The 68,081-nt window shown below is 50.2% G+C and overlaps 1 protein-coding gene across 1 annotated transcript; it reads right to left on the bottom strand.

The window, feature by feature from the left end:
- Window positions 1–7,456: 7,456 nt before the first annotated feature.
- ALX4 (ALX homeobox 4) lies at window positions 7,457–48,150 on the bottom strand (the record flags this gene model as incomplete). The annotated part of the gene is made up of 4 exons (XM_082058585.1): window positions 7,457–7,915; window positions 10,047–10,175; window positions 17,916–18,226; window positions 47,748–48,150. The coding sequence occupies 4 exons, from the start codon at window positions 48,148–48,150 to the stop codon at window positions 7,592–7,594; spliced, it is 1,167 nt and encodes a 388-aa protein (XP_081914711.1). The 3' UTR covers window positions 7,457–7,591.
- Window positions 48,151–68,081: the final 19,931 nt, after the last annotated feature.

Here is a 68,081-nt window from a genome sequence, read left to right as displayed (position 1 = left end):
CTCGGGATATACAGACCCACATGAGGTTATCCATGTGTGACTATGAGATGTGGTTGCTGTTGCACCCTGTGCTTTTACAGATGAAGCTTAGCTCTTCTGCCCCCCACCCCCATGCTGTACAGCAGTGGGAACCCATAAAACTAAAAGCCAAAGCTTGGGACTGACTGAAAAGTGTCACTTACGGATATCCACATGCCCAGTGTGAACATCTCATGCTCGTAGAGTAGATAAGCACACAGTCCCTTGGAAAGACAGCTGAGGTTTTCAGGCCAACGGCGCTGTCTTCCCTTCTCTGTGTCTGTATAGCCAGACACTCAAGAAAAACGCCATTTCTCACCTGGCTGTTGGAAAACTTAGAGGTCTTCTGCGAAACTTTTCTTTGGAAGGGAGGGCCAGGTCTCAGCTGTGCACTGGGCGCAGTTAGTGCTGGATGCCTTCAGCCGAAGACTCACGGGAACAATAGCCCCTTTGCCACACTTCATGCGAACAGGCAGGGCAAAAGGTTTGAAGCAGAAAGGACCGTAAAATGAGATCCAGGAATCCAGCAAGGACTCAGCGAAGGAGCAGATTGCTAACTCGGAGCATCTGTCTTTGCCCTGTAAGTTACGAACTGAAAAGCAAGAGAAAGTGGAAGATCCTTTCACAAATAATAAACACTTGTTTGTCTCAGATTAAATGCAACACCTTTACATGTGGACTCCAGCTGGCTGTAAATAGATGCACCTTGCATGGCTGTTACCTTCCATGCCAATGAGAAGATTATTGTACATCCATCTGCTTAAAGATTAATAACCTGCTTTTAAAAAGAGGAAGAAAAAAGGCAAATCTGTTTAGTTTACAGGAAGAAAAAATTGGTTTTCATTAAAACTGCCCGAACTTTGCCCTGCCTCAGAGTCATATTCTCCAGCAGAGAAGTAACACATTAACCTAGGTGCTATACCTGCACCTCCTAGCAAAATTTTTCCATGTGTTTTAAACAACTCCTGTAATGCCAGTAGGAAAGTGCAGCTTCAAGAAAAGAATGCACGTTTCTAATCTGGGTCCTGCCCCTCTCCAGAGTTTATAGAGAAATGTTTTAGCTCTTTGGCAATGTTCAGGCCAGGAGCAATTTCTGACGTAAACCTGTACAAGTAGGATGTTACTGAAACTGGCTTATAGGCTCTCAACAGCCTGAGCTTTGCCAACATCTGGAGAATCTGGCTTTGAGTGCCTGGGGAGGGAAGGAATTTTTCTCCTACAAGTGAGAGGAATGGATAAGCTTGCAACAGCACCTGCATTATCCATTTCTTTGTGAGATGGAAAACAGCCATGCTCCATCTGAACTGAGCTGATGCTCCCAGCCAACTGATAGAAAGGCCAGAGGGGCTCTGCAGGTCTCTATGGGTTGTTGACAGCTGCTGGACACCTTCTCAGCTCTGCCTGAATGCAAAAGCCACTTTCTGGTTCACCCTGCCTCTGGGTGCAGGGGCTTGGGCTCTTACTGGTGCTGGTGGTTCTGTGGAGTCTGAGATCTCAGCTGAGTTATTGATGGGGTAGAAGCAGCAGAAAGGGCCCTCCCAGAAGCCAGTTTTCCCCACATCGGGGTGGGGCAAGAGATGTGCTCTGGGAATGTGTGGGGCTGAGACAAGCCTTTGCTTCTCCCTGAGGCCTTGGTCTGCCTTGCAGCCTGGGAGGGTGTGTGAGGCTTGAAGGCCTCTGCTAGAGCAGAGCTGGGAGGGGAGGGAGCATGAGTGGACCAGTGGAAAATGGGAGAAGGAGCACTTTCAAGGGGAAGGTCCCCCCATCGCCAGCCCTGGGTGTCTTCTCTTTGGACTTCGGGAGACCTCATGCCGCAATGCCTGGAACGTGGCTGTGCTGTGTCAAAGCCGTCATGCTGTAGCATGGGGAACCAGCTGGCTTGGTGCCAACTCACTTCTCCCTGTGTCAGCCATAATGGGTTGTCTGCTGCCATGTTATGGACTGCTTGGGAAGGGCTGGGAGGCCCACAGGAGCCCTGCAAGGCTGCAACGCTGCCAGAAACAGCATCTCCTGAGCCCTGAGACCATCCTCCTCTTCCCTGTGGCCATGGTGCCCTGTGGCCCAGCGAGCAGTGGTGCTCTCCGAGGCGGAGAGGCCCAGTTAGCCCGGAGCTGGCTGGCAGGACTTTCCCGTGTCCCACTGCTGGCTGTGAACCATCTCTTTGTAGGGGGAGAGGCAGTGGGTCCGTGAGCTGCCACCTGTTGTTAATATACCCCCGGCTAATCCATCCTGCGCTGTGTCAGCAGTTCAAAAGGGCACTGTTAGTATTTTTTGCCAACTTCAATTAACCTGAGATTTTGGAGGCCCCTCTGATCGCATTTCATCTGTCATGAGTCAGGAACAAACCAGCCAGATTGTAGTTGAGAGGAGAGAAGAGAAAGAGTTTATTGCAAACCAAACCAACAACAACAGTGCTTGTGCCTCCTCGGCTGGGAAGCAGGGTCCTTCCCAGCCATGCTGCTCCTGTCGAAAACTGCAAACATAAAAACTGGTGCCCAGAAATGCCAGTCCCTGGCACCTCTCCCCCCAAAAAACAAACCAAAACAAAAAAAGCTGCAAGTGCAATAACTTACTTTAAAACAAAACAAAACAAAAAAGGTAAAAAGAACCAAGCTGCAAGACTCTTTGCTCTTTTTTAATATTCCACTGTAATGAACTGGTAATACATGGCTGCATAGGCAATAACATTGCATGGCACAAACCTCACATGGCAACATTTTAAATGATTTTTAAAATTTTTACCTGAACTTTAAAAAACTTGTTTTTAATATGTTCTACCCCAGGCCATTAAGCTAAAGAAAAAAAAGTTTGCGTTTATACAAGGTTACAATATTTTACAACAAAAAACATCATAATATTGATTGAGGTTTGTTTTCTGTCTTTCTCCCAGTCTCTCTTTCAAACACTGCACACCTAAACCGATATATTATTATACATTGAAAACTGTCCTTCAAAATCAGTAGTATAAAAGTCCTAGCTCTACCTACCTACCTAGCTATGTGGGGGGAGTGGGGGACCATGTTACCAGCAAAGAGTTGAGGGGTGCAAGGCTGCTCCATCGCCTGCTCCCAGCTCCCTCCAGGAAGCTGCAAAGGGCTGAATGACTTTCCATCCAATTCTGTCCCCTTCCCATTTGGGTTTAATTTCTCCTTTGGTCTGTTTGCTTTTTGCTGTGTCAGTCAGAGCAGCAAAATAAACACAGGGCTCTGCCTCTGCTTGATTATTTTTTAAACCTTTTCCAGGAAACTACCTTTTTGTCTTTGTTTGGAGAGTGTTTTACAACATGCTGCCTGGCCTGGGTGTACTCTGTGAAACCTGGAAATGCACCTCCCCACCCCAAAACACCCGCTTTGACAGAGAAACCTACCAGGCAGCAGGGCGGGATCCCCGGCCTGCGTGGGCTCTGCATCCCCGCGGCTGGTGGGGCAGGTGAAGTCACACATGCTGCAGCTCTGCGACCTCATGTGTGACGCGCCGTCCCTACACATGGCCTTCCCTGCACCCTGCCCACGCTCACAGCTCCGGCCAGGTGTGCTCTGGCAGGGATGCGCACTCTGGCAGGGAGTCACGCTTGCTCACACGCTGCTGTGAGCTCTAGATGAGAGGGACGCTGGTTCTCCTTCACCTTGCTGTCTTGTTCATCTTTCCCTGGGCTCCACCAAGGTAGGTGCTACGGCCATGAGACCTGAACTGAGTAGTATATTCATGAGGAGGCAGCTGGAGCCCTGCTGCTGGCTGGCAAACCTGTGAGGAGTGTGGGGGCGGCAGGGCTGGTGGTGGGTAACGTCCCGGAGTGGTAACCTGGACCCCATCTTGCTTCTCTCCATGAGCTTCTTCAGGCACAGCAGCCCTTAGAGTTTGGACACCTCAGAGCCCAGCAAACCCCGAGGCTTGTTCACCACTGGTTTGCAGTAGCTACCAAAGCACTAACTACTGCTTGTAGGCAAGAAGTGCCTCTGAGTACTCAGCAGCGAGTGGCACCCAACCACCCACAAGCCAGCGCCAGGGACCTGTGCTGCTCTCACCATTTGCCTCCTCCTAGTCTCAAAGCTCTGGGACATCTCTGTGGTGTTTGTAACCATGGGCAATGCAAGGCAGCCCCCTCATGGGGTACCTGCTTCACAGCCAGGGCCGGGACTGCTCGGGGAGAGTGTTTTGCTGCCTTTGTAAGGCCAGAGAGAGGCTGGGAGAGCCCAGCTGGTTGGGTGCTGCACCCACAGAAGATGCCACCGTGGGCACTAACATGGCAGGTGTCTGGGCAGCCAGGCCTGGTGAGACATTTTGGCAGTAGCTGGGGATGAAGCTTGCAGCTTCGAAGGCAAGTCCAAGCCAGGGAATCATAACTCGATGTATGGACAAGGGTAACTTACTAAATAAAAAATAAATAGAGAAGAAAGTCATAAATAGAGTTGAAAGGTATTAATAATAATAATAATTAAAAAAGGCATCATGTGGTAACTTGAGATTGCAAGAACAGCACTGACCCTGTGACCCTTAAGAAATGCAGTAGCCGCAGGTTGGCTAGATTAAGATACATATATATAAAAGTATATATATATTTACACAGCTTTTCTTGTTAATTTAACAGCTAGTTTTAAAAAACTTTTAAATTAATTTAAAAATGTGTAAATACAGATGCACATGTCCTAAAAACTGCCTGAATGGCTGCCTTCAGAGGCTTTTGAGGGGAATGCCTTGCGGCGTGACCCGCAGGCGTGGGCGCCAGGGGCTGTGCTGGTGTGGCGGCAGTGCCCAGTGAAGCAAGGCAGAGCCCGGTGAGCAGCGGGAGGGAAGCCCAGCAGCAGGGGACCCCAGAGAACGACATCCCCCCTCACCTTGTGATGCTTTCAGGCAGACTCAGGGCCAGGCATACATGGTGGTGTTTAAAATAGGTTGAGTGAGTCCAACATGTGCTTTGCACATGGATTTTAGGGTGAGAGAAAGCGGATGCCAAGCCTCTGTGAACGCCGAGTCTGCTGCCAGGAGCCTCTCCTCTCTCTCTAACAAGACAAGGGATACAGCACTTAATTCTCTGGGCTGTTAAACAGCTCAGGTGAAATCCTGGCCCCGTGTAAGTCCATGAGGAAAAGCTACCCTTTAACTTTAGTAGGGAATGCAGCTAACCTCTTGAATGGCTACGACCTCCCTGTCTTCGATACCTGCAGGCCACATGGGACCCATCCCCACGTGCCTGCTCGCTCCCCAGCTCTGCCTGGTGCTATAATAATTTGTCATGTCAGTAATGTTACTGGGCTGTTTGGACAGTGGCCCTTCACAGGATTGCCTGCTGACTGTGGGACATGTCATACTCCCCGGTGTACCTGGGAAGATGCTCTTGGCACTGCACTCAGCTGCCTAAACAAAATCCGCTGGAGAAACTGCCTCCTGCCACTGGTGCCTGGGTGGCCCGAGACCCTCAGTGGTTTCTGTGTGCCCGGTGCAGGTGATGGACACCTCTAACTGGCCAGCGTGATCCTATCTGGGTCAGTGATCAGCATCACTTTCAGCACCTAAGCCATCATACCCAATTGCTCGGCTGAATGATTAGGCTGGGACATAAGTACTGGCTGCTTATGATGGTAGAGGCCCTGGTCATAGCCACGGTGGGGTTAAATGTGAGCTGGTTCCCTGTGGCTACCAAGGAAGGCATCTCTTCACATTTCTGAGGACAGAAAACAGACAGTACTGCTGGTCTTTTCTTATTCCAGTAAATACATATTACATTTGATCTAGCAATGATGTATCATATATGTCAGGGGTGTCAGGATGTAGGAGTAGTTACGTTTATGCAGTCCTAAAATTACATTCAGCCCTTTGAAGGCAACTGTGAGGCTGATGTGGCCCCCAGTGAAAATAAGTTTGACACTGCTGATCTATGTAGTGTATGGCAGTCTAGGCACTGTGGAAATACTTGTATACCTTGTTAACCTGAAACCTGACATTTGGTTATAGCTTATTTGGAGCCTTTTCAAAGACCATTAAAAATTCCTGGGCCTTGAACTACAAGTTTCCCTAACACTGAGCATGAGGAGGGATGGCAGGGTGACATACAAATTTTTCTGGGAGTAAAATCCTGTAGTTCCCTTGTGAAACTCAGAGATGGCTGCCCCGGCTCAAGTGGAACCTGACATGTGGTTGACAGTGCTCAGCTAACCTTCGGCTTCTCCCTGTTGATAATTCAGTAGGGTGAAAGGATGTTCCAAAGCTTAGAAAATATTTAATCTTGTGAAGGAGTTCTTACCTAACAGCACTGTGCAGGTAAGAGCACTGGAAGGGAAAAGTGGAGGATGCATATTAGTTCAGATAAACCAGGCAAGTTCTCCTGCTTCCTCTGCAAGGTGAAGAGGATCTGAGGTGGCTGAAGATGAGGAAGCATCACCTCATCCAGCCTTGGGTCCCTTCTCAGCCTGCTCCCTGCACTGCACAGAGATGCCCGCAGCAGCTTCGTGCAGTGGGGGTCTGGTCAAGGGCTGCAGGGAGGGCCTGTCATTGCACGTATCTGACCCCGGGAGGTGTATGAGCAGTTCAATGGCCTCACACAACCATGTCTGTGTGCTACCACTTGACCTGTTTCTCAGAGCAGTCCCTTTGGGGACCTGTGAATTCACACAGCAGCTGTAGTCCCCTCCCATAGCTGGCTGTCTCTAAACTGAGGATAGTAGTTCCTGACACAGTAAAAGCCAGAGGAAACATTTTGCTGCCTCACTTTGCACGTGAGCCTCAATATTGACCACGACCATGGCAAAGCAAATGCCAGGTGCTCCTGGGGCAGCCATCCATACTGAGAACCTATCATCTGCTGGGATGCACCTCCAGCCAAGGTGACCAAAGAGCTGGCAAAGACTCCCAGCATGGTGTCACCGAGTCATGTTGGGAAGAGAGGCGTCCCCTTCACAGGCCTCTGCGGCTCTGTGCTTCATCTTAGGCTGCAAGATGGAGAGAAAGCAGGGTAGAAGGAGATGAGATAATGTTGCCTTCTGTGTGCCCGGTGCACACAGCCCTGTTCCTTGTTCAGCTGTGGGAAGTTGTGGCTCCTGGTAGGAGGACAGGAGCAGCCTGAGAAGTGCCTCTTTGCTGGTGCCAGAGTCCCCATCCAGTCCCCTGCTCAGGGCAGAACAGATCTGAGCAACACTGTTGACAAAATAGGAGGGGAAGTTGTGTGTGTGTGTATGGGGTGTGATGGGATGGGGGAAGCTGCTGAAATGCCAGTGGGCTCTTGCTCTTTGGAAAGGCAAATCTGGTGTCAGAGAAAGGAGCAGGGAGAAAAAATGCCCAGGTTACTAGGGAGGTGGTGGTAAGAGGGAACACATCCCAACCCAGATCTCACTGGAAGAGGTGCTGCTCCACAGCCTCCCTCTCCCCACCTGAATCCCAGGAAGCCAGGAGCTGCCGTTTTCATGCTGGAAACACTTCACTTACATTAACATATGTACTTTATATACCTAGGGTAGCTAAAAGTGCTGCATTCAAATCCTCGAGGAGGCAACTGCTGTCTGGAGTCCAAGCGGATGGATTTATTCGGCTGTCCCCATGTGCTCTCTTCATGTCTTGTGGGCGCTGGGCTGCAGCCCTGTCATGTCGCCCAAGAGATTGCGGCACTGTGCTCCTTTGCTTTCATCCTCAGGGCAGCGATGCTGGAGGTCTTGCGGTCCGGCTCGCTGTTCAGCTCGTAGCCATTGAGGCCAGGGCTCATCCCAGCTGTGCCAAAGAGGCCACCCATGTGAGTCTGTCCCACGTGGCTGCCGGGGCCGGAGACGCCGAGGAACTCGGAGACGCCACCGGCTGCGTGGGGGTGACCATGGGGGGACATGCAGGAGGGCACTGTCTCGCAGGGGACGACGCAGGCAGGCACAGGGGAGGCAGCGCCATTGTTGCCAATCCAGGAGGGGTTCTGGATCTGGGGATGGGAAAAGAAGTGTCAGGGCTGCCCTGCGTGGGATGCAGCCAGCGGCAGGCTGGAGCAGAGAGAGCGTGTCCGGTCCCAGCCCGTGCCAGCACCCTGCGAGGCAGCCCTGCATGCCAGGGGCAGCTGGTGCCCTGCAGGGTGCAGTACCCTGGTCCCCGCCAGCAGCAGCATCAGCAGCCCCCTGGATCCTGCGGGTGCCCTTCAAAATCTGTATGCCAGCCCTAGTAGGGGAAGGAGTGCTGGAGACGGACAGGGGAGCAGGACTGTGCCCCTGCTCTGCCGTGTTGTTTCTCTGTTTATTCATTCCCCTTCTCTCAGCTTGCTTTTTTTTTTCCTTTCGTACTTTTGGCACTTTCTGGAGCTCTTAGCACTGGAAACCTGGTGTCATCCACAGTGTTTCTGTGGGACTACACACTAGAGGAGGATCAGGCAGAAAGAGATGCTGTGAGACCACCAATCCATCCTCCTGCTCCAGCTCATGGTTGCTTTGCCCCCAGCAAGAGACTTCTTGCAGCAGAGCAATGTTCCTGTTGGAGCTGAGCTGCCCACGGTTCCCAGCACAGACAGGTTCCCTGCCCCTCTCCCCAGCAGTGCTTGTTGCCCATTGCCTGTTGAGGAACAAGGAAGCATCGCCCTCCCTGCTGCAGAGCAGAGCCCTATGGGGCCACCTCGTGCTGGGCTCTGGTCTCCTGCAGTGTCAATCATTAAATGATACCTCAAAAGAAGAGAGGAGGGCTCAGTATTTGCCAGTGGAGGTAGGTGTGCTGCAGCGGGGGGATAGGCATGCAGGATGAAAGCAGGGAGAGCAAAGGGCTCTTCATCCCACTGGCCCGCTGCACCACTCGCCCTTGGGCCTCTCTGATCTCTTACCTCCTGTAAATGCTTTTGATTTTTTCAATCTCTGGGGCTGGGAGCAAAGGGCAGTATGGAGGGAGGGAGCAGTATAAGTTACAAAAGGCAAGAAAAGAGAGTGCTGAAAAGGCTGCTGAGAGTGTCCTCTGCTTGAAAAGCTGCTTTGGCATCTCTCAGCTGTTTCATAAGGGCTTCTTGTTCATTTCGGGGGGGATGCCAAGCAGGAGAGAGGTCAAACGCTCTTGGCTTGGCTGCGGGGAGCTTTGGTGCGGCCCTGGCTGGGGAGGTAGTTGACAGCCGAGGCACTGTGGGGGGAGTACTCCCAGCAGAACTGTGAGGACAAGTCAGGTTCAGAGCATCATGCCTTCAAAACTGCACCCTCGAGCAAATTCTGGGTGGCAGGAAGAGGAATCAGCAGTACAGAGGGAGAGCTTTGTGGCAGCACAGCCTAGCCCTTGAACTAATGAATACTCATCCACCCTGGCAGCATCTGAAGGCAGTGTTGTGAAAATGGGGCTGGCCCACTGCTTAGGAGGCTACTGTGGTGACAGGTTTCCCAGGGCAGGAGGTTAAGGAGAGAGGGAGCTGTGTCACCTGCCTCCGGGGCCAAGGCAGGAACAATCTTAACAGTCCTTGGGAGCAGCCCTAGATACCCTACCAGGGCTTCTCCCATCCTTCCTTTGGAGCACAAACCCATGAGACCCTTGGGAAGCATCCCCGTACGTCTCTGAGTGCACTCTGAGTACCACAGCCCATCACTGGGAGATGGCTGTGGGATTTAGCCAGGCGAAAAATGCTTTTGTCCAGCTACCTAAAGAAGGGGCATGGAAACCTAGGCATGGCAACAGGAAGGCTTCCTGGGAACTGCTGTTTTCAGGGCCTCAAATAGTCTTCAGGAGCTCTTCCAAATCAGTGGGAAGTTAGTGGGCAGCAGCACACGTGATGGGAGAAGGACACTGTAATAGGATGTGCTGAGCAGGGTGACCTGTGCCCAAAGGTGGCTGCACTATGTCCCACAGGGCTGGCCTTGGTCCCTGCTTTAGAGATGGCTGCACTGGGCCAGGGCATGAGGGAGCTGGGCGCCAGCTAAGTAATTCCTGGTCCTTCAGGATTTGGTAATATAACACCAGCCCCGGCACTCTCACAGTCCCGCCTGAAGGCAGGTGGATGAACCTGAGAAGCGAAGCGTCAGTTTGAGGGGACTGGGAGCAGAGGTGGTGTGTCCAGCAGGCATAGGGACGGACAGACTGGAGCGGGGGGACGCACTCACCTGGGCATAGTTCTCAGCACGGGTGAGCAGGGGCAGCTCGTAGGCGGTGGAGAAGTGGGTCCGGACCTGCTGCATCTGGCCAAACCTCTCCCGCTTGCGCCATTTTGCTCGCCGGTTCTGAAACCACACCTGGGGGAGAGGGTGACGGGCTGTGAACAGGGGAGGCAGGGGTGGCTGGGAGCCCACCAGGGCTGGGTGCCCACCAGGGCCAGCCTGCACTCCCAGACTGGGAGCACCCTGGGCAAAAGGTGATGCCCAGATTCTGGTGTCTGGCGACAGTCACCGCTCTTGCTTTCTGCAGCTTGGTTTGCCCTGGGATAAACGATCTTGCTCACGCCTGTAGATCAGTGTTACCCAGGCACTGCCCACAGCTCTCCAGTCTCAGCTGAAAAGTACAAATACATCTGAGTGTGCTGCTGCCAGACTGAAACCAGTGGTGCTGGGGCTTCCCCCAGGCCTGATCCTGGCCGTGGTGGTGCCATTGGCTGGGAGCTGGCACTTCTTACTCAACTCTCAGTCTTATTTCTCTTAACTGTTTAAAAAAATAAAATGTGTAACACCCCTTCCTTTCTTAGCTGCAGGAAAGGGCAAGTGCCCTTTACAGAGTTACGTGTCCTTCGCTTTACCGAGTTTTCTTTGCAGGGTTTGCAGATCTCTGCTTCACAGTGCTGCTCAGATCCCTTCAAGGCAGAGGAAAGACCGAAACACTGTTTCTGCCCTTATTTTTACTGGCTTGACATCAGTGTGGATTATTGCACTGTTGTCAGCACCATTGCTCCTGATTTGCATCGGCATAAGAGAGATCAGAGCCTGGCCCAGTGTCTTCAAAGCCTCATGAAACTTGTGAGTCAGGGAAACACATCAATCAAGAGCCGCTTTGAAGGCACTGAGAGATGCAGGCAATCACCAGGGGCTGGGTTGTGCAGGTCACGCCAGTGCGTGAAAGCAGCAGTCCAAGAGCCGCTCGGTTCTGCTTCAAGTTTTACACGGTGACTTGGGGGCGGGGGGGGGCAGGGGGGCCAGGGCACTGCTAGGGAGCAGCTTGGCACTGCTGGGGAGCAGCTTGACCCTGCCTGTGCCCAGCCGCGGGGCCCCTCCACTGCTTCCCAGGCAGCTGAGGAAAACAGACACTGGTTTCGGTTTCACCAGCTCACGTCTTCAGCGAGCTGGGGTTTTGGCAGAGGGGAGGGCGGCAGGCTGGCTTTTTGGGGGGGCAGGAGAGTGGTGACATTTGCAGCCTGTGTCAGTACACCTAGAAGCTGCCACAGGGAGACAAGCCTGAGAGTCTGTAGTTTTTGGTCTGAGCTGACCTTCCTACTTGTGCTGAAAGACTTGTTTCAAGCTCTCCTGCCTCAGTTTCCCCCTCCCCACTGCACAGGCAGCCTCATGCTGGTCTCTCACAGCTCTCTACCATGGTCCCCACGGTACGAGCAGACAGCTGAGGGTCTGGCCAGGCACTGGGGTCTGTGTGGTGCGAGAAGTGGATGGTGCAGCTCCTGGGCATTTCCTCCTCATGTTAGCTATGGATGGTGTAGGGTACAATACCCTGCAGCACTGTCACGGCAGTGACACTGGCATCAGCCATCCACAAGCCAGCCAAACTAACCATATCCAAAGTAGCAGCCTGATTTAACACCCCCACCCTGAATCAAAAACTCTGTGAGGATTTTCAGCGGGTGCATAAAGCACCAGCAAAAAGGTCCTAATGTTATCCCAGCTGAGCACACACTGCACATGAAGAGCATCCTACTGGAGCAGGTTTGATGCCCGAGGCATCTGTCTGCTTTTTTTTCTACCTCTTCTTGGCACAGCCGCTCCAGCCCAGCTGCAGGCCAGTCCTAAGGCTGGCCCAGATCATGCTGCTTTGATCTGCAGATTCAAAGTTAGCGGTGGTGACCCAGTTCCTCCTTGGCGGAGGAGGCCCTGCTGTGCACAGAGGGGTGGAGAGCAGGTAGGGAGCAGAGCACTGGCTGTGCATGAGGCTGGGACAAACATATGCCAGGCATATGCGGCCATTCCCTTGCCTGGCCAAGGCACCGGCTGGCCAGGCCAGCCCCACACCTGTGCTGTCATGTGGGGGAGCCCTCCTGCGCATCCTTCCCGGGGCACCCACCCGGGGGCGGGGTGGCCAAGCAGAGGCCCCCATGGCACTGCCCGGCTCTGCGGTGTGACCTCTGAAACCGCCAGTGCGCGGTTTGTGCGCTGGGCTTCCCTCGGCCTGATGGAGCCGCCGGCAGGTTTGCCAGGACCAGCTGAGGTGGAGCAGGGTCTCCAGCACGGGCTTTTCCTCTGCTGCTCCTCATTTACATGTTGAACTGGTGCCTGCAGAGCAAAAAGGTGTAAGCTGGCAGTTCCCAAATTGCAATCCCCACTGGTGGGCTTGGAAGTTGTGGCAAACCATCGCATGAGGTTGAAGAGTGTCTTCTGTCCAAGCTCTGGTGCTGGGGGCACTGGAGATGCTCCAAGGGCTGGCAGTGAGCCACTGCTCCAAAACACTTGCAACAAGGTTTGGACCACTTTTTAAATTTCTCCTTTCTCCTCTGGTCCAAGTGCTTTTAGGCTGCTTAGTATCTTGCAGCACAGTTTCTCCAGGCCTCCACAGTGCTCCAGGGCAAACAGGGCAGGCAGGGCAATGTATAAGTGAAAATGTCAGGAAAAAGCAACTCAACCGAAGTATTTCCTGGCTTCCTCAATCTGAGAACACATCTGTTTTTAAACAGCAAATCTAAAACCAAACCAAAGTCCATTTTCTTTTCATTATCTGTCACCTTTAGTCAAGAGAAGCTGCTACGGGATGGGGATGTGGCAGGGGAGGTTGCAGCAGTCAGTGCAGAGTGTCCTCTGGGGTCGGGAGTGGGTACTTCATGCAGGGATAAGCAGTCATCTCAGTGCTGCATCTCAGTGTTACGGATCAGAGTGGGGGTGTAGGGTAGTGTCATGCATCTGACTCCTGCAGACAATGCTTTGATAAGCCCTGATGTACCAAATCAGCCCTATAAAAATCTACAGAACAGAAAATGTTTCATGTCTTCATAAACATTCAGCCATATGCTGGTACCTAAATCCATATGCATGCACAGCTGATGTGCTGCAATGGATGAAGAGGCTGGGAATAGCCTGAGATGAAGAAAGCAGGAGGCTCCCGGTCGCTGTCTTGCTGTCACCACCCTGGCACCCGGCTGGTGCTGCCCCTGCTACCAAGTTCCACATGCTCTGCACAGAGCATGGGTGGATGGGCTGAGCCAGGACCTCACCCAGGCCCCTCTGGATGGCCGAGGACTGCATTGTGGCACTTGTCCTTCCTCCAACTTAAAGAAAAAGTCATTTTCCTCTCTCTCCTACCTGCCACAGTGCAGCAATGAGGATGAGGCTGGCCTCTGCATGTGTGACAGTGGGCTGCTGGCAGCCATGGGGCCGGGACCACCCCGGCACCCCTTGCCCTGTGCTCAAGCACCCCTCTGCATCACTGCCTGGCAGCAGGCAAGAGCTGCCCACCACATTCAAGCCTCACATGCTCATGCTCTCCCCTGGCAGCATCTGTTCTGCCTGTCCCTGTCCCCTTGGCCCCGCTGCCCTCCTGCCTCTGCTCAGCTCCTGTCTGTATCTGTCTCTAGGACCCCATCCCTCTTTTTCAGGCCAGGCCGTCTCCTCTCTTCCCAGAGATGGCCACCAGCCTTTTGCTTTCCAGCCTGCATGAACAGAGCCAGAATTCATCCTTGAGCACTGAAACTGGACACCATTTTATCAGTGGCCTGGAATGGGAAATTGGAGCCTGGGATGAGAGAATTGAATAACTTGAGCTTGTTTTCATTTCATGTTTAATTTCCTGCAGGCTTAGCTCAGTCTTTCCGCTCCTTCCACCAGCCTCCCAGGGTTTTATGGGGGAAAAAGGATCAAGATATATTACTTCTTGCTTTGCTTGCTTTTTTTATCTTCTTTTTTTTTCCAAGGCGGTGATTTTGCTACAGCAGAGTTTGACATTTCCCTCTCACTTTCAAGCCCCCGCTGCATCAGAGGGTCACCGCCGAAAACATTTCATTAACAGTCCCAGCAATCATAAGGCTGGCTCTGAGGGGGGCTGGCTGAGGGGTTATATCCCCTGGCTGCAAAGCCTCCTTCCAGCACCATCTCTTTCTGCTCTGCCACAGGGCAGGCCAGGAGGCAGAGATACAGACCAAGAGAGAAGAGCAGCTGGGGCTGTGCTAGCATGGGCTTGGGGATGTGTATGTGTGTGTCTGCATGCAAGGGGAAGAAGCCATGTGTGAATATATGTATGTGTCTACCATGTTTCTCTAGTGCCACTGCCTCAGACATCTGCTGCAGCCCTGGATGGGCTAGAAGAACCTCAGGCAGTTGCTTGTACAGAGCAGGAGCTCCTTCTGGGGCTCTGCAGCCCCAAACATGGAAGAGGAGGAGAAAGGAATGGGATGTGCATGTTGTGTGGGACCTGCATGAAAACAGTGCCCACTGTGCACCCTTGCAGGTTTGTTTCTGAGCCCTAGCAGCCTCTTCCTGGTGGGGCGGCTCTGCCTCTGCACAGGGCTTACACACGGCTCCCACTTTGGAAAAGGGGGACATGCGGTAGTTTAATAGCACACGGCAGCAAGGGGCCAGGTTGTCAGGGGCAGGCAGGGAAAATATTGCATTGCATTGCAGGGGGAATTAGCTTTGACATTGTTGGACGCCAGCACTGACAGCTGGAAACCAAGGCAGCCAGGAGAGGGGCTAGGCTGCGGGATGCCACCACTCTGCAGACAGCATGGCCCACCCCAAGACTGCTGCTGGCATGAGCTCTTCTCCAGGCACCGAGACCTCCAGCAGCTATTTTACTAATGAAGCGTGAGCTTGGGAAAGGGATAGAAAAAACCTGAGCTGCCCTGTGCTTGTCTGGGCTCCACATATGCTTCTGCCTGCAGCGTGGTGGCTGGCTGCGCTCCCCAGGGAGCCAAGCCTGGCCAGGGGGGATGACCTCCAGCCAAAAGCTGGCTCAGCCATGGGACTGAGCATCACACCTCAAACCTGTGGGGTGCCTCGCCTTCCTGCCGCTTGGCTTTGCTTAGTTCAGCCTTGCAGGCAGCTGAAGCTGGTCTCCACGAAGTTATCAGGACATTTGTTATTCCTTAGAAGACCTTACCTTCCTTGGGAGAGGAACGGTTGAGCTCCCCTCAAAGCGCATGGGACTGCAGTAGGTGTGTGCCCAGACACCCCACAGCAGCCAAAGCCCCTGCCAGCTTGGTGGAGGGCATCTGAGTGCATAGCAGCTAATTCGCTTTCAGGAGGAAAGAAGTAAGGGACTCATGGCTTATTTGTGATTTCCACCCTTTGCCTTGGCCCTGGTTGAGCCCTTGGTCCTTGCAGTGGGTGTTTGCTTCACCATCGGTCTCCTGGTCTGTGCCCCCTCTTCGGCTGTAAGCTGATGTCTCTCAGTGCTGCAGTGCTAGCAGGAGGATGCCCCAGCAGAGCAGAGCTGCCCAGAGGGGTAGGAGGACAAATCAAAGCCTAAACAAAATATAATACAACCCAGAGCTGGAGACAAGTGCTAGGGTGATTCACTAAGGCCCCAGCCCCAAAAGCCTTCCTTGTGGGAAGCATAGCCCTGTCACATCAGAAGAAGAGCCCTGTGCCACCCCAGGCTATGTCCCCGTGTCACCTGGGGACTGCTACTGCTGTGACAAGGCTGAGCAGCTCACTAGCCAGCAGCCCCAGCACACTGATAACCCACATGAAATACCTGGGACCTGGGGTACTCCTGAGCCTGCTCAGCCAGCACCCACAGCACTCGGCACGAGCCTGCAGGTTCTGGCTCGCCAGTGACAGAGTCTGCATTCCTACCGATGGCACAACAGCCCTTCATCATGAGGCGGTGGCTGAATGCCGCCCCGCAGCCCAAGGGACGGGGTCCTACCCATCGAGTCTGTGGGAATGAGTGAAATGCGAGTGCTCACCCCTTGCAGCCCAGGGTAAGCACTCAAGTGGTCAGGCCACTTAGATAAGTCCTTCAGCTGCTCCATTACACGAGCCCTGTCATCGCCATCCCAAGTGAGAAGTGTGAGCTGGCAGTCACTAGAGGAGAGAGGCTGTTCTCTCTGCCCGTGGCGGTGGGCTGCTGGGGCACCTGTCTCAGGGCAGGGTGAAATGCCCCCTTCCTCCACCAGATTTCCTCCTGACTGTCTGGGGAGGTACTTCTGCCCTCAACTGCAGTGTTATCCAGTGGTAAAGTGGGGAAAAAACCCTTGAGTTTGTGGGTCATATGTAATAAACTTGTGGATTGCATCTGCCTTGCCTGCCCTGGCTCTGCTCGCCAGCTCTGAGGCTAGCTGGGTTGTGCTAGCTGCACAGCCTGGCTCAGAGGCGGGCAGGAGGAGCTCACCACTCTCCAGCACCTCATTCTCATTCCTGAGCATGAGGAATTTCATGCACTGTGTGGGTCGGTAACCCGATGCTGTGCCTGGCCTCCCAGGAGACCCCATCAGCACTTGTGATGTGTCCCTGGGAAATCAAAGGTTGCATCCAGCGGCAGAAGTAAAGAGCTGACGTTTGTAGTGCTGCCTTCTTTTGCCCATCCCGCAGTGCTGAGCATGCTACGTGCAGGACCAATGGGAATCACGCTGCTTTCTACTGAAAAGCAGCCGTGTCTGGACTGAAAAGAAACAGCTGTGGGGAAGAAGAGCACACCAGCCCTGCAAACCAATTTAGGCAAGCAGACGAAAAATCCGACAGCTATTTAAAACTGGAAGTAAATGTAGAAAGAAAAATGAGCTTATGCAGGGATGCTGGCCTGACTGCTTCAACTGTTTGCAGCAACTGCTTGTAAAGGTTAGAGTGGAGGGAAAGCTGGGCTGCCTGGGACCTGGAAGTCTTCCTGGTACAAGAGGATAATCAGATGCCTCCACACACCAGCAATTCTCAATGCTAATGCAGATTCTGGGGTGGTGAGCTGATAAATACCTGCAGTGAAAGTCACAGGATTAGCATGAGAGGCTAAGCCTCGGCAGGACCTGTGATGGCCATCAAGGTGTGAGCTGCAGATGTCTGCTCCAAGTGATGGTGCTCCTCTTTGCAAATGCTTCTGAGCTCTGCCAGGCCTTTAATTTAACCCTGACTCAGAGGAAAGAGCAGCATTCAGAGAATCGTTCACTCCTTCAACTTGGAGTTTGGCTTTGCTGAACCCCCAGGTTAGTTCAGAGGAGCTAGTTAATGGGAGCTGGCACCTGTGTGGGTGGAGGCAGTGTGACTGTTTGACTCTCCTGCTCCTCTCAAGATGGTGGGAGCACCTTTTTCCTCCGGATCACCAGTGTTCATATAGTCTCAGCACCTGCTTAGCCAAGCAGGCAGCAAGACCTACCTCTCCTGTACCATCTCATCCTCTCTGGTACTGAATGTCCTGGTCACCTCTGTATCCTCTTCTTGCCAGAAAGGACCCATACTGTGGAACAGGTTGCTCCCACTCAGAATAACGAACCTGTTCACTCCTGAGCCTCCTGAAGTAGTTTTTATATTAACTTTGTTTAGGGTAACAGTGAGGCTTCCCTGCCTGCTGCCCTGCTAGCTAAAGAACAAGAGGCCTCTTTGTGAACACTGCAGCTCAGGACAGCAGCCCAAATAAAGGGGTTGACACTAGTGTCAGACATGGACATACCTCCCCATCTTGTCCTGCCCCTCAGCGTGCTGGACAGGTGAGCCAGCCTGTGGCGTGGGCTCTGGGTCAGGCTCAGGTGCCTTCATGTGCTGGTGGAGCTGCAAGTGACCTCAGGCACAGCAAGGGACAACAAATTTGCCCATGTTTGGCCCACGTTTTCATTCCCCAGAGAACAGAGGCTTGTTGCAGCTCGCCCACCACTTGCCCAGCCCCAGGCCATCCCCTGTTACCTGTACACGAGCCTCGGTGAGGTCTGTCCTCATGGCTAGCTGCTCCCTGGCGTATACATCTGGGTAGTGGGTCTTCTGGAAGACCTTCTCCAACTCCTCCAGCTGGTAACTTGTGAAGGTGGTGCGGTTCCTCCGCTTTTTGCCCTTGTTGCTGTCCGAGTCGGCCTTGTCCATGGGGCTGGGGAGGTCCGTGCTGGCCCTGTCCTGGGGCACTTTGACCCCGGCTTCCTTCACGCTGAGGTAGCTGCTGTCCATTCCCGGAGGGTCGGAGCTTGACTGCAAGTCAGCCTCTCCCAGACTGCTCTCCTTACCTGTTTGGGTGGGAGGGTAGGGAGGAGAGAGGAGGGCAGGGTTTGAGCAGGGTGGGGAGGGGGAAAGAGAGAGAGAAGAAAACAGATGTAAATCTTTCGACCAGTTAGTTGGTTCAACCATCTAAAGCTAGCCACGGCAGCTGGGCAGCAGCCTCTAAATGCAGGCAGAGAGGTTGTCAACATCCTGGGCAGAGCTGGGAGGGGAGGGCTGCCCTGGCTGGGCACAGGAAAGCTGCCGGCCTTGGCCTCAGTGGATGTGGGAGCCCAGCTTGGGGTGGCATGGGTGCCTGGCCAGTCTGTATGCAAGGGAGGAGGTGGCTTTTATGCCAGGGGGACTCATCACAGTCCATGGATGCAAACACAGCTGGGGAGGGGGAGGTTGGGATGAACTCTGGCAGCTCCTTCTGCTCTCCTTCCATGAGCCCAGCAAGACCATCCTCTACCCTCCCACCACCCACAGTGGGACTGAACCCCATGGAGCACTACGTTCCTCAGTCCTGGTGACAGGAGAGGTCCCTGGGGATGAAGGGACCCAAACCCAGGACTCAGAATGGTCCCCAGTCATCAGACCGTCTGTGCTGAATATCACATGGTAGGAAACCAGAGGCACACAGCAGCCACACGTGGCTCACGGTTGGATCTGTTTTCTGGTTGTGCATCCGGAGGCAATGGCGGTGTGTCAGCGGAGGTGTTCCTGACTGACATCCCATGGTCTCCCCCACAGCCTTCTGTGAGGACTTCCACTGCTTTCAGCAAAGAGGCTATGAATGGTCCTTAGTGCCACGGAAAAGGCTGGTGTGAGACACCTATGCCCTAGCCTGTGTGCAGGGCACAGAGACGTGAGAAGAGTCTCATAGAATCATAGAATGCCCTGAGTTGGAAGGGACCCACAAGGATCATCGAGTCCAACTCCTGTCCCTGGCACATGACAACCCCACAGTTCACACCATGTGTCTGAGGGTGTTGTCCAGTCTCTTCTTGAACACTGTCAGGCTTGGGGCCATGACACCTCCCTGGGGAGCCTGTTCCAGTGCTCCACCACCCTCTGGGTGAAGAACCTTTTCCTAATGTCCAACCTCCCCTGGCACATCTTCCTGCCATTCCCTCGGGTTCTGTCATTGGTCACTAAAGAGAAGAGATCAGTGCCTGCCCCTCCTCCTCCCCTTGTGAGGAAGCTGTGGACTGTGATGAGGTCTCCCCTTAGTCTCCTCTTCTTCACACTGAACAAACCAAGTGACTTTAGCCGGTCCTCATACAGCTTGCCCTCCAAACCCTTCACCAACTTTGTAGCCCTTACGGACACTCTCCAGTAGCTTAGTATCTTTTTTATACTGTGGCTCCCAGAACTGCACACAGTGCTCCAGGTGAGGCCGCACCTCCCCATCTACTCTGCCCTAGTGAGACCACACCTGGAATATTGTGTCCAGTTCTGGGCCCCTCAGTTCAAGAAGGACAGGGAACTGCTGGAGAGAGTCCAGTGCAGAGCCACAAAGATGATTAAGGGAGTGGAGCATCTCCCTTATGAGGAAAGGCTGAGGGAGCTGGGTCTCTTTAGCCTGGAGGAGACTGAGGGGTGACCTTATTAATGTTTATAAATATGTAAAGGATGAGTGTCACGAGGATGGAGCCAGGCTCTTCTCGGTGACAACCAATGATAGGACAAGGGGCAATGGGTCCAGACTGGAGCACAGGAGTTTCCACTTAAATATGAGAAGAAACTTCTTCTCAGTGAGGGTAACAGAGCACTGGAACAGGCTGCCCAGGGAGGTTGTGGAGTCTCCTTCTCTGGAGACATTCAAAACCCACCTGGACACACTCCTGTGTAACATCATCTAGGTGTTCCTGCTCTGGCAGGGGGACTAGATTAGATGATCTTTCGAGGTCCCTTCCAATCCCTAACATTCTGTGATTCTGTGAATGCAGAGTGGAGCGTGAGAGTCTGACAGCAGCCTGGGAGGCTCTTTCTGCCTGAATGCCCTGAGTAATTAATAATTAATGGGCCATGACATACAAGAGCAATATGGTGAAGCAGGAGGTAGACAATTTAACCACTGCAGTGAGCTGATTCCTCTCTAAGGCTTAGCAGCTATGAGTGAAACCAGGTATATGTGCCCTTAGACATGTGCAAATGATGCTGTGATGGGGTGTCCTTTCCTGACCACCTCCTGCTTCCAGCAACAGCAGTGTTCCCTTCGTTATCAAGACCACTGCCATGCCAGCAGGATCCTGCTGGGGACTCAGTGGCATGTAACACCTGTGATGACAAGTGGCTGTGGGTCTCCTTTGCCTGCTACTACTGCTCTGCACAGTGGGCTGTCTCCCAGTCAGAAAAAGAGGGATTTGTGTGAGTGCCTGGCCCACTCGACATGCGCTGCACAGCCCAGTGTCACACCTGCACACATTTCTGGCTGGGATCTTTGGACAAGAAAACATGGTAGCCCTACTGCATGGTTTAACCTTGAGCTGCTACACTTGGCTCCTAAAGGTCCAGAAAGGAAAGGGTGGAGCTGTACTTCCTACCTGTGCTCTCCTTACCAAACCAAGATCATGCCAACTGGCTAATATTTTCATTTAAATTTCACATTAGACTGCTTTTAGATGTTCTCAGTCCTGCATCAGTCTTTCTGGGGAACAGGTCCACCATCTATGTCCCCACTATGAGATTTCCCTCAGCAATGTTATATCCAGGTTTATTAATGTCAGCTCAGGCATCTTAGCCTGTGCCTTTGGAAATCACCATTTTCTCCAGCATTCATCCTTCATTACAACATCCTGCCACCTAACTCACTCTATATTTACAGTTTAGCTCTTCTGTTAACAACCCTATCACATTTTCACAGCGAAAAGCCTTCAAGCCAGCTTGTGAGAAGGTATACATATCTTTGCTCTTTTCTCAGTCTCACAGCTGAAGACTGTGTTAAGGTGACTGGGACGAAAACAGGAGGATGAAATGTCACTGTCACTCTCGGGCACAAGGGCAAGAAAGGCCCAGGCTTACACTTGGGAGGATCCCTATGAAAGGGGTTTGAAAAAAATTACCCAGCTAGTACAGAGGAGTTGAGGGCAGGACTGGGAAGAAGGCACTAGATACAAAGGAGACATCTGCCATTGCCACCGTGCTGTATTTTCAGATTTATTGCCTTCTTTAATATTGTTCCCTCAGGCTTTTGGGGAGCTCCGTGTAAAGCTCAGCAAAGCCTAACGGTGTAGATCTCAGCTCTCTTTGCTTTGATCCTTAGGAACATTTTGTCAAGATCTGTAGTCCCTGGGTGCTGGGGCCACTGTCCGGTGGCTGCTGTCCTGCCTGCTCTTTGCACCTGCACTCTGCAATGGGCTGAGCTGCTCTGATGTCCTCAGCAGGTGGACAGGCCTGTCCAAAATGAGCTTGGACAAAGCTCTTCCCTACAGCTGGGATAAATTGTATGCTATGGCTATAATATTTACTATTTTCAAAACTAATGATAATACAACAGTTCCAGAAAGTCTGCAGCAACTGACTACCACCTATGAGAGTCAGTAGAAATAGAGTAATAAATAAAGATAAATATTCCAGGAATTTTTCTTCCTTTCTTTCTGTTTATTATTTATGATGTCAGGAAGCTTAGTACATTTTCCCCTGTGCCTTTGTGCTGCCTGCCTCCCTAACTCCCAGGTACCCTGTGACTCCAGTGGCAGCAAATGACACCTCCCCTCGGGAACTCCTCTGCTGTTTCTTATCTGCTTAAGTGACTCAGCTAGCTGGGGAAGGGTCTGCATGAACACACACACATACACACTGCAGCTGGGAGCTGGGCACAGGGCTTTCAGCAGTGATAGTTATCTCCACCACAGGCTATCAGCCATGAGGACCAGGCAACCGTCCCTGCTGCACACATGGCGGGTGTCCCCATGGCTGCCTGCCACTAGCCCAGAGCCCTCCTTGCCAGCTCAGCCACCCTGCTCTCATGCTCCCACGCTGCAGCAGACACAGGTTCCTTCACCTCCAGCCCCTGCAGCACGGGGGGGATGAGCTGTGTCCGCGAGAAGGGCAGTGAGAGTGCGGTGGAGGGCAGGAGGCAGGGAGCACGTACCGCGGCGTGGGGAGGGGGTGGCTTGCATCCCCCCTTGGCTGAGCGTCCGGAGGAGTAACTGTCATTCCCTAGGAACAGGCTCCCTGACCTCAAAGCAGTCATGCTAACTGCTGAAGTGAAACAAATTGCATACATCTGCATATGGATATGCCCAGACTTCCTGTAACTGGAGATGGCCTCAAAGTTTCAATGCAAAGTTTGGGGTGTCTGTTTCTAATCAAACCTAGAGAGACCTTGAGTTACATATTGTGAAGATCTCCATGACAAGGAGGTAATGTGAGTATCACTGCACTCTTAGAAGCCCAACAAAACTGCTTGGTGCCTCTTTCACCACCTACAACTCTGTCCTTGCCTTCATAGCAGTAGAAGGAGGGTATTTTCTGTTTTCTCATGCTGATACCCTGCTCTCCCAGTGCCCTGGTGGCCTGCTAGGCCAATGACACCTCTGAGACTGTCCCAGAGACTGTATCAGCTGCCAATGGGCAGTGGCAGGCTAGGACAGCTGGGCACATGGGCCCCACCATCACACTGCTCTTTTTCAGGAAGGAGAGATGCCTGTACCCTAGTTCACCTTGAGGGGAAACACCTTTCCCATCTCACTGCATCTGTCCTGGGAACCCCTTGCAGAAGGAAAGGGGTGCAGGAAACACAGACCATGCTGCATGTGGCAAGCCCCTGCGATGTCCAGGCAGCACACTGCTCTGCCTTGCTAGAGGGAACAGGCGTTTTCACCACACTGTCACATTTGGATTCACAGCTCGTATACGTTTTGTTCTTGAAGTGTACTGTTTTGGGAGAGTGTGAAGTAAAATTTTCTCTGTGCACAGTCTTAGCCAGGAAATTTAATTCAGTGCAATGTCAGCTCGGTGCATCCACACAGCAAGGGAGAGGAGGATGTTTCAAACACCCAGCTTTGGGCTCAGCTTGAAGTTATAGGTTTTCTTTGCACAGCACATACATGACAACCCACAACTCCTTTGTGATAGGCTCCTTCACATACCCTGTTTCCCTGAAAATAAGCCCAGCCTGAAAACAAGACCTACCTTGATTTTTCAGGATTTTTGAGTATGTTCAAAATATAAACCCTACTCCAAAAATAAGACTCAGTTACAGTTCATTTTAAAAAGTCCATTTAAATAGTGTCCAGGCAGCTATACATGTAAAAAAGTAATAACATTTGGAGAAAAAATTAGTGTAAAAGATCCTGTCTTATTTTCAGGGAAACAGGGTAGATCCTGTGATTGAGGCCCACAGCCTGAGGGACTGGAAGACAGCCACAGAGCCAGCAAAACCCAGGGTCACAGCCAGCATAGGGCTGCTACCCCCAGGCTCCAGGCAAAAAATGCTGCAGTTTCTGGGCATTGCTGATGTACAGCATCTATCCTGAGCCATTGTGGTCTCAGTGAGGACCCCCACAGTATCCCAGTCTGAGGGGCTCTGAGAGTAGTCCAGGACCCCTGGACACCCACCCACACACAGCAGCTCACAGAGGTGCCCGCTGTCAGCCAACCCATGTCCAAAGTGCATTTCACAGGCCGTGTGTGGCTGCACAAGGCAGCCTCTCTGCTCCCACACCAAGTGTCATAGGGGCCTTCTGCCTTCCCACCCAGGCGTGGGCACAGGGATTTTCTCCTGTGCCCATCTGCAGATCCCCGTGGCCGCCTGCACTGGCCATTTCAGGATGCCTCTCCCTGCCTGCACAGCCATGGTCTGACTTCTGCTTTGCATAGCAACTGTTTGGTTTTTTTTTTTAAGCCAAAAACTCTAATGTAGATGGTTAAGAAAGCTTTTAAAATCCAGTTCTGGCTCTTAATGTCATTCTCTCAACTCTTGTTTAAATACCAGTCCTCAAATTTTGCCTAGATAAGGTTTAGGCAGTGTATGCTATACTTCTTACCAGAGAAGATTTGCACCACAGCCCAGCCAGCACATCTCCAGGACTTGGCCAGCTGTAGTAAGCTTATCCAGTCCTTGTGATCTTGCCTTAACACATGCTAAAGCCATTATACTTGTTCCCAAGTTGTCTGTTGAGCCTTCTGCCTCCTGTCTGTCATTGCAGCCTAGAAGTCAGCACAGGGCTATCACTTAAAAAATGTCCACATTTTGGGTTATATAGGATAAAACAGAGAGTCTGGATTTTTAGACGTACAAAGGCCCGAATCTTTTGGTTTACTCCTGTTCAGGGAGTGGGCTCTCTTGCGGTCTACAGATGTAAAGAAGAATTTAAAGATGGAGTAGAAGATCCAGAGTTTTGTGATTGAATCTGGCATCACTGACTTTATTAGCAATGATCAGATACTTAATCATACCTTCACTCTTGGGCCCAACCAAAGTATAAAACTGGGCAACATTCAACTCAATTGCAGGTGGTAGAATTCTACACAAAACATAAGCTTTTGGCATCATTCTGGAAGCTGCAGTTACCCTTGCTGCTAATCAGAAACTGGTTGGGGCATCTCCATTTCAACTCTGGATAAGGATAAACACATGTCCTTGTGTCCAGCCTGCCAGCAGTTCCCTTGAGTTTGCATAAAACGGAGCCGGTTCCTGTATGAAAGCAAGTCCGTCCTTTTATCCAGCCAGGGTGCTCATTTGGTTCATCCTGTAGAACCTGAAAGAAAGCTGGAATATGCTCCAGGTATCTCCTCTGCTCACAGCATTGCAGACTCTGACTTCCCGGTGTGCTGAGACCACTGCGTGAATGTGCTTACCTGCACAGACACCGTCTGTCTCTGCTGAGCCTGACCAAAGCTGCTGGTGCTGCTGCTCTGCTGCCTGCAGGCTCCTGAGGCTCTGCAGCAAAGGAGGGACATAGTGAAATCCACAGGCTAAAAATAGCCGTGAAATACCTGGCCACCTTGGGGAGCTAATTACAGACAAAGCAAATTCCTACAGAAAAGCCTATTCATAGAAGGATAAAATGGAGAGAGGAGTGTTTCTCTCTACTGTGCTCCTCCTGACCACACCTAAGGCCTTTCTCTTCAAGAAGAGTCTTATTTTTCTGAGCAGAGCACATAGTAGGAACAAAACTAAGACTTGGAGCAGAAAAATCTCAAAAACTCTTTCTGTTCCTGAAAGGCAGCCTGGGGACAATGCCGAAGGTGCCACACAGCTCTGGTGGCTCCACAGGCTTTTGGTGGCCCTGCAGGCAGTGTGTATCATAAATCACTGGCTCTGTCTCCACTCTGCATGCCTTGGAGATGCTTCCCTGGGAGTTAAAACCACCTCAGCCCTGGTTGCACTTAGACCTTATTGTGCCTGATTGGTTATATTCCCCTCTAGTAAATCACCATGTGGATTTAGGAACAGACAGTTTGATAAACATTAACTCCAGTGCTCCTGAGAAGCTAATGTCACAGCAAGCCTTGGGAACGTGTGTGTATCCACATGTGTGTTATTTGTTTATGGAAGTTGCTGTTTCTCTTGCTTTTTTTTCTGCACTAGCTTTTTTTCCCCCATACAAACATCTGCTTTCGAGGGCACTTATTGCTTTGTTGTCTGATTAGCCAAATTCACACACCCTGTGGGTACTTGAGGAGAGCTCAGCACCATCTGTATAACTACAGTGTGCACTGCTTGCTCCTCTTTCATGTTATTTAAAGGACGCTAACAAAACTGACTTTTATATAAACAAATCAATTCTGAAAACTACGCATAGAAGCTGTGGCTAGAGCAAAAAGGCACAGTTTATGCCTCAAGTCCTTCTTCATGTGGCATGTTCATTTGAACAGCAGGAAAGAGCTGACTAGCAAATGTTGAAGGCACACAATACTTCTAGCAACCTGCTGTAATTACTGCTCACTTTCTGGCTCCCAGAATGTGATATAGGAAAAAAGAGAGAGCAAGAAAATGTATTGCCATTGCCTCCACTGGGACAAAATGCTCTGTTGGCTTCCTCACTACTGAAGATGAAAGGAGATCATTGTTTACGTCAAATACTCTGAGGCTGGGGATCTTGGCTCTCTCTGAGGAACCCATGAATTTCTTAGTGACCTGGCTCTCTTCTCTCTGACACCTGAAGGTCTTTGGTGCCTTGGCAAAGTGCTCTGCTGTGCCAGGATCAGCCACAAGATGGCTTTTTAAGTGACAGCAGAGGGATGTGACAGTCGCCTCTGTGCAGCTCAGTGACAGACAGACCCTCAGTAGATCCCACAGAGGCAGCCTCAGGCTTAGAGTTGAGGTTGGTCAGCTAAGGATTTTCACCATGCCAGGCTACGTGAAAAGTCCTGCTTGAAAGTACGACAGTCAAGATTGATCAGCTACTGTGTTTTAAAATTTCCTGCTGTAGGCATGTCACAAACAGCTGGGAAATAATTTGGAGTTTCTGCTCTGTCCTACTTGTGTCTCCACCTAAAACAATGCATATGAACCAAAAGCTACCTAGTACCTCTGAACTTATACGTGACCAGTGCTTGTCTGCCAAGGAAGATGGACGAGGCAGGCAAAGATCAGAAAGGGCTTTCAGTTTGCTTTTAGCTCTGAATTTGATACCTTTTGGGTAAGTACTCTACTCCTTCCAAGGCAATCTTGCATTTCCTTGCCATGCCCATGGTCACCTGAGTGTCTTGGCTTTTCTCAAATCCCTGAGAGCTGGATGTGAGCACCTAACTGCTCTGAAAACCTGGCTTAATACTAAACAGGACAAAATATGGCAGCTCATAAAGAAAATAATCAGCATTACTAATATAGGACAAAGTATTTAATGGGATCATCTCAGTCATAGACTCATACATGCTCACAGGCCAGGAGCTGTTTATTGAGAGTTAAGTCCAAAAGAGTCCACAGACCCTTGGGTAAATGAAAGGCAGAATACACGGCTGTTACTGAAGACTTTCGTTCTCCACAGACAAGCGCTACAGGCATTGTGCGGTTTTACATGCCCTGATGCACTGACCAAACATACGGCCTCTATCCTGCTCCCATCTGAGCTGAGTGTCACTAACTGGCCCTCAGCATCTGGGGCAGCATCTGCCCCATCTGCCTGTCTGCCTTATTTTAGGATCATCCAGTTCCCTCAGGATTGTGTTTCTTTTAGAAAGTCTAGATATAGCAGGGTTGTTCCCTCTCTGATTGGAAATTATGTCCAGCAGAGTTACATGAGGATAGTGTTTAAGGTAGCCAAGATTCAACCGCCCCTTGCTCTGAGGCCTTACAAAGCCCTGTACCTGCAGCAGGGAAAGGTAAGCGCTGGGGAGCTCTGAGGCTGATGTCAGGCAGTGCCAGTGGAAACACTGAGGGTTGTTCAGATGTCAGTGACAGATAAGGGTGATGCAGAGCTTAGGGCTAAGCTCTCACTCTGAAATGAAGAGCGTAAGTGTCCCCATCAGATGCAGATTTATGTATTCATCTTAACCTCACCCATGCCCTTTGGCCACCACAAAGATCTGAAAAGATCCCTTGCCTGAGCACTGCAAGATAAAAGGGGACTCTTCACTGCAAGTTGTCATCTCCTCCAGAGCTTTGCCCTGCAGCTAATCAGCGCCTCTCTCTTCCCCACAACATGCCTCAGACATTTTCCCTGCAATTCGGGTCCAAGGCTGAGCACTGGGTGAGCAGGACACCCGCTCTGTTGGGGTGAGAGGGAGGGAGGCACAAAGCATTGTTGCAACTTTCTACAGCTTCAACGTGTGTTGTCTTCCACGTTAACCCCCCCACCAGCTATCATATATGACAGCAGATAGAAATCAGCCACTGAGTTAGAGGAGAGCAGGGGATGCTCCTTCCAGCTGGTGGGCATGACAGAGAAACAAAACCACCTGAAGGGAGGTGAGCCTTGCTCTAATGTCTGGCTATGGCACAGTTTCTCTGCTGCCAGATTGGAGAGTGATTCATCCCATCCTATGTGTCTGGGCCTGCCTGGACAGTGTTCATGCTGTCGGTCAGTCAGTCTGTCTGTCAGTCTGTCTCTCTCTGCATTCTTTTGTCTGTCTGCTTTGCAAAAGCAACCTCTTCACTGCAGAGGCAGCAATGCATTGCTGAAGTTCAGCTGCCTCCCAGAGGTGACTTCCAGTTGCCTGTTTTGTGCTGCTGGTAACAGGGCTGGAGCTGCAACCTGAAATAAATGGCAGGATAGAGGGACAGGAAGAGGGAGATTCGAGTCATTTTGTCATGAGCTGAGCAAGAGCTCAGCTGCCTCTGCATTATGGAGTCCTGTTTCAAATTAGTGAGAGATGAGCTTCAAAAGGCTCGTAGGCACCGGCTCTGCCTAGCTGAAGCAGCCAGCCTAATCCAGCAAAGCACTGCAGCATATGTTTGTCCCTGGACTGCCCTTATGCTTAATATGAAGTGTTTTGTACTTCAGATGGGTGATCAGACAAGCCCAAATAAATCTGCCCAGTGCAGCTCCTGTGCTGCTTCTTGTGCTTCCTGATTTGGACCCCCAGGTGACCCCATGGAGAAAAGCTGGGGACTTCAAATCTGGATGAGATGCTGCAGCAGCCCCATTGATAAGCAAGTACAGTGCATTTCAGGGCAACTCGGGTGCTACCATTTGTGATTGGAAATTGGAAAACAGTAGAGGATAGGAAGGCTAGGAAAGATAGGAAAGTAAAACCAGAAAACAAACCAAGTTGGCTGAACCTCACTGTACCACAGAAAAGGTTGATTTTAAAACTTGGGCCAAAGTTTGGGCCAGGTTCTTTAAGAAAATAATTCTACTGTTCTTCAGTTTTATACAGCTGATTAATAAAGACAGACTCAGATGAGGGAAGAAAAACATTCAGCCATCCCTAAACCTGCTCATTCTTAGAACCACAGGTTAAACTTATTTCCATTCTGACTGCACATTGCAAAGCTCAAGGCCAGCCAGGTCTGCAAATTGCTAGTGTTCCTACGAGCACGAGTCTTTTAGAAGTATTCCGGAAATAAATCAGGTTTCTGGCTACCAAGCCCATCAATTCACAGTCACTGGGGCTGGGTGACAGGCTGGCAGCTTTTACTGGCAGAGAGAAAGAGGGCAGCAAAATCACAAACTGAAGCAAGAAGCGGCACAACCAAACTGGGAACTTGCCAACCAAGAATGAAGACAAAATAACTGACAGCAAACCTGACAAGGCCAGGTTGTTTCTCCCAACATCTACACCCCTTTTCACTCAGTTGCTCAGGTCACCTGCTGCAAAAAAAATCTTTGTGTCATGGGGTCAGGGGCTGAGAACAGTGTTGCAGTCCTGTGGGGTTTTCCTGCTGAGGAGACACTGGTGGCCAGGGAGAGGTGAAAGCCTGGAGTCTCAGTAGGATCTGAGGGCACTGGCCACCCCTACTAGCCAGGGGCTGTTGTCCTTGATCCCCATGAGTCCCCATGCAGCACAGGGGGGACATGGTGGCCTCAATGTCTCCCTGACCAGAAAAGCTATTTCGAGGTATTGAGGTGCATAGCTGTGCGGCCTGGCCATGAACCACAGTGTGTCTACACTGCAGCTGGGGAGAAAGGGCAAAGAAAGAACAATCCATCTAAGACTGACCTGTCTGGAAACTCCAACTGGCCCTTAGACAGTCTAAACAAATATTTTTTTTAATTAGTCAGAATACCCCAGTCTTATATGTATCCCCAAAGAGTGTCATAAAGCATCTACAGAAAGGACTCAGTTAACCTCTGCTGCCCTGCATTAGAGGAACATGTTTCAGCTCCAGTTGAACTGAAGGTTAATAAACTCTTGGCCTCCCTATGAGCCCTCCAGCTTGTGCAGCAGTCAGTCCTCCCTTGCCCTGGCCTGGCTCTGGGTCTATGTCCACTGCTGGCATTTGCCATGAAGAGCAGCTGCCAAAGTGCGGAACCATCAGCACTGCTCCAGCCTCTGAAGGGAGCCCACCATCAGTCACAGGCACTACACTGTCATGTCCTGCTTTTCTTTCTGTTGGGACCATGGGGAGGAGGAAAATGATGTTCAAAACTCTCCCCGCTTTCTCCTCAGCCCCAAAATCTAACACCCAGCCTAGTGCACTTTTATCTCTGGAGGGTTGGCTGAACATCCTTCATATCACAGCAGAAAGAAGGTGCACGTTGCCTGTGGGAGCCGGGGTAATCTCTGTCCTTTGAATTATATCAACCACTAATGGAAGCTGCTGTGCTCAGGACAATACAGGCAACCCCTACTTCCTTCATGGTTTAAGTGCAATGCTTTCTTCATCTAAAAAAATACGTATGTGCAGTTCAATAATCTCCTTTTAATGAAGTTTTGCCAGCTTGTCAAGGAGTAAAAATGATACTACATGACTTAGCCAATTACTCTCATGCGACATTTGTGCAAGAGCTCAAGCACATGGTTCACAAAGGAAAAGGATGAAAATTATTTACAGAAGCAGCAAGGCAAAGGTTTATTGATAATAAGGCACCAAGAGGAAATGGGATGAATGTGCCTAATATTCCTCTAGTAAATGAGTAATGAATAGTATTCACAGCCAGCAGCTTACGTTTTTCATTTTGAGCTGTGAATAGCAAGATGCAGGGCAAATGACAGTTATTAAGAAAAAAAATACCCATTAGGTAGTACTGAACAAGAAAAAAATCCACAGAAGTGTGCTCTTACTTGCGAAAGGTGAATCATGAATTGCTCAAAGGGTAAACTGTGCTTGTCAAGTAATTCATTCCACTAAGCACTCTGAAGCCTGAGAAGGGGGATTTCATTTCACTTGAGGACTACTTTGCCTTGTGACACATTTAATTGTCACCAGGGGAAAAAAAAAGAAAAAAAAAAAAACAAAGAAAGAATCATGTTTGCTTGAGTAAAGAGAATTTGGCTTACTTTCTTCTCCGCCCCTCCAATTCACTTCTCCCCCAGACTGCCCATGCCTGGTGAGCCGCACTCCCGCAGTGCCCACCCTGCGGGTGCTCTCCAGCCTCTCCGCCCTGACCACTTACCAGCTGCAGCACTGAGTCCCTTTATTAAGCCATTCTAGGACCAAATTTTTCTGGGGACAGACTGGACCAGAGAGGACATTTGCCTCACATGCTGTCACAGCTGCGGATTGTGCCAGGAGCCGTGTGGCTCCACCGGTGCTGACAGACTGCAGCTGCCTCTGCTAGCTGGGGTGGCCCCTGGCTGCTCTGCACCACAATTACACTTGATGCAGGAACCAAACAGGTCTATAGGACATAGGAGGATGAACAGGGAAAGCACCATGCAAATGGCTTTTGTGTCCTCCCTCTTATTTATTTTCTAAAATCTTTCTTGCTTCATGGGTCTTTGGTTCATATATATTGCATCTCTACTGCCAGTGAACAGTCCTCCGTTTTCTTCTCCTCATCCAGAGTGTGAAGGCAATCCTTACTGCATCTCATCTGCACCCTGCCCAGCAGTGTCGTCTGGGTTTCCCGCAGCATTTGCTGAGCCATGGTGCAGGGTCACACAGAGATGCCTGAGCCACAGGGAGCCCAGTGGGACAAAGCACCCCTATTGCTCATGTTGTATGGATGGCAAACTAAGACAGAGAGCCAACAAGCACAGAACAACTGCTCTGAGACACCTAAGCCTGAGTTTTAAAAAGTACTCGTCAAGGTCTAATATTTTGATACCTTTGAGACAAAGGTCCTGTTGGCTTGAGTACACTTCTCAGCTGCCCTAATTCCGTTGTATCTTTACCATCCTGCCATAAGCCCCTGTTCATTCCAACACATGACACACTCCTCAGTCTTCAGACCATTCTGCCACTTCCAGATTTCTTACCCAAGCCTTCTGCTGCTTCCCCAGATACAGCTTTTCTTGTGTCTGTAGTTAAATCAAATAATGTGCTCCCACACTTTGTCTGGGTCCAAGGAAGCCTGGACCATCTACTGGAGTAAATGGCCACTGCAAGAAGAGAGAGTTGAGCCTGGCTGGAAGCATACCCAGAACATGGGAAAACTGCAGTGTATTTAGGTGTGAAAATCTAAGCTGTCACTACTGACTGAGTGAGAACCACAGCTCCCTAAGCCTTGTTCTTGGACACCATTTCAGAAGAAAGACATGAAGCACATTTCCTACCCAAAGCCCAGCTCCACTGCAAGTCTGAGGTTCTTGCTCCACAGCACACTGCACCAGAACTTTTGGAAAAAAAGATATTGTCAGGTTTTCCTGACAAGGAGAAAACCAAATGGTTAGTTTTAGCTACATTCTTGGAAACAGCTTAGTTGATTCAGATGAACTTTAAAAAAAAAAAGTATTATAAACAGCCAGAGGCAAACAACTGCTGTGGGAGCATTTAGGCCAAATTGTTAAGTTTTGATTTAGTTAGAAGCAACTGGAGGCAGAATTTTGGTAGAGAGTGTCAGACAGTAGACACAAACAACAGTGACTCTGTTAACACACTTCCTAACAGAGAACAAAAAAATCATGAATCTCAAAAAGAGTGAAGCTCCTGGAGCACCACTAATTCTCAGCAGAACTGGATGATTACATGAAAGATGATGACCATGAAAATGAGCCTAAATTAAAAACTGTATCTACATCAGCTGAGCTCATGCCCACTTCTGTGATTGTTTCCACTTAACATTCCAGGGTGGGATCATATTGACATGAGGGACTGCAAATGTCAAGTAAGCATTAGCAAATACTTACAGAAATCATCTTTAGGAACTTGTGAAAAGGATTATTTGCCCCAGAAACCTACTTCTGCCAGTGATGCTTGGTCCAACCAGGTAACAGAAAAAACTCTTATGTGTCTGCCATGTACCAGCCTTCCAGTCACCAGCACAGATCACCTTTCTGCTGCCTACTTCTTGCACTGATTGACATACACACACAGTCTGCTGACCAAAGATTACTCACAAACATCATCCCAACAACAGTCCTGGAACCCAGACAAACCTCAAAAAAATCATACCTTGCTCACAGATGATATGCAAACAAAACACAAGGGGCATTAGTTCCTCCTGCCCCCTGTCTCCCACAATACTCATTAAGGCAGCCCTTGTTTGGGAAGGTTTCTGATCTACACATGGGCATCCATGTGCTGACACAGGCCCCAGCTCAGAATGACTCTGACTGAAGAAGGTGCCATCCCCACACCAGTGCCACAACCAGAGCTTTGTTGTTTAAAAATTACACTTTCTGTCAAAGGCAGGAAGCAATGGAAGGCCTTAACAGTCTGAGGAAGAAGTGCCTTCAGGCAAGATGTCCGAGAGAGGAGAATAAAATACAGAACCATAAAACATGGGCTGTAACCAATTAATGTCGGAAGCACAGGTCTGAAAGGTATGTACTGTTTCAGAGTTTCCTAGCTGAGAGTAAGCAAGATACCTTTTCACCCAATGCTGTCTTCCTCTACCCTCTAGAAATAAGCCTATCTGCAAGGGTCTGGAAAGAATGAAAATTAGGGAGAACAGATTCACGCTTCGGTTTCCAATGTCTGAGAACCCCTGGCACTAGTGGGGCCACTAGGCCTCCCAGGAGCTGGCCTCTGCTTCCCAAAGCCTCCCAGCTCCTGGGCTCAGAGCATTTGCAAGGAGAGCTGCTGGGAGCTGCAGCGAGTTGCTTTCTCCTTCCTTCTCATCTCGGACTGGGCTTCCCCTATGCTGTGTTCTCAGATTTATATTTGAGTCATGATTTTGCAGTCTTCACCAGAGTCAAACATGCCTGTACAGGAATGTGTGATTTCTGCTGCAATTCATTTTGTTCATAAGGCTCTCAGGAGAAGATATACAGTCAGACATAAATAATGGGGTTCCAAACTACAAAACTCCCTCAGTGAACACAGTTATGAGGCTGTAGCTTCCAACAAACCATGGTTTTAGCGCTAGCATATTTCCTGTTTTCCAGACCAAAGACGCAGCTTCCCAAATCAGCTTAAATCACACTGTCCTTCCCCATTGACACCTCCTACAGCTGATGAAGCTGAGGCTTATAAACAGGCATAGCATGACTGCTATACAGTCCAATTTGCTTCAAACTGCATTACCTACTGGACTAAATAATCCTCCCCAGTAGGTAAGTCCTTTGTAAAATAACTCCCAGCTAAGAAAGATGAGGGATGTGTGTGTGAAATTTTATCAAGAACATTATTTAATGTAAATGGAAGAGAAAACCTAAGTGCTCCATCTTCTGTCAGCAGATGGGCTGTGATGTTCAGATGCCACAGTAAGAGGCTCTACAGATCACAACCAGCTGGGGGTGGTTAGGAAACCAATGTGTTGTCTCTTTATTTAATGGGCCTTGTCCCCAGGAGAAAGCTCTGCCAGTGGGGGGGCTGTAGAACAGAGCTGCCTGCCTGAGGAAGGGGTGGTCTGTCCTGATGTCTCTTCGTGCAGGACAGGGCGAGGAGCGGGCAGGGACAGCCCTTCTGGGCTAACCCATGGTGCTACGCTGCTCTTGCTGCTGTGCCACAAGGTCCCCTGCTTACCCTGTCCCCCCACTCTAGGTGTACCAAGCCTGCTCTGAGTGTGCTTCCAGCCATCCTCAGTGTTTTGGTGCCTTCATCTGGTGATTCCAGTGGCTTGCCCATGCTCACACCACCGCATCAGTACTTCTGGTACAGGGCTGAGTGAAAGGGAACCACTCCATTTGCCACAGCCAATCACCCCTGCAAAACGACCCCCTGCTCGGCCTCCTGCCAACACAGCCCAGATCCATGGACCCACTTCATCTCAGAGTGTGGAGAAGTGTCAGAGCAACAAATTTAACTATTTACATATTTATATTGCATTTTCATAGAGCCAGCTCAGACTGACTACTTCCACTGGGATGCCACTGCAGGTTTTCAGCTGCTGCTGCCCTGAGAAGGACTTCCCACCATAGCTTTTGTTTTAATGAAACCTGTGGGCTAAACCATGCCGTTCCCTGTTTTTTTCCTGCTAGGGGAATAGTTTCTGTCAGACTCAACATCCACATTTGCATTCTTGGCTTTTGTGGCCCACTCAGTTTGCCTCATAACTCCTCCAGGGAGAGGACCCACTGGCCTCTTACATGTTAACATGTGTATGTGGTCACTGCTACGCACCATGGTTTATCTGCTTGGGGCTCCTAATCTGTCCATCTCCACGAGATGTGGAATCAGCCAGGTTTCCATACGTGAGACTTCATCAGAGAACATGTATGTTACCTGAAGCAATAATCACATTTGTTTGTCTCTAGAAAAACCTGAGCCATTCCACTTTAAGATTTTTTGCAGAGTCCAGATAGGCCAGGCTGGTGCCACCAAATGGCTCAAATTGAGGAACTTCTTGTGAGTGTGCTATGTTTCCTGGATAACATCTGAAGAAGAGACCTGGGGTCATGCTGCACTTTCCCTTTCTACTTCTCTGAAAGTCATTAAAATCAACAGAACAGATGAAGGGCTGGATTAGTCCTGGTTCTTTTGTTGCTCTCTTGTAAATCGTCTGACTGGTGATTCAGTTGTCCATTCAAGTTTCTGGTGCTGTGCAAGACACACTAAGGTCTCTTAGATGCTGACATGGGGCAAGCAGGTACCAAGGCATTGAGGGGCAGCACTGGGAGACCAGGCAGTGAAAATGGGGGCATCTAGGCCAGGTGTCATGCAGCTGGCTCAATGCCTCCTTCCACCACCAGCCAAGCTTCCCCGCTCAACTGCCTGTAGGATGCCAGGTACCTCCTATTGCATTTACTAGCATTTGACAAACCTACCAAAATACTTTGGCATCAAAGCCTCTCTGCCTTTTTGTATGCTCTTTGTGTCTAGGTCCCCAAATATGGTGAAAAATTTATCCCTTAGAAGCTTGGTTGCAATTACAGCCTTTTGGTTCCTTTTTGGGTAAACTTCAGGTCATTTTCTAAAGAAATCCATAGCTACCAACAAATATTGTCTGGCAGATTCTATCTCAGGCGAAGGCCCAACAACATCAAGAGCAATGAATCGCAGTAAGGTCCCCAGGAGACACTGCTCACTAGGGTTGCTCCCCATCTTTGGGGACCTACTTTTGAACTACAACTCATGCAGGAAATGCATTGCATTCCCTGTAGTAATTTTCCATCATCTGTCTGCATTTTCCTCAAAACCAATTCTGTTTTGGCTTGACTAAGGATTTTGCAACCTCTAGATATCCAATGGTTTTGACTTCGTAATGAAACCTCAGAACATCCTTTTTGAGAATTCGAGTAGGATGAGCTCTCATGAATGCTCATCACCCGATGTTTTATTTCTTCATCTCCTATACAACATTTCTTCTTCAAATCCCAAGCTTTCCCACTATGACCAGAGACCTTTTGCCTTGCTACTCTGTAGACTGTCTATACTCCAAAGAAGACAGCGTTGCTAAAGGAGTTGGTTTTTTTCAATCACACCTTGTTCTGATACCAGGGGGCTTTTTGAGGGACACTTTTAGCTCCCTGAAGTCTGCTTTTGCAAACCTGCATCTACTGAATGGAGCAGGAGTGTTTTCATTCCTGCAGACTATGAAAGAAAGGAGGAAAAAAAAGGATGCGATCTCAGTCTTTTCTTGATGTCCTGCTGAGGGAGGTGTCTTTCCCCCTCTAAAAAAAAAAATAAGGCATTTGAACAAGGCATTGGCAAAACTAGTCTTTGGTGACTATGGTCTCATGCCAGTGCTGTCCCCACCCCACAGACACCCCCAGCTATGTTCAACAGAAACTGTTTCAACTCTGAAAATACCCAGCTGTTCTGCTCCAGCCATCAAGGTAGGTTTCTCTTCTCACAAGGAGCATGTGGAGCTTTTGTCATCCTGGCAAGTCTGCAGCTGAGCCTCCAGCAGCAGAACCAGTGTCCCACAGGCCAGGCAGGCTGCCAGTGCTGTGCTCCCTTCCCTTGCATGGGAGAAGTGCTGCCCCATGGCCCCTGGCTGAGCGTTTGCCCAGGGTGCATGGTACACCTCTTTTCAACCTTGCTCTGGGTTCAATTTCAGATCAGCAGCCTTGAGCTTTTGACAGCCTGTTTGTAAAGAGTTAAAGGGTTTCCTGTTCTTGTTAAAGGGTTTACCATACACCAGATATCCCCAGCTACAGTGCAGGGACTGGGTGTCTAGCCATGCAATTCCTGCTTTGTTGGTCTCTCAGGTTAGGGCTGCCTTACACAGGTGATGGGAGACTCACGCTCCACTCCGCTATGGACTTCTGCTAACACAAAAGCCATTTTCACCTCCAGATATCCACTGTGGAAACCAAAATGAACATGTAAGGCACATGACAGATATTATTCATTAATGGTAAGGTGCAAGCATCATTTGATTAACATATTGCACAGCAAAGCTCTTGCTGGCCATTTTTTTTCTAACCAGAACAAAAGATGAGATCTAAGAACTGGCTACAAGCTCAAAGAGACAGCTCAGGGGCCTGCCCGTGGAGGCAGGTGCCACGGACAGATTGCCCAAACCTCTTTATTTCATATAAGCTGTGTCTTTAAAGGAAAACACAACAGGTTGAAAGCCCTGGTGCTTACTGACCAGGTCCCAAACACAGTGAGGTACATGCTGAGAGTTAGTTCATCTCCCACCTTGGCTATGCTGAGCATTTTCTTGGATTCCAGTGGTCCAGTCTCCCACAGGCATTTCTCCCCAGGAAGGATGCTTCCCCCAGTCCCTGCCTTCCTTCGTACCAGTGGGGTGTCTCTATACTGGATTGTTCCATCTTCTCCCTCTCTGTCTAGTTTCAGTTAGCAGCTACAGTACCTGAATGAGCATCTGCAATGCCTATAAATTACACAAGTGATAACCACTCTCTTGCTGCTTGGCCTCCCCCATAGACCTTCCTCTGAAGTGGACCACTGCCAAATGTAGGCAAATAGGTTGTTCAACCAAGAACTCCAATTTTTGCCACCAAGGCCAAAGAAAAGGGGATTTCTACTACAGCCACAAAAGTACCCTTCCCAAAGGCAAACTAATTAAAGGCTACAAGGGAAGAGCAGGGTTCTCTGAACACCGACTTATTATAATATCCAGCCCTGAGTACCACAAAGCCTTGCTACAACCACAATTCTAACTTAAAACCAGCATCACTCAGCTGAGGATATGCAGCTTCAGGTCCCCTTGAGTCAAGACTGGGCCTTTCAGTACATTTTTATGACTCTCTGTCCTGACTAGCCATATAGTAATTAAAAGCCTCTCTGTGGATGTTTCCCCTCCCCATCAGAGCTGCATTTAACTGAGCTGCTGTACTTGTGTTTGGTGTTGTAGCAAATCCCTCATTGCTTTCTATGCTGCCTAAGTCCCTTTTTCAAATAGTTTGAAGTGGTATGAACTGGATGGAAATATCTTCTCTCTAGCACAGGACCTTATACCTTTATAAAGCAACCAGCTTCCCTCTCTTCCAGTAGCAGCTTTCCAACTTCAGTTCAAGGGCTGAAATGCAATATTTAAGCTCTACCATAAATCCCACACCTTCATGGAGCATTTCTGGCCTCCTGCACAGTCTGCCTAAGTGTCTAGCAATTGGTCCATCAGCTATTTATCTTGGAAATCCTCACTGCCGTCTGGAGGCATGCGGAACACAAAATGTCTGCAGGTTCTCTGCCAATTTAGGTGAGTCTCTTCTTCCTCTTGCCTTCTAGCATTTGGCTGTGTCCTATCTAGCTCAGATGGATATCTGGCTCCAATCTGCTTACAAAGGTTCAGACCAAATCTTGATAAGCCAGGTTATGTCTATAACACAGTACTTCTCAGCTCTCAGGTATGGGTCTTTGCCACAGCTGTGCTCCTGACTCCACTCCAGGATGAGGTCTGGGCATGCTCCATCCTGGAAAAAGCTGGAAAAGAACCATACAGTGCTCCAGAAGGTCTCACATCCTCCTGAACCAGAGACCAGCACTGTGGTCCAGGCTACAGAGTGTACCCTTGCCTCAGCATTGGGCCTCAGGCTCTTTTCTGTGAACAAGCACTGCAGAGTCAGGCTCCATCCAGCTCATCTTTCCAGCTGGCCGTGTGGTGGGAATGGCTATGCGTTAGCCTCCCATCGAGTCCTTTCTCATGTGGCATCACTGGGGCTGGAAAACCTGATGCTGTGGGGCTCTCTGTGCTTCCAGAGCACACACACTGGAAATGGCTAGTCCCACGTGTGACCCAAGCCCTGCCTGGCAGACCCAACAGCCTGATACCAACTCCATGCCCAGCAGGCTGGTACCCTGGTGAGCCTTTGGCTCCCTTTTTTAAATGGTTTTCTGTTCTTTCAGAAACCTTGCTGTGGCTCAGGCTACTGTTAAGTTTCAGGCTTAATAAAATTTTCTCATTTCACCTGTTTTGTGAAATGTCTTCTGGCTTGTGGCATGTGTGCTCCCCAGCACCTCGCAGAGTCAAGGTCTTGCAGCTGACCTTTTAGATCTCTCTGGACACTGTCCCAGCACAGAGTCATTCTCTGATTGTTTTTGACCCTTTAACTGGAAAATTCCCGATATTGCCCTCACTCCCTGTGCACAGTTTACAACTTTGGTTTGTTTTGGTTTGATTTCATTCTAGTGTGAATTTCTTTCACTTTCCACTGCTCCTGAATAGTTTAGATGTCTTCAAGCACCTTTGTTATCTGATCCCTCTTGCATCAAAAGAATGAACACGGTTTCCCATTTCCCCCTTTGGAAACTGCATCCTACCCAGGGACACCAGCATCACTGCTCCTGATTGAAGCAGTCAGCCAAAATCCCAAGTCCTGAGGAAGCAGCTTCCACTACAGGGAGGAACTGATGAGACCTGAGGTATTTCTTTTATGCAGCAGCATTTGCTCACAAAGTCCTATCTCCCTAACTCCCTAAACAAAACAGCAATCAGATAGGAGTTATTTCAAGACAAGATTATTTTATTTCCTTCAGACAGAAGCCCACCCAAAATTTTTGTTCTGTCTCTTCCTTGGGTTCCTCATTTCCCATTGAAGGCAGTTCTCTGATGGGCCTTGACTTTCTGTTAACTCCCCTCCTTTAGTTTCATAGCATTTTCAGACTGTTACTGAATAAAGGCAGTTGCCGCCTTCATCAGCTTCACAGCATTTTCACCCAGCCTTAATACACAGCATGTCTACCAATGACTAAACCAGTTTACCTTCAGGCTCCATCACCAGCTAAAAACTCCTTACAACTAATGAACACAGTTGTTGCTAATAAAGAATATATTTAGAAACAATACTGATTCAACCATCTGTTTCCAGCAAGCAGATTAACTGCAACAGGATAAACCCTTAAACTGCATCTTTACAAAAAAAAAAAAAAAAAATCAGATGTAAACAGGCTGCTGAGTTAGGCGATGCAATGGTCTTTGACCAGTGCAGATAACGAGAGACCATAGCTCATGACATAACAGCTTGTCATGGCTAAATCCTGCTGAGACCTGAAGACAGCAGCTACTAAATGTTGAATCACAGCTATTCTCAACGGGGAGATAAAGAATTTGATGTAGGCCATAAAATCAGTTGCAGACCATCCTCCATAATAGTGCTGGGTCTGCCACTGCTCATCACCCTTCTAAGATATCCCCTTCCCCCCGCCGCAACTCATCTTATACATCTCTGTTCCTTTCTCCTCCCATCCCTCTCCACGATTCCTCGCTGACCTGTCTCTCATTGATAAAGAAATGGCCCTAGAAATATCATGGTGATCACAATTGCTCTTTCACATCATGTCTACTTATGTAATAGTCAAAATATGAAGATGATGTGCAAGTATGAATGAAAACACAGCCAGACAGAATCACCAATGTATATAATAGCATTGATTCATCTGAACTTACGCAGAAAATAAAGTGCATGTCATTTGTGTAATATATGTAGGTAGCTTTCCTCCTTTACTTATGAACTTTCATTTACAAGTTGAGGCAGCTGAGAGACATGTAACTATAGTAAATTACTGTAATGCTTTATTCATATGAAATGTTCTCATCCATCTCTTTAGTAAATTATTCTCAAGTCACAAGAGTCCTATATTAGCTGCATTACTGCTCAGGCTTCTAATCCAGAATTATTTATCTTTTTCTCTTGAAAATATATCTACATGAAGAGATTAAGATATTTGCTTTACAAGCTGATTAACAATTGATATGGGATTTTTTTTCCCCCAAATGTCTGGGAGGAATACCTCAGACACACATGAATTTTGAGACAGAGATTTCTCAGCATTTTCTGAAAAGCAATAACCAACCCATATCTTGTTTTGGACAATATAGGTTGCCCACGCTGATGAGTTGCTTTTTAAAGATCAGACCATTAATGTGGATCGGCAGGTTAAGCCTATTTAATGCACTGAGGGACCTGAGCATATGATAACACACCAGTTGCTATAGCTTCTTGCACCCAATAAGGACCTGGCCGTCAGGAAACCTATGTTCGGTCCCCTCCAAAATCAAAGACAATAGCTGTGAGCTACCCAGCTCTGGCCGTGGGCTGCTTTCTCCAGCCCCGCGAGACCCTCCTTCTGCAGAAGCCACGGCCCTGGGAAGGTGACACTGATGCCACTGAGTGGCGACAGCTCCACCTTTCACAAACCACTAGCAGGTTTTGAGTCTCAGTTTTTCCGACTGCAAAATGGGAAGAAAAGTCTCCTACTACCACAGCATGCATCACACTTTTAACCTGAGCATTACTGCAGCTACCCAAACGCCCGGAACAGGATAATAAAGTGGCTTAAGGACACCAAGGAGCGGCAGTGGCTAAAGAGCTGGGAACTAGCGCGATCGAATGGATAGTGTTGTGGCTGGAGATGTCCTTTAGCAGCAGACCCTGGCTCCGAGCCTCCCAGACACCACCTCCCTCTTACAAGGGAAACTCATCATGGCTTTGAACGCAGGGCTTGGAAAAGAAATATATCTTCAAGATCTGAGGGATTGAAGTCTGCACATTAGCCCCCCCTTAAACCCTGAGAGCATTTAACTTGGGAGGTTAGAAACCACAGCCAAAGAAATCTCTTTTGATTCACAACTTGTTTTGAGCAGTCACCCATAAAGCAGCCAGTGAATCACTCCAGCCAGTTAGTCATGCAACCACACTGAATGTACACTCAAAAGGCAGCACAAAATAAACAGCCTGCAGCTCCAGATAACACTCACACAGCTCATTTGCGCTATCTGGCATCAGCATATATTGTTAATAGGACTCCTACACCAAACCCTTAGGAAAAGATGCACTCAATAAGCATTTCCAAATCTCTCGCCCCATCAGTATTTTTCTCGTCTGCGTCGCACTGCGTTGCTTTCAAAACAATTAAGACTAGTAAAAGTTTTAAGACTCTCTCTTTCCGCACCCTAGTAACGTCCTGTCGGGGTTACAAGCTTGCGCTGCAGAAGTGTAGTGCTAAAGCGGAGTTAATCTCAGTCAGCAGCGGACAAATCGAAAATAGACAGCTCTAGTGAGAAAATAAATTTTCCTGCAAGAAGGGAGAGGCAGGAAGAGAGGGGAGGGAGGCTCCCAGTCCTTTGACACATGAGCGTTATAAACAGCTCGGGTCAGGAATCCTGTAAAAGTCTCCAGCCAGATCTACCGTCCAAGTCAAGAGAAGCGCAAAACATCTTTGGAAAAAGCCGCGAATAAATCTTCCTGAGCAGCCGGGGTAAGGAGCGTGAGCCCTACCTTCGCGTCCTGCTCCCTGAGGAAATCCCGCAGGTTTCCGCGGAGGAGATCCCGCACCTCCGAGAGTCTGTTCAAACAGAGGCTTAACCAAACTCCTGGTGAGAGCTCCCTCCCCTCCCTGGGAGGGTGCCGGAGCCCTTGAATGGCAGATCTGGTGGCCCTATTGTGAAAAAGAGAGGGCGATTGCCAGGGCGGCGTCAGCAGCACGCCGGGAGCCGCCGGCCGAGCCTGGCAGGGCAGCCGGCCCTGCAGCACCCGGGAAGGGGCCGGCCCCGCCGCCCGCTCCCCTGCAGCTCGCCTCCCCGCCCTCACTGGCTCCGCTCGCTACCGCTTCGCCCTGATGCCCGGCAGGGACCAGGACCCGTCCCCCCTTTCTCCCTCGCACATCCTTCTCCCCTTTATACGTTCCTTGTTGCCCCCCGCGGGGATCAGGGAAGCAGCATCTCCCCACTCCCTGCCCCCCCGCACCTTGCCCCACCGGGGTGCGGGGGGAGCCCACGCACACCCCGCCTGCCTCCCCACCGGCGCTTTCATCCGCGGGGAAGGAGCCCGGGCAGAAGCCGAGAGCCCGGATCAAAGCTGAGGGGGGAAGAAAGCGTAGGGCAGGGCCTGAGCGTCCGCCGCAGCCCGGGATCCCCCCCCAAAGCACTCTGCACCCGGCGGCCGAGCGAGGGGCAGCGGTCTCCTCCCCGGGCCGGTGGCGGAGCGTCTCCCGCGGAGATTCGCAGAGGGGCGGGCGGAGGTTTGGGGGGGGGGCATGACATTCCCAGACCCCGGTGGGGAGGCACGGCATCGCCCGATGTGGAAGAGCCCTTCAAGAGTATCGGGAAGAACACGCGGCCTCAGGTGCCCCCTCCCGCTGCGTCTGGAGCCAGGGGGAGTTGGGGGGATGTCGCCGGTCCTCCCCGGCGCACGGCGAGCTCCGCATCGGCGGGGGCTCGGCGCGGAACGGCGGGGAGCCCCGAGCGCTTGGCAGCGAGCGGTCTCTCACGGGAGGCGGAGGGGGGACCGCCAGCGAGCTCGTTCCTGCCGTGCCTGCAGTTTACATTTCATTAGGGGGAGGAGGAGGAGGAGAAGTGCATTAAAAGTGTCAATTTAAAAAACCACGCAGCGAGTCTCTGATTCCTACGGCAGTTGCTTTCTGCACTTCTATTAATAACACACTTTAGGCGGCACTTTTTATTTGCTAACTAAATAAAAGAAATGACCGTTATTTGCATAACTCGGCACTTCAAGAATTTCCTCTGTTAGAGAAAGCCCGTTTCCTTTCTCCCGTCTCCTTTGGGCAAACATCCCCATCACATTCGCCTTCACTCCCTAAACGATGCTTTTTTCCAGTCCGTATTTCTAGACAGCAATATACATATATATTTGTGCGTGTATGTAGATATATGTACACATATGTTTCAAGACATATAACTTACTTCAGCTTCACGCAGTAGAAATAGCAAGTCAGATTACTACAGCACATAAATCACTCGAAAGCTTTTTCCCCTCCTAAGCCAAGATATATAACCTGTTCTGAGGGCTTTTATTTAAGATTTCGTCTATAATTGCCGGTGCCGGTCTGCGGGATAATTCGTACCCCCCTTTTGAGGGCAGGGAAAGCGAGGGAAGCCGTGCGAGGCCGCCGGCCCGTCGGGAGCGCAGGCAGGGATGTGAGCGGCGGGGCAGAGGGGAGCCCCGCCGGACACCGTCCCAGGGCCATGCAGGCAGCCGCCGCTCCGAGGGGACCGCGGTGAGCCCGGCCGGGAGCCAGGGCCGCACAGTGCCATCGGCCCTGCCAGCAGCCGCTCTGGAAGCTCTTCAGCGACTGCCGCCCATGCCCTCCGTGTATTTACAGCCGCAGCTCTCCCTGGCCTATATTTATCCGTACAATGCAATGGAAGGGCTTAGATCTAGAAATAGAAGCCGAGAGCAATAGATGGCAGGCACGGGCTTTTTATAACTCGCAACGACTTGTTTATTAAAGAATTATAATAAAATTAAACAAATAGGGGGAGACACCGGCTCCCGCCGCCTCGCGGGGTGCCTGCTGTGCACGCCGTGCCTCCTCCCGGCCCGGCCCCCCACGCTGCCCGGCCACTCCGTGATGTGCTCCTCCGGGTGCTCTACAAGCGAAGAGGAGAAAAGTGGAGGCGAGAGCCGGGTGCGAGGAGGGGGTCTCCTGGGCAGTGCGGAGACCGGCCCGGGGGATGGGCCCACAGCATCTCCGGGCTCACCTTCGGGCGCGGTGGGAAGCCGGTCGCCTGGGCACTGCCCGTTTTGTCCGCCTCGGGTTTTCTTTTCCGTCTCGCTCTTTTTTTTTTTCTCTCTCTTTTTTTTTTTTTTTTTTTTTTTGGGGGGGGGGGATGTTGTTTTTTAAATTGAGCCCCAGCATACCCCTCAGCCCCGGCAATCAGGAGCCTGGGGAGCAACAAGTGCCCGCCGCCGCCGCGCTCCTTCCCCGTCCGCACAACGCGCACGGCAGCACCAGCACCGAAGCGGCCGCGGGGGCTCGGCGGGCGGCGCAAAGCAGCGGGGCAGCTGCCTGCACCCTGGCTCCTCGGGCAAAAGCCTGCGCGTTAGCTGCCGCGCTTGTGCCCGCAGCGAAGTAAGGCGGCTCTCTCTTCCCTCACTCTCACCCACGCCGAGGGTATTTACCCAGGCACGGTGATTTCCCGATTCCGGTACCTTTTGGCGGGCGCGGGCTTTCCTGGGGCATTAGGCCTCTGCCCAAGGTTTTAGGCGGCCGGGAGAAGGCAGAGAGGCGCCTACGGGTGCTGCAGTCGCTCTGCGAAACCCCGATCTAGCTATCATCAAGGAGTCTCTTCAATCATTAACCATTATTATTATTATTACTATTACTGTTAATTATCCTCGCGGACCCATGTGTCTCTTATTACAGCCCATCGTCCCAAGCCACATCACACGGGTCTCGGAACGAGCGCGGGTCTGGGCCGGGTCGGGCCACCCGCCGCGGGGTTCCCACTGAAGTCAAGCCCAGAGCTCTGCTTAAAAGTAAATCCGGGGGGACCCCAGCGGCTTTAAGCAGGGTGACAAATTTGTGTGGCTCTACCGGGGGTTGTAATGTGTCATCTCAGGCTAAGCCGGTGCCCTGGCCTCTGCCACTTACAAAAGCAAGAGATCCGGTTAGCACGGAGGAGGTGGCAGGGCAGGGCGGCGGGCACCAGGGGCTGCCCCGTGCTGCCACTTTATCCCACGGCCGATGGGAGCGGATCCCTCCCGGCCGGGGCCGCGCGTTGTCGCGGAGCTCCCCGGCCTCACCGTGCCCTTTTTCCCCGTAGGCCCCGGTTTGACCCCGAAGGCCTCCGCGGATGTGGATGGAGCCTTGGCGCCGGCGTGGGGTTGTCCACCCACGGGGCTGGGGAAGAGAGAGAGCGTGCAAGAGGAGAAAACCCCAGCGTAGGCCGCGGCCAGAACAAATGCGAAAGCTCCTCAGCCCCGCGGGGCCAGAGGCGGGAGAGCGGCCGCGCCTCCCGGGTGCGGGTAGGAGCCGTGCGGCCGCGGCAGCAGCAGAGCGCGGCCCAAGGTGCGGGTACGGGCCCGATCCCTGCCCGGCCCGGCAGACAGGGAGCAGCGTGGACGGGCGCAAGGCGGACGGGCTCTGCCTGCGCTCCCGGGCACGGCTGCCGGGCGAGGACTTCACGGGTGCTGGGGGGAGCATAGCCCACGGCCCTGGATCCGGGAAGGGGTGCGAGGTCCCCTTGGCTGTACGCAGCAGGTGATGGACGGTGCCTGAGCGCGGCCTCGCACGCCGAGGTTTGGGAGACAGGCAGGGAGAAGGCGCCTCTGCCTCCTTTTAAGTCTAAAAACGGGGAAAAGGAAGGTGTGTGGGGAGAAAGAGAAAGCGAAGAGGGCAAAGAGTACCCAAAACTACGGCGGGAGCCTGGGTTGCGGGAACTGGGATCACCGGCCCGACCTGGCCTTCTCCCGGCTACCCGCAGTCATCTCCCGTCTTAGGGACACCTCGGAGACGCCGACCCCACCTTGTCCTTGTCCCTACCCAGCGGGGTCATGGTGGATCGGTGCACCGAAGATGGGGACACGGCCACCGCCCTTCAGCGGCGAGGCGCTGAATCCAGATCGGGGCAACATTTTTATGCCCTCATAGAGAACACTGGGAAGGAAAGGAAGAGATTTCATTTCCACTTAACTTCTCCGTGGGAAACAAAAAAAGGGCTTCTTGTTGATTTGGTGGTTTTTTTTGTTTGTTTGTTTGGTTGTTTTTTTAATTATTTTTTTCTGTCTTTTTTAGTTTGTTTGTTTGTTTCCTGATCACCTCGATACAGCACAAACCTTCCGAAGAAACCTTTTAAACCCACGCTCTGACGGGACATGAGAAGCGACCCTATTCAAGGCTGTCCTGACGAGCGCCAGCGCAAGGGAGTATCTTAATTGACGCTAATGATCGGCGGAGAGAATGTGAGCGGGTTATCTGCAGCCCGGCAGAAATCAATTAGGGGAGTGGCAATTAGAGGAGAAAGTGAGAGACAGGAAAGTGGGGGAGACCGTTACAGAAGATTTCGGTGAAATTTTCCAGAAATTCTCCCTTTGGAAGACGGTCCCCGCAGAGAGTATTTTGCGCAGCCCTGCGGTCTGCTCTTTTCTTTCTGTTTCTGTCCCAGTTTACGGCGGATTTCCCTGCACTGCCAAAGAGCTAGTGTTTTCCGGGAGCGCATGGGGTCCGCTCAGAAATGACGATTAAAATCACGGCAAAGTAGGACAAGGGGGAAAAGCGGCTTCCCTCGAACATTGCGGGCTCCAGACCCAGCTAGGAATAGAGCTGCTCGGGGCGGGCGGCTGTGCCCACCGCAGCGGGATGGGGCTGCCCGCGGGCGAGCTGCGCTCCGCCACCACGGCCGACGCGCTGCTCGGCACGCCAAAGCCGGGCAAGGTCTCCTTGACCCCGGGAGGACTTGTCCTGTCGGGCAGCCGTTCCCCCCTCCCGCCCACGGGGGGCCCTTTCCAGCCCCGGGCGTCTCTCTCCGGTTTCGGCCCCGGTGCTTCCCCCGCCGCACGCTAAGGACTCACCGTAACAGGAGACCTGCAGAGCTCCGTTGTGGCCGCTGCTCTCCTGCAGCTTGAGGTTGCTCTCCGGGGGGGTTTTGCACGGACCTCGCTGCATGTAGATGTGCGGCGGCTGCTGCTGCTGCTGCGGAGGGTATTTGTTAAAGGCGGCCGGAGCCCCGGCGGAGCCGGGAGCCTGCACGCTGCCATCCAGGGACTGACATTCCTGCTGGCTGTAGCGGCTCCGGCACTTAGTGCTGCTGTCACCAAAGCCTTGTCCTTTGCTGGCCAGGAAAGTAGGGCTGAACTTGTCACTTGCTTGAAATGCCCTAAAAGGCGAGGAGCCTTCTGTGCCCTGGGAGGCTGCGTTGTAGTAGGAATCCATGGCAGCCGGATCACAATAAGAAACACAAGTATCAGCATTCATTCCTAAAATTAAAAGGCCCGAGTGTCCTTAATGCTCTTGGAGGGGCACCAGGAACCTCTTTTTCTCTCTCCCTCTCATACACACACACAGCTGGGCCGGGGAGCTCTAAGAGGATTCAGATGTTCTTGAAAGCTGACCAGATCTCCAAGCCCCCTTAAGATCTCGCACAGTAAAAGGGGTCTTTTTCTTTCCCTCCCTCTCTCTCTCTCTCACACACACACACACACACACTCACAGACACTTGCCCTCCGTCTCTCCCTCCAAACTATCTAGACACTAAAGAGGCTCTTCTCTGCACTTCCCCCCCCACACATAGGAGGGAAAAAAAAAAAAAAAAAAGAGAGAGAGAGACCTCTCCCCCAATTAATATGTAGATGATGACAGTGGAGGGGAGGGGGCCCAGGAAGGGGGGTGAGTGTACGTGCAGGGGATGTGCGGAAGCGGAGGGGGGTGGAGGTCATATCTTTTGCGTTAAAAAGAAAAAAAAAGTCCAAAAGTTTTTATGATTAAAAAATAGAAAATCAAACAGATGACATGAACGCCACGAAGGGATGGATGTGGTATCTGCGCAGGCCGAAGCACCAGGGACGATTCAATGGTCGTGACATGACACGCTCTGTTGGTCCCGGCCCTCTCCGCTCCTCACTGCCCCCAGCTGCGGGGACCGCCGCCTCCGCGGCCCCCTCCTCTGTATTAAAGGCAATACAGATTTCCCCCGCAGCTATATGCCTTTAAGCCTCCCCCCCCGTTAACCCCTTCAGGGCCGGCAACTCCCCAGCGCTGCTGTGAGCCGCTGGCCTCTCCGGGCACGGCGGTGCCGCGCCCGCCCCGCACATCGCCAGGCGAGCTCTCCGCGGCGTCTCGCCGCACGTTTATGATCGTCATTACTTATTTACCTCTAAAAACGTTCTCTCTCCAGGTGTAAAACGAGTGGATCAAAAGCGGAAAGGTAGCAGGGGGGGTATTTTAACAGAGTCGCCAAGCACACAAAATTGGCTCCGGCTTCTGGGACTGCCAGAGGTGAACTTGCAAAGGGACAGAAGCTGGCAGGAGCCCTTTTTGGTTTGAAGGGTCAACTGAAACCCCAAAAGGGCTTAAAAATAAATCAATACTCACCTTCCGTCGTACCCCCCTCCAGCCGTTCAAACCGATTCCCCTCCTCCCCCGGTTAACTCCTGCTACCCCTTACACTTACTCTTACCCTGCCTTCCTCCCATCCCCACATCTGGTTTCTATTGCTTGCTTACCTTGAAGTTTTCAGTAATAAAGATATTACTCAAACTACATCCACAGTCCTTCAGTCAGAAAAGAAAAGAAAAGAAAAGAAAAGGGGAAAGGAAAGGAAAGGAAAGGAAAGGAAAGGAAAGGAAAGGAAAGGAAAGGAAAGGAAAGGAAAGGAAAGGAAAGGAAAGGAAAGGAAAGGAAAGGAAAGGAAAGGAAAGGAAAGGAAAGGAAAGGAAAGGAGGAAGAAAATAAGGCCCTTAACCCCTTCGGGAGCGCGGGTCGCGGCGGAGCCGGCTGCAGACGGGGAGCGGGGGCACCGGCGGCCGCTCTGGGCTCCTAGTGGGCTCCCCCCACGTCCCGGGCCATGTGTCCTCCCTTCTCTTCCCTGCTTCTTCCCTCCGTGCAAAGAGAGGGGAGACTCGTGGCTTTAATCTGTGTATGTGTATCTGGGTGCGCGGGGAGAGCGGGATGCGGCTTGGGGGGCGGCAGGACCTGTCGACTGTTCGGGGGGGCTGTGGCTGCCGCCGCCCCCAGGACCTTGCTTGCTCCAGGCACAAAACCAGCACCGCCGTTTTCATTAGCTTCGATCTGACAAGAACAACCCCCCAACCCCTCGACCCCCAGATGCAGAGGGGATTTCTAGCGAGGTCGTCGTTAAAAACAGCAGAGATGGATTCACTTACTAGATTTTTAAACCATTTTGCGAATCTGCCTCAGAGCAGCGCTGGGCTCGCTCAGCTTTCTGGTCCAAGAAAGCTTTCAGCGGATTTTCTTTCCTTATTCTCTTTATTACCTTGCTTAATTCTTTCCTCGTCGTTTTTCTCTCCCCTCCCAAACTCCCCCACCCCACCACAGGCCCCTTTCTCTCCGTTCTCCACGACTGAATAAAAAGCAAGCCAACTCAATACATTAGAGTATTTCCAAAAACCACCTCGGGGGTACTAGGGGAGTCGGGGCGCTGCCGGTACCCGGGATCCCGCATCCCCGGCTTCGCCGCAGCGGATTAACAGCTGTGCTCCTGAAGGAGAATATTTGGGTGTGCGAGAGTGTTAAATACGGGTTCTCTAGCCAGTTACGTCCCGATAAATTATTTTGGCGAACGAAGAAGCAGCCTGAACGAAATGATGTGAAGGCAGTCCTCGATTCTGCTGCGGTGCTCTACTCGGCCTGGGGATTTCTGTTCGGCAAGGTTAAATACAGCAACCACAACAAAAACTAACGGAAGACATTCTTGGATCGGTCAGGAGATGATTTTCTTTTTTTAAAAATCTGTTTGGTTTTGTTTTGTTTAGAGAAACGCTGCACTCCGCCTTGGCCGAGCCGAAGCAGCGCTGCCCATGGTCTGCCTCGGTCGGAGCGCTCCGCCAGCCCCTCCTTACATTAAACTGTAACGAAAAGTCCATTAGTTCCCAATCAGGACTGATCTGCAGCCCCGCGGAAAGGACCGCAATAAAACCCTCTCTCTAATGGCCAATTTGTGTCCCTGGAAGAGGGAGGTTAATTCGGGAATCGTTACCGGGGGAAAGGATGCTTGCAAATACCTGGCGATCTGGCGGGAGAGAGGGGGAATAACCAGTAATCGCTTTTCTTGACAGTTTTCGTTTGACTGGGTTGGTTTTTGCGTGGAGTCCTCTCAACCAGTTTGACGGGGGATTCCCCCAGCCCCCGCTAGCTGGGAGCGGAGCCTTATGAACATAAAAGCAAACAGGGAGACTGCAGACGCTTTCCCCCTTAAACAAGGTGCTGGGGCTGCGTGTCGTGGCGCTGCCCGGGGGGCCGTGTCCGTCCGGCTGGTCCGGCGATGCGGCTCTGGTCTCCCGCTCCCGCCGCACCTCCCCGGGACGGCTGTCGGGGTGACGGGAGCCTCCGCGCCTGAGGGAGTGAGGAGCGGCACAGCAGGGGCAGAAAAGGGACACGCACCACTCGAAACCCGATGTCACCCCCTGTTTTTCCTCCGAGTGACCCCAAAACTGCCCTGTCTCTGGCCCAAATGAGTCCGAAAGGGAAGGGCGAAAGAGCGGCCGAAAGGTTTGCGCTCCGCAGCAACCGGTTGCAAATTCCGTATGTGTATGTGCTTTACATTCAGGTACAGTCACTGCTGGTTTTGGAAGAAGTACCTCCCGAGGCTCCCTTCCCACACCAGGCTGTGGGGCTGGCGAGCCCAGGTGAGAGCTAACTGGTCCCGCGTTTAGGGGCGGCAGCACCCACCGAACAAGTCACTGCTGGGGGAATTCCCTGGGTCTCCATCGGGTGATTCCGGTGTCCCTTCCCGGCGACGCCCGCGGGAGAAAGGAGCAGCCCAGGGCAGCCCTGCCTGGCTTGTTTTCGAGAAGCCGCTTCCTTTCCACTGTGAGAGGAGCGGGCATCGCTCCCGGGTGAGGACCTGGTGCGACAGGCAAGCGATAGCGGGAGGATTCTACATGTCCATCTCTACAAGAGAAAAAAAAATATTCCCGTGCGATTTGAACACTGAGACTTGTGCCATGTCCAGGGAAAATGCAAGCAGCCCGCTGGTCCCTGCGCCCCGGGCGCGGCAGCGCGGGGCTGCGGGGAGCGGGCGGTGGGGAGGCGGCGGGGACGAGCCCCGCTCTCGCAGGGGTCCGGGGGGAGGAGGCAGAAATGCGCTTTCTCTGCTTTCGCGGCCACCGCCGAGAGAAACCCGCCGTGTCGCCATCAAGTCCTCCCGGGACTTCGGTCGCTCGGGGCCGGCCCGGAGTTGGAGCCCGAGGCTGCAAGCGGCGCGGCGGCGGGGTGGATGGACCGAGTTACGGCGGGGCTCCGAGGTGCCGGGCCCAGGACCCCAGGTCCTCCTCCCTCCGGGCGGTGGGAGAATAGATGCCGCGGTTCGCAGTGTGGGCTCATTTTGCTGGGGAGTGGGCTGGAGAGAGACGGGAGACTTTCACACCGTTCCCTACCGTCTCTATGGCAGAGCTCTTTTCCTGGGAACTGCCTCGAGTTTGTTTCCTCATTGGGTTGGTTTGTGTGGTCACTTCAGAGCTGCGGGCTCCTTTCGTACCGGACCAAGATCTGAAGGTGACCTATGTATAACAACACTGCTTATGGGGAGAGAGGGCAAAAAGTTATTCGTGCTAATCTCCCCACATTTTTTCTCTTTTTTTTTTTTTTTTTTTTTTTTTTCCCAGCGGGACGGGAGCTTGCCTAGTGACAGTCCCGCTGGTACGTGTCGCCTTGAGCTCTGGTTCCCTCCGGGCACGGGGCTGGGGCATGAGCTGAGCCGAGGCGGGGGCTCTAATCTGCTCTTGGCGCCTTGCCTAGGGGATAAACGTATATATATACCTGCCCACGGCTTCTCCCGGCCCCATTGTGCAACCCGGCCAGACCTGCCGCTTTGGGGACGGTTTGCTCCTTGTGGATTCACAGGTGGCAGAGCTATGTGTGTCTGTATATCTGTATGTTTTCACCAAAACCCGGCACCTGCTTGGTCCCTCGGGCTCCGGTTGCGGGACAAGCCGGCTCCGAGATGCTCCTCCCCTCTCGAGAAGGAGCGGGCGAGGTGAGGGTCCCTGGGTGCCCTGTGGGGGCACCGGCGGTGGCGGCCGGAGGGGAACGGATCTGCCACGGCCTGCTCCCCTCGCACGGGCTCGGGCCGGCTGCCGTCTCCCGACGCCGGTCGGCTCAGCGGACCGCTCCGGGCCCACATGGGCTCCGCTCGGGCTTTATAGACAAGGTGTTTTGTTTTATTTTTTTAAATTAATTTTGATTTTAGTTTTTGTTTTCTTTCCCAGGAAGCGGCGCGCTCGCCCTCGCTTTGAGCTGCAGGCGGAGGAGGCCATTTATTCACCCGCTTCTGCACTCAGACCCCGAGGTCGCTGCTGCTCGGGGAGGCAGCGGAGCCCGAGATCCCTGGGGCAGCCCGAACCTCTCGATCTCGTCCTCCCCCCACAGTCCCCAGAAAAACACGGAACCAAAAATCACTGCTTTTAGCATCGCGCTCGCGGGGCCCCCCGATGACGCCACTACGTGAGAGCCAATGGGAAGGCGGAGCAGGGGCAGCTGAGGCGCCCCCCGCGCCCCGCTCCGCGCCCCGTCTCGGCGGAGCGCTCCCAGCCGTGCCGGGCGGCTCGGCACGGGCTGGCCCAGGCGGGGGGACTCGGGCCGGCAGCTTCCTGCGGACCCTGGCCTGGGGTCAGGCGGTCGCTCTGGGCTGGGTGAAGCCCTGCCGCACACTTCGTCCCGCTTCCACGTACCCCCGAACGTGATCTAGAGAAGCTGCCTATATTTAATATGTCATGCCAGGACTGAAATCTTTAGTGGTTATCTGTAAATTCCTTCTTGCGGGGGAAAAATCCACTTAGACTTCGTCCCGCTTCTAAGTCCTCCCGAACGGGATCTAGAGGAGCTGCCTATACTTAATATGCCATGCCAGGACTGAATTTTTCAGCAGGCGCCTGTAAATTCCTTCTTGCGGGGAAAAATCCACTTGCTATTAGTTCTCTCGATACTTTCCGTTTGCGTGTGACCTTGCCAGACCTCGCTCTGAAGTCAGGGGCTATTTTTTGCTTTAATCAGAAGCCCCCGGCACAGGGAACGCGGAGCGGCCCACAGGCTCTCCGGAAAAGCATGGCGGGCTAGCGGCCGGGTTTGCCCCGCCGCTCCTACCGGGGGCTTCCTCCCCGAGGGGTGCACGGCGGAGCCTGAGGGAGCCGAAGGAGGCGGCTGACCGGGCGTCTCGACGGCAGCGGGGCAGCGCTCTGGGTACTCTCCCGGCTGTCCCGGAGGATGTGCTATGGGACCGGGGGGGAACCCACCGCCCCAAGGGCCGAGCTCCGGGCTCTGCTCCCGGGGAAAGGACAAAGGCAGCCCTCGGTGCTGGTGACCTTTCGGGGCTGAGGACGCGATGCGCCACGGGGGAGGCGGTTCCCCGTGGGGTGTCGTCTTTGCCCTGCGCTCGAAACAAAGAGGCCGGGGAGGAGGAAGCTCCGAGCCGAAGGCATCCAGTGGCATTTGGTGCACCTGTCAGCGCGGCGAGAGCGGCTCCCCCTGACCTTTACGAGCAGGGCAGAGCCGGGACAGCCCGCGGTGGCGGCGGCGGGGGACGCGCTGGGGTAGGCGGGGAGGCCGAGAGAATGGGGGCTGTAAGGGAGCTCGCCCCAGGGCCCGTGCCTGATGCTGAGAGCCGGCCCCGCCGCCCGGGCCCCGGGGACTCCTGGGCCCCAGCCCGGCGACCCACCTCCAGCATCCCTCGGTGAAGAGCAGCTGGCGCCTGCTGCCGAGAGCGGATGAAAAACGCTCTCAGGGAAGCGTGGGTATTTTAATTACAAATACGAGGCACTCCGGGCAAGGCGAGCCCTCGGCCGCCGGCATGGAGCGGCCGTCTCAGCCCCATCCCCATTACCACCCGGCCGCTGAATTTAGTTTGTTCCTCTCCTTGCCTTATATTCTGAGAGATTTTTTCACCCAGGGCTGTTTGTGAAAAGTCCACCTTTCTCGTTGTAATCTCCAATCAGCTCCAAAATCATCCCTAAACCAAACAAGAACAAATCTCCCCAAACAGAGCAATCCCTGACCCACTACTAAGAATAATAACCGTTATGACTTTTTTTTCCTGATTATAATCGCTTCCCAATTACAGAATTCACAGCAGCATATTAGGCGGTCAGCGCACCACGCACAAATTTATTTTAAGTGTGATTTGTGCCGAAAGCTACTGACCCACCATGGATAAGGCGCTCGGGGCCAAGGTTACAGCGTTGCTCGGAGCTCCTGGCTCCCGCGCGTCCCGGTGCCGCGGCAGTGGCTTTGCCCCCGTCCCGCCGCTCAGAGCACGGCTTTCCAGGGCAGTGACGCGGGACAAAACCCCCGCTTTCTTCAGCAGGTTCATTCGGCATTCGGGGAGGGGTACGGGAAGGGGAACGTGGTTGGTTTTTGTGGTTTTTTTTTTCTTCTTTTTTTCTTTCCTTTCCTTTTTTGCTCAGGCAAGCCATGGAAAAGTCCTTTCCAGAAATGACCTGAAAAGGGAGCGGAGCGCGACAAGGACGATTTGCAGACAGTGTGATCGGCTTCTTCTTACGGCTTTTCCTCTCGGGACACTCCTCCCGGCTTTTGGGCTGCCCGGAGCTCCGACGGGCTTTCCAGCATTGTCGGGTCTCCCAGCCGCTGCGGCGGGATCTCCGAGCAGATGCGATTCTTAGTAGGGGCTTAATGCCGCTCTTCGAGTCTCCGAGACCGTAGCTGTGACCTTTTCTTTTCTGTTACTCGTTTGCTTGTTTATTTTTTAAAGCCTTCCAGGAACGCTGCTTTTCCTTTTTTTTTTTTTTTTTTTTCTTGCGAGCTCCCACAAAAAATTTGATCAAGGCCGATTGTGTCAGTGCCATGCCTCATTAAGGGGGAATCGGTTCATAGGGCTCAAAGATTCCCTCCACAGGATGGTCCAGGGTTGCTCCAAGAAGTTTTGCAAGCTGTGGTGGAGGCTGAAGGGTTGAGGATGCCACTTAATTATTGTAAAGCCTCACTCTGAGAGAAGCCTCTTTGTTTTAAGGCAGAGAAACTGAGTCTCAAACAAGTGATTGCCTGAACTCACACGAATCCACAAAATCTGCTGTCTACTGGGAACTGGGAAAGAGCCCAGGAACTCTGCAGGTCTCTGTCACTCTCATCAATGAGCAGCTCAGCAGCACCAGCCATCCTCCCAGGTGAGCAGCTCAGCCAGCCCCCGAGTTTCAGGCAGAAGTACCGTGTCTACTGAAAGACACAGGGACACAAGCGTCTGGGATTTTCCCAGGTCCTGATCATCTTCAGCTTGCCCTGGAGCCAGCAAAGGCTGCAGCGACTGACACAGAAACCAGGCCACTGTGACTTAGACTACTGAGTCAGAAACCATGGTGATGGGCACTCAGTCTCCAAATTGCATGGCCAACAATCTTGCTCAGCCACAGCAAGAGACCTCTGCCCAGCAGCCATTCTCAGCTTTTAGGGGTCATCCACCCATGAAACGTTCCCATCAGGACACTACTGCAGCCAGGATGTGAGAGAAAGTCCCAAGAAAGCCCAGGGAGGGGAGGAGTCCGAACGATGTAGTTAGGAAACCCACTATAAAGGCAGGAGCAATGGTTCATTGTTATCTTTGATGGCTTAAAGTTCAGAAGGACAAAAAAGAGGGTAAACCCAACAGCAACAACAATAACAGCAGTGAAACAAACGCAGAGCCTCCACAGCCATTGCAGTCTGGGATGTCAACAGCCAGTGCCTGCGCTGATGCTGGGACAGGGTGAGGGGACAGTCAGACAGACCTTCCCCAAGTTAGAAATGACAGTCCGCTCAGCTGAGCCCCAGGGCCACCTGTGTCCTCCCTGCTGCTCAGATTTATAGAGTGTAACATTTTAATAAAAAACACACACACCTCTCCACTTTGGTGCATTAAGAGATTTCTAGCAAAACACAGTAATGTTGCTATAAATTTCCCTCCCAGCACCCTCACAAGTAATAACTCAAACCCCAGCATTTTGTATTTAATGTTTATTTTGATGGCTGCATTCCAGAAAGAAAAGGGAAAAAGAGGCAAAATCTACTCAACCACTCTCCCCATTGCTATTAGCCTGATGTTTTCAATAAAATTTAGTGCAAACTGGGAAACAAACACTTGGAAAAAGAAAGGAGGAAAACAAGCACACTTGGGCAAAATCTAGACATCTGCCAAGGCCTGGGTTCAAATGCTGGCTTAAATTACAGATGTCCTGCCATGGGTTCTCATTATGTCTTCCTCCCTTGGCATATTTGAACAGCACTCCAGGGAGCTGTACCTGTGTTAAACAATGGTTAGCGCTGGGATGCTCTGAAGGACTGAGACACATGGAGGCTTGAGATCGAAATAGCCAAGTTTGGAAGTTAAAGACTGAGGCTTCTTGGCCATATAATGTAGGGCAGAATACTAGGGGTGCTGCCAATCAGGTCTGAAGTATGTGGCAGAGCTACTTAAAGCTTTCAGAGCACCTGCTTCTCTGCAAAGCCACCAGTCCTTCACTTACACTTGCACTAAGGCCACACTTGCCACCCAAAAAGGCCAAAACCATGTGGACAAATGTTGGTACACCCAGAAAAGCCACAGACATTTCCTAACCAGTGTCCATGTGCCAAGAGATGACTTTCAGCTCCAGTAAGAATAGCTTAAACCCTCATGCAATGGTGAATATTTGCCCAGATGCGATTTAAACTTCTGATTGCTTACCCAGAAGTAGCAATCCTTGAATTTGACTTGATTCAGATGTGGTTAACAAAAATGTGCTGAGAGCAGCAGCACCACGTAACCAGGTTGCGAACTAATGAGAGATGTGTCCCAGGCTTGCAGTGAGCTAAGCCTAGAGAATGTGTGAAACTCATCCTTGTGCATCAGACCAGAAGAAACCAATGGGCTTAAGGAGTAATGAGATCTAAATGTTGTAGAAACTTTCGGGTTGCCCTTTCTGCAAGGCACGCTTTGCGTTGTGTTCCCCGTCCAGTAGCCTGGGAACATACTGGTATGATTGTGTCTCTGCCTTTGTGTGTATTAATCCAGTTGGGGCTAGATCTGGATTTTCCAGGTTTCCTCTTCTTCCCAGATCGGTCTAGTCTCCAAGTAGATTCAGAGACTGACCATATTGCTCCTGTGATGTTTTCCTGAACCATCAGTGCCTGCACTTCCTCACTTAGGCCAGACTCCACTGGTCACTTAAAGCTCACCAGCTCAACCAGTGCTCTCCTTTCTACCTGGTTTCTCTGGCCTCTGAATACGTGTGTATGGTATTCACTTCTCCCCACTTTTCAGGAGGCAAATCAGAAAGATTCACTGCCCTGGGTCAAGGCCACTGAATCGTCACCATTCAGTTCTGCTACCGTGGCACAGGGGTGATTTCAATCCCTTCTTGTGGCTAGGCCAGCCTTGGCCTTGAGTTCATGCCCAACACTGTCTCTATAGGCAAAATTATCTTCTGCTGTGATGCTTGGCTTATGAAATTAGGTTCATTGAGTAAGTGTTATCTAATAAATTAGGTATTATGGTCATGACTTCCAGAAGTGGAGGGATCTATCATCTCATATTAATTCTTATATTTTGACATAAATTATAATTTTTTGAATAAGTATTCACAGCACCTTGCTAGGAATAGGGCTTGTTTTTACTAAAAGGGACTTTGTTCTGTCCATGACTCCAAAATTTCCATGCCATCTAAGTGGACTTGTGCATTGCATCTTGTCATATCAAACAATCAAAGGCAAAAACCCCCAAATTGCAGATGGCCAAAAATACATTACTCATGTCCATGGTGTCTTCCAGTGGGCCTTTCTTTTTTTTTTTCTTTTTCCCAAAATCATGAAACAAATATCAAGACTTGGTCCTGAACACACTGACAAGAGTGAAAGTGTCCCTGCCCATAAGGGCCAACAATGCTTTCTCATATGTCTTTTTGAAGCTAATGCGATTATTTCCATTTGAATTAATCCTAGTCACACATCATACGAGATATGTGTAAGGTGCATGTGAACTCATGCTTACTTTGCTGGAAGCAATAGACTCACAGTGATGGTGAGCTGCCCACCAGCAAGCTCTCTGCTTGCAGGAATGGAAACAGCTCTTAGCTGCTTGCCAGTGATTATCAAAACTGTATTTGCAACCAAAAGAGGGCTAGAAAACTTCGGAATTTTCCTTACTTCAAATCGTTTGCTCTGTTGATTTCAGTGCTAATGAGTGGTTTCAATAGTGTTAATGCTAGTTTTACACTTACAAGCTGGTCATTTGATTTTATTTTTTTCACTCTTCTCTCCAACAGAAATTTAATTGAGTGACCTACAACTCTGTAGGGTGAGGCTGTTAAATATGCCAGCATAACAGTATTAATCAAACATGTCTTTGCTATTAACTGGAGAATATCTGTTTGGTGAATAGTATTCGGGACTTTTGACTCATCTTAAGAAATGCATCAGTCTGTGACCTGTGGGTCTGAAATATGAACTTGCTGTTATAAGAGGAGTTAAGATAGATCTTTTAACCTGTTCTGTATTTTCCCACCTTCCTTCCCAGCAGAATTTTCTACAGCAGGCTTACTACACTGAATACCCAGGCTGTTTTTTTTTTTTTACCTCATAGAAATTGGTGTGGTTCTGATGACATCATTGTGATTTACACAAGGCATTTGACTCCTCGGTATTTGTCTCAATTCAGAAAAGGAGAATAATGATGCTTAAAATGGATAATGCTGTTCAGAAGGAGGGCTGCCTAGGTCTGGCTTGATTCCATTCTAACCGTCAGAATCAGCAAGGCTCCCAGTCAGGCTGGACAAAAGCAGAGGGTTCAGGTGTCCATCTGATTTCTTCTTTTTATACAACATGACACTGCAAAATGTTGGAAGAGGTATAGTAGTTCCTCTTCAAGGCCTCAGTCAGCACAAAGGAAATATATTCACTAAAAACCTTAAATTGACCCAGTGGACTGATAGCTAGTTCCAAGAAACTCAACATTTTATTCTGTATTATTATTATTTTTTTTACTAGGTTAATATTATTTTTATAAGGACAATGGGAATAACAGTTCACCCTGGATGACCACCGTGATTTACTTCAAATGCATCAGCACTCTTCCAACTCATATTTGAGGCAGTTCTTGAGGGCAATGGAATGGTGTGATACCATTTAAAAAACCAAGAAAGTTGAAATATGACTTTTTTAGATTTCTTGAGGGACAAGAAGAGATTTGTTTTAAAAACCTTCAGTCGGCTTAAATCCTTAAATTTATTTTACCTTGGGACAAGCAGCAAGGATGAGATCACTGAACTGCGCTGATGATCAGAGACCTCACAGATACCATGGAAACATTTGAGGACGAAATGAAACTCTATCCGTAGCCTTGTGTCCAGCTCCCCTTCCCCAGGGACACCATTTCTGTGTTACCCTGGGTGCAAGCCTGGCAGGCTGAGATGCTGCTCTGGCTTTGGCCACTGCCCAGCAAACCTGCTGCAAGAGGCAGCAGGGGTGATTTGGTGGTGTCCTCTTGGATGCTTGGCCATGACCTCTGTTTCATACTTGCACATGACAGGCTGTGAGGCGCTCTCTTGGTTTGTTATCAGAAGCTAGCCTGAGGTTGCTAAGCTGACCCTTTCAGGCCCTGTCCTTCTTTGAAATCCCTGAATAGCTATGGCAGCAAAAGAAAAATGGTGTGGTTTTGGCTGGGGCTACAAGACCACATCCCTGTTCTTTGCATTGTAAATACGCTCATGAAGAACTGAATTTACGTGGAAATTAAATTAATCCACTGAAGAAAAAGAAAACTCTACTAAAGCTAAATGCAATGATGTTGCTATTTAGGTCTGCTGAGGATATGCCTCTTGCGTTGTCTCCTTATAGAACCAGAGGCCTTTGGACTGTTTTTTAAAACTCTTGAGAGATTTCTCTGGTAAGAGTATGAAGGACCACATACAGCAGTGTGGCCTCCTTACAGCAGTGGCTGCTCATGGTATTAAACCAGTGACCTGTAAAGAGGTATCTGAGCTGAAGGGTGTAAGAACATGCAACAGTTCTGACAGTGTTCAAAAAACTCATTTCTCCATTCCATCTTTCCAGCAAAAGTACACATGCACATAGTACACACTAGTACAGGCACGTGGACTTTGAAATTTGCTTTTATACCTGCTAAAAAGAGAAATATATGTGTTTTTGGAGCTGTCCGAGAAGCATGCATCCAGGTCTGGGAGGGAAGTTGAGTTTTGGGAACTGTATCCTTCCCTTAGTCGTACTGAAACTCCAGCATTCTGGAGGACATGTTTCCAAAGGGAAATCTTCTCCCTAGCCTCCTGAGACTGCTTTATTTTGGCTATACAATCTAGATAGTGACTTGTCCCAGTTTCCGTGTGCCTGGGTCCAATCTGGCCTACTCTAAAGTCAATAAAAGTTTTCCTGTTCAGCTTCTTGGCAGCAGGATTTGGCTTTCTGTTTGTATTACTTTTTTATCTGTGATTTAGTTTTTCTGCCAAGGCCTTTAACCACTGATGTTAACACATGATAGGGAAGGTGAGAAGAGAGGGAGAGACAATATTTTTTACTTGAAATACTATATATTGAGCATTTAGGCATCTTACCAGTTATGTACAAAATTTCCCATTCTATACACAAATGCATACTCTCCCAGACTAGAATAACTCTGCAAAGTTAGTCTGTACTTCAGCTTTTCACAATAGCTCTTAAAGATACTTGTACAACTCGAGTCCTTTGAGTACTATACAAATAATTTAATAGCCAAGAGCAAGAATAGGCCCATGAGTTGTTCTTCAAAAACTGGGTACAGAAGAGTCTAAGGTTAAAGTTAACTTTCTTTCCTCTCTCTCTGTGCCTCATATAGGCCATAAACCTATATCCTCTATTCTCCAGAAGCAGCAGGAGCAGTGGCTAGTAGCATAAACACGCAGATATTAAAATTTGAGCTCGTTCAACCGTAATTGATGAAAAAGAAAATGAAGTGAAAACAAAAAGCTTAGTTACACAGCTAAGAAACAAATAATGTCTTTCCCAAATACATAAGGGTACCTTTCTCTCTCTGATTGGAAATCCTCAGGAGATTCAGGTTTCAAGTGGGGTTAAAAGCTTTATGATTTGTTTAGCCAACACATGTGAACCCAGAGTCTATTTTCGACTGGGAGTGTATCCTTGGTGCAGGGAGCATTTGCAAACAGACAGTGACACTGTCCTCTCGGTGCTGCTGCCCAGCTGGTACATGAACATCCTTTCTGTGCCACACTGGGAGGCAGCGGCTGGAAAAGCAGCTTGGGAATGGCAATTGTGGGAGTGGGGTTTCTGCTCCAGCAGTCACTGTGAGGGCCTCGTGCCATGGCAGGGACAGCTGAGCTACCCCTTGCCCTGCACAGCAGAGAAAGGAACACCAAGTGCCTGTGGGTCACCCCTGGCTCCCAGTCCTCCCTCCCTCTCAAGCAGGAAATCCTCATGGCTGGTACTGGGCTGGAGCCTCAGTGCAGCCCAGCTCCCCAAACCTTTGACAGACAGATGCTCTTATAAAAAAATCAAAGGACAAACCCAATTTTCTCTGGCAAAGTAATAGACTTACAGACACAGGAATTTCTTGTGGGTTTGAGTCATTGCTGCAAAATATTACTTCAAAATTATCCTCGCTATGTCCCTTCTCCAGCACGTACGGTTAGACAGAACTGCTCCCAGTTGTCCAGACTGGGCTCTCAGTTACACAGAGGTAAATCTAGGGCAAATCCACAAGACTCCAGGAATAAACAATACAAAGTCTGGGACTGAAAGAGAAGATTCAGGGAGCTATAGACAGGGTGTCTGATATCAGTCATGGATTAAATAGTGCAATGGTTATGGTAAACAGCATGGACAAGAGTCTTTTGCCAATACATGGCTTCACAGGAATGGGTCTTGTAAGAGGAGCTGCTTGTCTTTTTCAAACAGGAATACAGCTTGCTTGGTAAAGTCAACTTACATTAAATCTGCCTACTCATGTTTCTTGACAATGCCTGTCTTAATACTACCAGATTAAAAACTTGTAGTATGTGGAATTAAGATGGAACTTTTTAAAATAAAAGCAAATTTGTTCATGGATTTTAATGGAAATACTATCGGTGTGACACCAGTAGTAATGCTGCATATTTCTGGGACCAGAGGTTGTACAACACCTGGTAAGGCTGTTACTCAAATGTGGCACCCAGTTATGCCTCCTCTGGCTGCACAAGTGCTGGAGAAAGTTGAAAAGATTTTTTGACAAGGCAAGCAAATAAATATCATAGTGGGAGGCTGTGCAGAGCACAGTCCAGTCATCTTATTGGAGAGAAAAGTTGAGAGATCACCAGCTGCACCCACTTGCAAACAGAACTGTCCACACACATGGGGCTTTTCCATCCTGCAAGCAAAAATGCATCATAAGATGCAATGGCTGGATGCTGGAGTCAAAAAAGTTCACCCTTGGAGCAAGGTATAATTTCATTGCCACCAGAGGCATCTCTGCCTGTCCTGGGGGCAGAGAGGCTTCCTGGTGCTTGGAGGCTTTAAGCTTGGGCAGCTTTCAGAAAGACAAGCTTTAACCCAGCTTCTGGGAAAAAAACTATTGCCTGTGTAATATGGGAAGCAAACAAGATGATCACAGCAGTCCCCTCTGGTCTGGGACTCTAGGAATAAAAGAGTGGAGGTGCTTTGCTTTTGCAGTGGCATGTGGTGATATGAAAGCTCCTCGGTCATTTAAGTATTTTGGGGTCTTTATTTTATAGGCAGGGATAATGTCTAAATACACATTATTTTTTAACACCACCACCCCCTCTTGTGCTTTGTAGAGTCCCAAGCTACAGTTGCAGAGCTGTGGTCAGGATAAAAGCCGACAGACCAACCATAAATCAGCCAGAACCGAGTTCCTTAACCTTTCATATTAACCTCTTGCATTGACTTGAGTTAGGTGCTACGCTCTGTTGCTATAAATCATCCTGCAGTGAATTTATGAGCTTCAGCACAATAAAGGGGTTTTTCTTTATCCCCCCCTCACCCCTTTCTCTTAGTGCAGGAAAGGCCTAATGACTGGGATCTGTGAATATTGCTAACTCTCCTTCGCTACCAAAGGGATCTGGCAGGAAGATGTGGGGGTTGGGAGTGGGGGAAGAGTGACTCTTAATTTCACTTACTCGTGACATGATCAGGAAAGCCTGTTCTAAAAAACCCAAGAAACCATTAGCTGCCCCTTGGAAAAAAAAAAAAAAAAAAAAAAAAAAGCTAGTAATGAAACCCATTTGGGGGTTAAAATAGCAATTTATTCACTTGGATGCCATCATCACCCCGCTTCCCCCCTCCCCAAAGCACTTGGTGCGTAAGGACAGTGGGTTGCTTTGCCCTGCTGAGCACTCTGCTTGGGGCATGCCTGCACAGTCCCAGAGATAAACTATGTGACTCATATTTGCACGCTGGCACCTTTCAACCTGTCTATCTGCAGTATTTCCATGGTGCTGGCAACTGCAGCATCTCCCCGGAGACCTAAGATGTTCAGTGTCACTACCACTGAATTTGCTCCTGCCTCTAGATCTGGTGTTGCAAGTCAGTTAATGCCGATGAACATCACATTGCAGGGATGCCCAGGACCCGCTTGTCCTTGCAAAACCAGGCTCTCTGATCGCATGGCCAAAGGCAACATATTGTGCCCTGTGAAACTTTTTGGGGCTTCTGCACCCTGACATTATGATGCCTGATGCAGGAGCTGCTCTCCCATGCAGGAATATTCTTGGGTCTGGGAGGGGTGAAGGCATAGCCTTGTTGTTTCCAAACCAGCATCCCTGGGCCCCACATTATGAGGTGGTGGGGATCAGAGGTACCTCAGCTAACTCTGATGTAGCTACTTCAGGAGCAAAGTGTTTGCATCAGCACAGCTTGCTGCCTTCCTGTAGTATCCACTTTTCTGCAGTCCTGTCGAAAATGAGCAGCCTTATGTCCTACCTTTGGGACACTGTGTTTCAGTGGCTTTTTCAAAGATAAAATGGCCACTTCAGGGAAACATAACTACGGAGCTTCAGGAAGCCTTCTCTTTTCCCCAGGGGCGGTGATTTTATTCTGTTATTTGCATTTATCAGTACAACTGGTGTTCCCTAACACCACAGTGATTTACTGAGGTGCAGGGAGCCAGTGGTTTCTTCTGCCCAGGGGACAGTGGGAAGCAGTGTCTGCTCCACAGACCCAAGGATGGTTTGGGGTATCAGCACAGCACAGTCCTGAGGGCTCTATTCCCAGCCTGGAAAAACCATGCAGCTGTCCCATGGCTAACCGAGCAAGCGAGGCAGTGTTAAGGAGCAAAGAAAACACCCCACAAGAAAAAAACTAAAAGGAGCTGGTTTCCTGGTTACCTGCAAGGTGAGGATTTTTTTTTTAAGTGTGTGAAGAAATAACTCCCGTTCCCCCGTTACACGTTGGTCTGGGTTTGTATTATCCTCCTAGGAGTGCTCAGGAGTGTCTTGCATCTAAAAAGCTCCCAGCGTGATCTGTGCATGCCTGCCCTGGGTTCTTCTGTCCCAAGGCACGAGGGAGGGGAAGGGGCTGCCCTCCTGCCCCACTGGGCTGCTGATGGAGGACAGGCTGGGTGCCCCCCAATCTCCCCAGATGTCCCAGTCTGGCAGCCTCTGTTCGGGGCTCCACACACCCTGGCATGGGGACACCCCACCTCCCTGCCCTGCCAATGGGGGAAATGGCACCAACAAAAGAAAGGGAAAACAACAAAAGGTTGGACCCTGCCAGCCAGATCATTCATGGGGATATTTCTAGTTCCCCGTTTGTTTACCTTATAGAAAAGTTAATTGGCTCCTTTTGATCTTACAGTGAAAACCACAAAGGAAATTTTGTTAGAGTAGGAGCAAACCGAAGCCTGTGAGTTCCTCTGCTAGCTCTAGATATTCATTAAAACAATTCTGCTTGAGTCTTAATTTAAAGAAAACATTAATTTTCCCCCCCCTCCCCTTGCTTATTATTAAGAGCTCACTACGTCCCTAGGCTAAAGCGCTCGCTCCACAAATAACCTTCCCGACAGCTGCCAACTTGGTGCAGTTTATAATCTGCCTTTAGAATGTACGTGTATGTGTGTGTATACGGAAAGAGCTGTGTTAATAGTGGTGTCGTCTTTAAAAATTGCCAAATAGGCAATTCAAGATTATTAGAAAGCTTAACGGGCTAAAGGAAAATCATGATAAGTTTAGAGAATGCTACTTTATTTTTCAAAATATGAGTTTTCCCAGTGTGCGGAAATTAAAACAATTTTTAATGCCAAGTTAGAGGCAATTAAGCTGAAGATGTTAAAAGAAAATATTTCTTTTTTGAGGTTGATTTAATTAGCAGAACTATATTAGGAAAGCGAGTAATGCAGTCTGTTTATGGACAGATGTATCTCTACATAATAAGACAATAAAAATAAATTAAAGAGCATCACAAGGCAAAAATAGCTGATGCTTTTTCTCAAATCTCTTCTAATAACTTCTTGGGGGCAGTAGGCAGCAGATCTTTGCTGCTTGCATTATTTTTGTTTCAAACAAAATGATTCCTTCCTCTTTTTTTAATGAAATCTCTGTCTATTTTTGCGAAGATAGTCGAGGGCAAAAACAAGCCACGTAGCCGCTCTCCCCCCACCATTTAAAACTATATTGTAGAGCAGCAAAATCTGTTTAGTGAAAATATGGCTTGTGACAAATGATGACATAAAACAAACAAACAAACAAAATCTTACCCCATGCTTGGAGGAGGAAAAACTCCACATTTAAACCAGATAAAAATCTGAAGGGACAAACTCAGAGGAAGTTTGTGTGCTGAATGCACAAGCGCTGATGGTGAAACGGCACGGCTGGAAGGCAGGGAATTAATGGAGTGGGTTCCTGAAGGATTTTTTTCTCATTGTAAAACTTAGCTAAAAACGCTGCCTATCGATCTTTCTGTGTATATACTTTCATGGGGACAGAGCGACATGTATTTGTAGCTCTTTGTACATATGTTACCATGCAAATATAAACCCTTGTTAGAGGAGAAATACTCCAAAGACAAAAAATAAATTACCGCATAGCAAAGCCATCACTTTGTGATTATCAGAGCAGAATAAATCAGGGAGTCATTCTGGAACAGGAATGAACGTACTGTGCATAATTACAACATCATGGTCAAGACAATTTGTTTTCGTTTAAAAAAAGCTACATAATTATTAGCCAAAATGTGACAAGTAAGCACAGCAAAAATACCTAACATATTAAAGAGAGTTTTATAACTTTCTTGTTACGTTTTTCAGTGGTAATTTTTGAATCAACAAATGGGACATATCAGCCATTCAAAAATAAATTGCAATATTTCTCTCCCTTAAGATAGTTTGAAATAATTAAAACAATAAAAGTTGAGCAAGTTCAATGTTTTTGTAGCAGAAACAGACTCTTTAGCAAACATCCTATAAGATGTTACAATTCTTATAAGTTTTTTTTATGCTGTGTTTGACATTTCCAGTTGCCTTTTCCCAACCATGAATATTTATCTTTTTCAGTCAATATAAAGATACTCACAAACTATTATGTCAAATAAATAAAGACAATTAAATATTTTTGATTGGCAAAACAGGAAGGTATTGTTCCATTTTTTTAGCAAAGAAATTGTAGGAATGCATAAATGTGAATGCTGTCTAATAAGAAACAAAGCCTACTTGACTCTTGTTCTGCTTAAAATGAAAGGCAAATAAAACCAATCAGAACTCTTCAGATTTATCCTCTCCAGAACACTATTCTAAAAAAGCATAATTTTTCCCTTTTTCTCCAGCAGAGACAAGTTTGTAGAATTAAGAAGAAATAATTTTTTTCTTTTTTTTTTTTCTTTTTTTTTTTTTTTTCTTTTCAGTAACAGTAGAAGAAAGAAGGAAAAATAAACATTTCTGCAGGTTGGTGACTAAAATGAGATAGTTCTTAAGAGGGAGGGAAAGGGGATGAGAGAGTGTTGAAAAGCACAATCAGGCAGCAAAATGCAAGTGTTTCTTTTGCCAAATCCAGCTCAGCGTTAAAGCAAATAAGTTACTCAGCAAAGAAAGAAAAGTTCGGACCCTACCTTTGTCAGCTGAAAAGTAATGGGGAACGTCTTCCAAAAGTTGGAATGACCTGCACTGGCTATACCGTATGCCTTACCTTAAAATCTATACATTTCTAACCAAAACAGCTTGGAGCAATTCACATAAAACAGACCCAAATGTTGCCCATTCCATGTAAAAGATCAGGTTT

The sequence above is a fragment of the Streptopelia decaocto genome (assembly GCF_964273445.1).
Source record: "Streptopelia decaocto genome assembly, chromosome: 7".
Lineage (NCBI taxonomy): Eukaryota > Metazoa > Chordata > Aves > Columbiformes > Columbidae > Streptopelia > Streptopelia decaocto.
This window is presented reverse-complemented; position numbering and strand designations above follow the sequence as displayed.